The following is a 72,089-nucleotide window of genomic DNA, read 5'->3' on the forward strand; positions in this document are numbered from 1 at the left end:
GAATCCTCATTGACCTAAACAGAAATTTGTCATCTGCAAAAGTTGGAGCTAAACTAAGGATGACCTGACATTCCTGTGTCTTGATTTGCTGACTCAAGTTCACCAACCTCTGCCTCCGCTAAAGGTCTCAGATGGAGACCAAGTAGCTTTTTACTCCAGGGAAGAACAGGCTGCGGGTCTGACCTTTTCTCTATGCTATTAAGCTTCTCTGGCTTTGCTTCCCTTCCTCCAACTCATGCTTAATTAACATTAAAAAGCACTCTTGTCCCTTTTTGTTTGAATCACTCATTTGCTTCCCAGAAATGTAGTCTTTTCAGCAGGCTTTGTTCAATGCGGAGCTCCTTTTTTAAACATTCCTAAGCACTGTATCAGTAGAGATGGCAAGATATTTAAAAAGACTAAAACCTTACTGCCTCCTCCTTTTACATGGAACTAAGATGCCATCTTCAAAAATGTGATTGGAGACTTGTGGATGGCATTGTCAGATTCCCCTCCCTTTTTTTGTTGTTGAGCAAAGATTGATAGGAGAGTGAATACAGGAAAATACTCCATATATCTGATGTCCATTTTGTGAAATATACAAAATGGACAATAAAGATAAAGGTAAATGTTCCCCTCGCACATATGTGCTAGTCATTCCCAACTCTAAGAGGCGGTGCTCATCTCCGTTTCAAAGCAGAAGAGCCAGCTCTGTCCGAAGATGTCTCCATGGTCATGTGGCTGGCATGACTAAATGCCAAAGGCGCACAGAACACTGTTACCTTCCCATCAAAGGTGGTTCCTATTTTTCTATTTGCATTTTTATGTGCTTTTGAACTACTAGGTTGGCAGAAGCTGGGACAAGTAATGGGAGCATTTCAAAATCTTTCCTTCTGCCCTATAAAGAAAAAAAACATATAGTGACCAATCAGAGAGCTTTTGGCCAAATAGCAATTTTGAATTCAGGTTTTTACAATTAAGGCTAACAGTCCAGAATGGAATTCAAAATTGTTTCTACCAGATCCATATTCGGTTTGCATGCTTTTAGTCATAAATGTATTCCATTTACAGCAATGTTTTGCTGCTGCATTTCCCCTAACATATGAATTTTGTATTAATGTTTTCCCAGATTTGGGGTCAGATCATTTGCAGAAAAGTGCAAGAATAGCTTCATTCCAATCTGCACATTAATCTGGGAAATGCCAATTAGTTCAATATAAACTAATTCAATATAAAATATATACACAATATGTGAAATGATTCATCTTCCATACTATTAAGCCATTGCTAAATGACTTGAAGATTCAAAATGTGATGGACTTTTGTAACATTTGTTACAGTCCTTTTTATAAGCCTCAAATTCAGATGCATGTAGCATTAAATGTCAGTTAAGTAACATATGTATGCTACTCTTTCCCACTTCCTTTTAAGCTGAGTTCAAGTAGTTCTCGACTTACAACAGTTCATTTAGTGACCATTCAAAGTTACAACACCACTGAAAAAAGTGACTTATGACCTTTAGAGCAGCCCCATGATCATGTGATCAAAATTCAGATGCTTGGCAACTGGTTCATTTTTATGACCGTTGCTGTGTCCCAAGGTCACGTGATCTCCTTTTGCAACCTTTTGATAAGCAAAATCAACGGGGAAGCCAGATTCACTTAATAACCGGGTTACTAACTTACAAACTGCAGTGATTCACTTAAGATCTGTGGCAAGAAAAGTTGTAAAATGGGGTAAAACTCACTGACCAAATATATCACTTAATAACAGAAATGTTAGGCTCAATTGTGGTCATAAATTGAGGATTACTTATACTGGCATCCAGCCAGTGGTGGGTTCCGGATCCTGGTGCAACTGGTACGGTGCAACGGGGGCTGGCATCCACCACATGAATGTGCGCAGCGTGCATGATTACTTACATGATGCTCTGCGATGCTTCCACGATGCTCCAGCTATTTGGCGGAGTGTCTCACAGGTGCTGTATGCTCCGTGCGTGTGCACAAAAGCCCCCAAAATCTCAAATACCAGTAAGGAGCATGGGCGGGTGGTGGGCCCTCCGGAGAACGGTATCTGGTGCTCCCGGCAGGCACTGATACGCCCATACCGGATGTACCGGTCGTAACCCACCACTGCAACCAGCATACCTGAGCTATCAGATCAAAGTGATGCAAGGGAAATGGAGCCAGTGAACAACAGAGAACACTTTATCATGCTTGGTAGACGTGAGAAAGCTAGACAATTCTGGATTCAAAATGCATACAGGTAGTCCCTGACTTATAGCAGTTCATTTTGTGAGTGTTGAAAGTTACAATGGCACTGAAAAAAGTGATTTATGACCAGCTTTCCCCCTTATGACCATTGCAGCATCCCTATAGACACATTTTTTACATTCAGATGCTTCACAACGGGTTCATATTTATGATAGTTGCAGTGTCTCGTGGTCATGTGATCACCTTTGCAATCTTCTGACAAGCAAAATCAATGGGGAAGCCAGATTCACTTGGCAATTATGTTACTAATTTAACGACTGCAGTGATTCACTAAACAAATGTGGTAAGACAAGGCATAAAATGGGGCAAAACTCACTTAACAAATTAGCAACATAAATTCTGAGCTCACTGGTGGTCATAAACTGACTACTTATACGTTGATTGAGAAAGCTTTAAAGATTAATGTATAATTGAAAGCCAGGGGTTTTCTTTTGGGATTGATGGACAAACAGTTGGAAAAAAGCTATAGAACTCTGTTTTTCTATGTGATAGTTGCACTTAAATTATAGTATGTTGAAAGGATGGGAAAAAAATCAGCAATACCCACAATGGAGGAATGGCTGGTGAAGATGATGGAATGCTGAAGTGGTGGCTAAATTAACCTCTTTAAGAACAGACAATATGTTTATTGTAGATTGGACTTTTTGAGAAAAAGAGAAAAAATGAACATATAATGTATGGTTTTAATGAATAGACAGGGATAGATTATAGACGGAAGAGAAGAGAATTATGTTGCAACCATAATTCTCATAGAATAAGAGGTAAAATTATAATTATACTTTCATTGCTATGAAGGAAATCAGGAACTACTTTTTTGTGTGTATGTGTATATATTTCTTTTATGTTTTCTTCCTTTCCTGTACTTTTAATTTTCTCTCACATTTCTTCCCTTCCCTTTCCTTTTTTCTACTTTACATTAGTTATGATTGGTTTTTATCTTCCTTTAAAAATATATTTAGTAAATATATATAGAAAAGGGGATAATGTAACACTGACTCTTGTTTCATGAAGAACCTCAGGTAGATGTGCACAAACTTTCACTAAGGGGAAACACACCTTCAAAATGTCACACAGCCTTGATGGAGAATACAGTTACTAGATTCCTTACTTGCACATAGATACCTAACTACCTTAACCAATGTCCACATTGGAAAAATAAACTTTGAAGGTAGAGGTAGAATTTAGAGTGGGCTAGGTTGTTTTGAATGGCGGACGCCGCCTATGTAATTTTCTGGTAATTTCTGTATTTTTATTGGGTCCTTTTCTTGTGATAGATTAATGAAAACAGTCAGTCAATCATTTTATTACAGCCTTAGGTCAGATATAGTAAAGTGTCTAATAGTATAACTGCTACATATATACATAAAAACATACCTACATATAATACATAGAAAAGCAATATACAGTATATAATAGGATATAATTAAGAACAGATATAATAAAATAGAATAAAAATACTATTTGTAAGAAATTCCAAACTTAATCAATGGTGCAGGTATTGTAGAGATGGTAGCACAAAACTGGGAGACTTGGGAAGAAATGTTGAATCTTGTCTGAAGTTAATTGTTCAATGACAGCTATGATATTTGTAAAATTGCATTTCAGATTAACGTAAATAAGATGCAGCTTCTATACTATTATGAATACACAACTGTAATCATGACTATAGGAATACACAAGTAAGATGAATTGTTTATAACTTTTTCCAAATGTTGTTTGGATTACCTTTTAAATTGGACACACACACACACACACACACTGAAATTGGGTCTCCAAAGACCTATAACTTTATATAAAGTAAAACATTATTTTCAAGTAACAGTTTCAGGAGGACTTTCCATTAGGCCTGAAATCTGTTAAATGGAAAAATATGTGATGGTGACAATTTACACTTTTGGGTAATGGTATCACGACACAAATGATTTTGCACCAATTTAGATTTTATTTAAACATATTATTACACAAGTGATATAAATGATCATGCTTGGTGTAAAATTAATAAAATTAATGTCAGACTACTTCAGATGCAGTGGACTAGTCCATTATTTCAAACAAATTTTTGCTTAACTATAGTTATTATATAGGTCCATTAAATTGAGCTTTTGCTTCAATATCTTTGATTTCAAATATGCATCATAATAAATTGATCTATAAGGTAAAGGTAAAGGTTCCCCTCGCACATATATGCTAGGCGTTTCCGACTCTAGGGGGCGGTGCTCATGTCCGTTTCAAAGCGAAAGAGCCAGCACTGTCTGAAGACATCTCTGTGGTCATGTTGCTGGTATGACTAAATGCCAAAGGTGCACGAAATGCTGTTACCTTCCTACCAAGGGGGGGGGGGGGTGTCCCTATTTTTCTGCTTGCATTTTTGATGTGCTTTCGAACTGCTAGGTTGGCAGACCCTGGGGCAAGTCACAGGGGCTCACTCCGTTATGCAGCGCTAGGGATTCGAACCACCAAACTGCCAATCTTTCTGATCGACAAGCCACTGAGCCATCATGGTCCCTAAATTGATCTATATAAACCTGTTATTTACATAAATAGACTATGGCAATTTCCTGGAGCTTCGTGATGTTTATGTCTTCTTCTAAAGAAAAGTAGACACTTCACATAAAGCCGTTACTTAAGAATGCTTGAAAATTTTAAGTGACCTACAAAATTTCAACCAAACTTACTTGATTTTGATTAATGGATTACTATTTTGATCAAAATACAATTATTCACATTTTTCTGATTCATGCAATATGGTTTTAAACTGAAAACAACAATAAAAAGGTGTATTTTAAAAGAAATGGTATACTCTATATATAGAGAGACAGAATTTTGTGCTAAGTCTTAGATTAAAATGTGATCTCTTTTCCATCCCTTCCAACCCTGTCTCTCTTCTCAATGTCCTCAAATATCTTGGATGTCAGTTTCTGCAAATGTTCTGCAAATCTGTGAAGGCTGATTCAACACAAATAAATCATAGAAAATTGGGCAAGGCAGAAGTAACTAATTACATGTGAACAATCATATTCCTTTGGAAAGAAATCACAAACTGGAAAATAGGATGGAACTAACTTACACATGAATCAATAAGAAATTTTAAGGTTACAGTTGGATACTTGCCTGGGCTTGGTGAAACTCAGCAGAGGTTTCACTAGTATATCTTTGAAAACTCAGTTGGAAAAAAATAAAAAGAAGGCTAAATAATCTCTCATTTTAATTACCTTAGATGAAATGGTACATATATGAAATATAAATGAAACACTGCACTTGACTCTGTCATTTGGAAGCCAATTCATGGTTTTCCAGTTGAGAGGGTGAAATATGTAATATTAAACTGAGAAAGTATTATTTTCCCGAGAGTCTCCAGTTTATTGGCATTCAGTCTATTACTATGATCACTAAACATGACTTAGGATGGACTTATTGAACACTTCTTGAATTCCTTAATCATCATTCTCTGACAACTTTGGAGAAAACCAGCTAGCTTGTTGGTTGATCATTTATTTAACTCCACTATTCAGCTACACTGCAATACCACACTATGCAGGTTAAAGCAGAGGTGGGTTGCTCCTGTTTCAGCCTGGTTTGGCAGAACCAGTAGTGGCAGCGGCGGGAGGCTCTGCCCACCCACCCGGAAGCTTCTGTGCATGTGCATAAGCATTGCACGAGTGCAAGTGCACTCACGAGCATGAGCAAACCAGTAGTAAACCGGCTAGCAACCCACCACTGGGTTAAAGGTGCCCATTTTGGAGATCTAAAAGAACTTATTCATTCTCAGAGGGGTTAATCAAGGATGTACATTATCCCTGTGGGGAGCATCTCCCATTGTTTAACCTTTACAATAATGATTTAGTAATAGATTTTGCAATTTAAACCCCCATCCTCCATACCTCTCTCATTGTCCAATTCCAAATTATTCAGTATCCAGATGCTGCTGCTATTCTTTTAGTTCCAGGAATTGGGTTATGTAGAAGTCTTAAGGAGCTTTCAAAGTAATGTGTATCCAAAAGATACTCTGATAATCCATCAAGCTGAACAGTTAATAGCAGATCTATAGAGCAGGTAAAATAGTTTACATACCTAGGTATTTAATTTCAATTTTCCACATTCTGGGGTCATTAATAAGAAGAGCCTTATCTACAAAAGCTCAAAAAGTATTTCTAGAGCTCAACAAATTAGTCAAAATAAAATTCTGAAAATCAATAATGCATATTGCTTACTCAATTTCTAATGCCATCAGCAGATTACAGTTAGGCTGCATCTCATTTGAGGTCCAGGGAATATTTTGTCAGCTAAGATTCTGGGCAAAACAAATAATTTGGTACAACTCATTCAATATTAGAAAAAAGACTAGTGGTGAGACAACAGCTGTGTTCGAATATTTGAGGGGCTGTCACAAAGAGGAGATCAATCTATTTTCCAAAGCACCAGAAGGCAAGACAAAAAAACAACGGAGAGACTAATCAAGGAAAGAAGCAACTTAGAACTAAGGAGAAATTTCCTAACAGTGAGAACAATTAACCAATGAATGGTTTGCCTTCAGAAGTTGTGGTTGCTCCATCACTGGAGGCTTTTAAGAAGAGGCTGGATAGCCACTTATCTGGAATGGTATAGAGTCTCCTGCTTGAGCAGGGGGTTGGACTAGAAGAACTCCAAAGTCCCTTCCAATTCTGTTATTCTGTTAATATGATAAACATTGAGCTATTCTGAACAAACAAATGGACAAAGATATGAGACAGTATGTATTGTCAATTCCAGCTCTACTGCTTGAGATCTAGAAAAAAACATAGTAGAAGTTAATAAGAAGATATGGGACTTAGACATTCAGGCAATCAAAGCCAAATTCTACCATCTCCCTTTAACGGTGAATAGCGCTCTCTCCCTTTGGTCTCTCCCCAATTACTTCTATAAAATTCTATATGGCTCATATAGAAAGATCTTCTCCCTAGCTCTTATAAACGCTCTTTCTACTAAAGCAGCAGCTGGTTAATATGATAAGCATGTGTTTGCTCAAATACAGAGGTTCAGTCTATTTCACATCTTTTTAAAGTGCCCACTCTACTCTCATTGGTGATCAGCATTAATCCCCTCTTGAGCCAGGTAGATTCCTTTCAAGGAGAGGAGAGATTGAGTTCTTCTTATTAAGTGACCAATACCTGGGTATTTTGAAGGCAGTGGGAACATTTTATTTATAGCCTTAGCTCATATAATCCATTTATTATTTCAAATGAATTGCTAATTTTATAGAAATTCTTATTATTATTTATGAATATATTATCCACATGCAAATATTAACAGTGTATAATAAGTATTAATTTTAAATGTTGCGACTTGGTCTTGGTCTACAAATAAATAAAAAGAAGCAGACTGATGTAGCTGAAAAATAGATGGATCCATCTACTGTTAGTTCACATCTAGATAATAATGGATATATTAATGAAATGAATTATTATCAGCTTCAGTTCTCCATTAATATAAACAAGAAAAACCTTCAAATATAAATGGGATTAGATATTTCCCATGAGTTAAAGTTGACTATAATGAAAAAAAAAGAATAAATATAGATTTTCATGGAACAAACACATCAAAATCTGAGATTTTTTTATCAAAGGTGATTGATTAAATAAAAATTTCCAACCAACATTTTCTTCTCCAGGACACATAAACCTAAAAGAAACTTCATTGGGTATGACTTCAAAGCATGAATCTATTTTTTTTAAATGAAGGAGATATCTTCCCTCACAGGAGTCTTACCAGCTTCTTTAATTTCCTGTGGAGGATTGGGGTTAAGAAATATTTTCAATAATTCATTTTCAGTAGTTGTTGAAATGCTTGCTTCCTATAAAACATTTTTATAGCAAAAGTGGGCGGTAATCTAACATTGGGGAGCACGGGAATAATAAATTACCAAAATGAAACCTTGCAATTAACCCATACTTGTTTTAAGATTAGTATCATAAAATGTAACTTCTCAGACACTCAGCGGAAATCAGTCTTTTGGTTTGGGAATAAAATTAGACCTTTTTTTAAAACCCCTATTAGAAACTAGTCAAAAGAAATTATGCAGCAATAGAACAAATTGTTTATATGCAGGAGTTTGGGGACTTAATCACTGGCCTCTTTACTTAAAAGGGTTGAATAAATATGATTTTAAAATGCTTCTGCATAAAACCCAAGAGAGCTGTAACCCATCAGAAAGACAGTCTGACCTGGAACAACAAAGCTTCCTCTTTTAACTTCATGGCATCCCTGTCACCAGCCCAGAGAAAATGCTAAAAAAGAAAATGTTGCTTTTATTGGAAGAACACGTATAATATGTATGATGCAAATTAAGTTCCATGCACTTTATTCTATAAGAATAACTACCCGGTTTCCACCATTTTAGTGGATTGATTAATAACTGAGAGGGAAAAAAATTAGACCTACTTGCAATATTTCCAAAGAAATGAGCTTCAATCTGCAGCAATTGTTGCATTTTGGATTGTTTGATGGCTTGATTTTTCATAATTTTTCTGCATAAAGAAATGCAGAAAAGATTGCAGGAATTCTGGCATCTGGCCACATAGCCATTGCAACTATTTTTTGCAACTATCCCCAGCGGAGAGCCATTTGAACCTGCATTATGGTTCTATTCTTTCAGGAAACCAATTCAGCTTCAAAAAAAGGGATTGAGGCAAGCAGCTAGTGACTGTTTCTTTACAATGCACAAGTCCATGACACAAAAAAGAACTTCATCCTTTTCGAAATTTGAATTTAGTAGACACCCACGTCAGGAAATGTGAAGTTAAATGCTAAAAGAATTCTAGATAATTAAATAGATCTTACGAGCAAAAAACAAAATTAAGCTCATAACATAATTGTCTTAGATATAGAGTTTAGCCCTCATTAAGGAATCAATGAATGCTAATAAATACATTGGCTAGAAAAGCTTCAGTTTCAACTTATATCTTGAGTAGAGATAAGAACCTGAATATGCCTCTTAAATGTGGAGACTAATTTAACTAACAATAATAACAGGTAAACAAACAATAAGCCGTAAAAGACTGGCATGAGTAAAGTATATTTTCTCCATGAATGTGATAATACTGTGATTTAGCTGACAAGAGGCACTCTAGAAATCTTCCAAGAACTTGTTCTTTATTGTGAATTTCACAATTAAGGTAGAAAAAAAGTCAATACTGCAGTGTGAAATTGTGATCAAAGTGATGTCTGGTGTGTGTGTGTGTGTGTGTATCACAATGCATGTAAAAACAGAAGACTTCAGAGGCCATCATGGCTGCCATTTTGACTTTTTCTTCTAAACCATGTGGATATCCCTTGTCTTCTGAAATACACGTATAAAACCATGCTCCGTCCATTGTACCCATCAATTCAAATTTTCTGATAAAAGACTCATGGCATTCTTGTGGCATTCTTGCCAGGATGTTTTTTATGATTCTCAGATTTCTTTCAAATGACAGATAAGCAATATTTGAAACCACTTTTTTCACACAGAGAGAGCAGAGGTGTGAATGAAATGACAGAAACTTTTCACGTAGAATTAGATTCTAATGGTTAGATTTTATTGCTCCCAGGAAATTCTCTGATTGACTTTCTTAGGTGTTGCATAAGGTTAAGTTTTTCACTTAGTAGGAGAAAAATATCCCCTTTGGAGTTCTTTCAGTGACAAATTGGAAGCTCGTCATTTAAAAATAGGTGTGTTGGTAATAAAATAGCCTTTTTCCAATGAAGAAAACAGAAGCAATTTCCATTATCAAGGCCGTAACTGCTACATTCCAATTTCTAACAGACAAATCTCTTGATTGGACCATGGAAGAAAATGGATTTAAAAGCAATATAATGGGGGTTGGGGGGTTGGGGAGAATAAATCTGCTAAATTCCATGGTTTGGAATGTGTTTCTTAACACATATAATTGTATATCAAACATTCCTAACTAATTTCATAACCAAAGTAGTGAATAACCAAAACTTTAATCTGGATTTTCCCCCCCTATAAGTTTCATAGTACTCAGCGGCTGTCTTTGCATATTAGGAAATTGAGAGAATTAAGATGCAGATAATAGCAATGTTGTTAGCAAGCAAAAAAAAAAAAAAGCTTTGAAGCTAGCTATTGATGCTAGCTGTCTTTCTCTCCAATGTGACGACAGAAAGTAACAAGCCATTGAGTTAGGCCTTTACTGTCTACTAACCAACAATGCCTTTCCAAGATCTCAATTTCCTAAGCCCTTGTCAGTGAATAAAAAGGGAGTAGGAAGCAGGAAAAAAGTGTGAAGTGTTAGAGATGACCTAGAAGGAGAGAATAAGGGATGGGGTTGGGGATGAAAGGTTGGGGGATGGCAAGAATAGCAAATGCTCAGGTATGAGTTATAAGAAAATGTTTCCAAGATCATTAACAGGCTAAGAGAGGGATCAACATCACTGAAAATAGTTGTAATTGAGATGTGCAAGGAACAGATTCCTTGCTGGACAGATTGGATTTCAGAAATTGTCAAACAACCAAACATACCTTGGACCAATTTATATTTATTTTCTTATATATCTTCCTGGGAAGAAGCTATGAAAGGATACCTTGAACGTTCCTATGAAGGGAAAGTGTATAGCATTATTCATAGCTGCACAAATGATTGACTTCTGGCAATAAAACTAATAGCTGGCATTCTGAGACATCCCAGAAAATAAGCCTAAATTAGAAGTTGTCCTTTTATTAAAAAAAAAAAAGTTTTATTACAGAAAAAACACAAAAAGAAAAGAATCATCTTTCATTACATCCATTGGTCACAAGTACATTTTGTGCGTTCCTTCCACAGTCACATATATTCCATTCAGTTTAAATTATATATGTTAAAAGTTTATATATTTTACTGTCACCATACCACCATTTTCATTTAATTAAGATTTCAAAAACACAACCACCTGCTGGCAATTTTCCCCTTCCCCCAGTCTCAATCAATCTGCCATATCTTTATATCTTTATAACATATTCTTAAAAAAGAAAAAAAGTCAATTAATAGGACATCTAACATTCCCTCTCTCTAACATATCTTTATTATTATTGTAGTTAACTAGAGGTTATTTAGTATTTTTCTCTCCTCTTCTCTCCACAGGCACAAAAAAGCAACAATCTCTAAACAACAATCTATTAATATGTGTTAACAAAATGACCATTTAAAATCTAAAACAATCTAAATAAGTTGATAATCACCAAAGTATACATTAACATTCTCTTTTGTTTTTGTAGTTAGAAAACAGGAAAAAAAAAATGTTTGCCATTTCTAATCCAAATTAGAATTTCTAGTTGATAATCACCAAAGTATGCATTAACGTTCCCTTTTATTATTGTAGTTAGAAAAAGACAGGAAAAAAAAGAAAAACAATTGTTTGCTATTTATGTCACATCACCTCTCATTCTAATCCAAATTATTTATAGCTTCATCACAGGATCTAAACACAAATTTATAAGATTCATTTCACCAAATCTCAGTTACAATTTGCGGCCTGGTTGTTTATCCTAATTAAGGTTATCATTTCATTGTTAATATCATGATAAATTATATGTTAACAAATAAACATTCAGTGATAATCTATAAGAGTCTACAAAGTACTAAAATCCCTACTTATTAATCATCAAAAATTAGCTAATTTTTGTCATCAATTGGCATTATCAACCAGTGTCTTTCCAGTAGCAAAATAGTCCTTCCTCTCTCGCCAGCAGTTGTGTCATTTCTCTTATGGGCATCTTTTCAGAGTTTAAAACTTCTCTCTGCACCCTGTAGCTTAAAGGATCTCTCATGTAATTTCGTTGCTCTTTAGTTGTTGTTAACGTAGGCTTAGCTTTGGTTATCAAACTTGTTTCTGGGTATATTTGTCTTCTTAGTTCCATCCTTTTCACTTCTTTTTCCCTCCTGCATCTTGAAGTTGAAAGAAAGGCTCCAAGTTGTCAAAAACATTTTTCCAGCTTCCCTTCTTTTCGCTTTCACTCGTATTTAGTCCATTAATGGATTCATCTGACATCTTATCTTTATTTTCTATGTTTCCATTCTCTTCTTTGATCTCTGGGGCTCCAACCCCCTCCTCTTTAACTGCAGCACCCCATAAACTGTCCCATTTCATACTAGAATTCAAGTCCTTGACTTACGATGACAACTGAGTCTGAAGTTTCTGTTGTTAAGTGAGACATTTGTTAAATGAGTTTTGCCCCATTTTATAATCTTTCTTGCCACAATTGTTAAGTGAATCACTGCAGTTGATCAGTTAGCAACATGGTTGTTAAGTGAATTAGGCTTCCCCATGGATTTTGCTTTGTCAAAAGGTTGCAAAAGGGGATCAGATGACCTTGGGATATAGCAAGGATCATAATTATGAACCAGTGACCAGACATCTGAATTTTGGTCACATGATCATTGGGATGCTACACAGGTTGTAAGTGTGAAAAATGCTCATAAGTAACTTTTTCCAGTGCCCTTGTAACGCTCACAAATGAACTGTTGTAAGTTGCGGACTACCTGTTCTGAAGATGTAGGATTTAAGATACTATGTTGTTGTTGTTGTTGTTGTTGTTGTTGTTGTTGTTGTTTATTAGTTTTGTATGCCGCCCACTCCCAAAGGACTCCAAGCGGCTCACAATAAACAGGGAAAGGGAAATAAATAAGACAATACAAAGAATTAAAAAATGCACAACATTCACAATTGAGGCGGGGCTGGATATTTCAACAGCCCCCAGCCTGTCGGAACAGCCAGGACTTGGTAGCTTTACAGAAAGCCGGGAGGGTAGTAAGGGTCTGGATCTCCACGCGGAGCTCATTCCAGAGGGCCGGCACAGCAACAGAGGAGGCTCTCCCCCGGGGGGTTGCCAGCCAACATTGGCTGGGCAATGGAACCCAGAGAAGGCCAAGCCTGTGAGATCGAATCAGTCTTTGGGAGGTAATTGGCAGGAGGCGGTCTCTCAGGTACCCAGGTCCGATGCCATGCAGGGCTTTATAAGTAACAACGTTGAGATGTTCTTCACTGAGGCTACACATTAAAACTCTAGATTGGTCATCTAGTTAGCAGATTATTAGTTCAAGAAATTTGTCTACCATTACTAATGAACGTCAGTGATCTACTCCCAAATTTCCTGAGACCACAATGCTACTGATCTAAAACAAGTAGTTGGCCATATATTCCACTGGAAGTACTAAATGAAAAAAGGTCAGTTTATCAGCCACTATATGCTTGTATACAATCTTTGTAATCTTCAATCTTCAATCCACCATTAACCTCAAATTATGCATGTTATATGGACTTCAGAAAACTCGCTCATAAGCATTCAGTGCTTTAATGTTAATTTAGGTTTTGTTTCTTGTAGAGTGTCATATATTTTCCTTAAAAGGGAAATCATACAGAATATTACTCACACAACAGCTTTTAATTATTCTACCCATACATGCAGTTAACAGTTTGCCCCAGCTCTTGAGCATGAGGGGATGACTGATGGATTATATTAACAGTAAAAATCAGATGAAGCACTGCTGCAGCCTGAGATTTATTTCAAGGAAAGGAAAACTCCTTTGTTGGTTGACACATAGGAACATTAAAAGGAGCACTCCTTACAAAACATGTTTCTCAAATTTGAGGAAAGGTGGTATTTTTCAACACTGGAAAACGTTAGTGAATCAATCAAGATCAGCCAAAGGGAAACTTCAGAATTTTTTTTGTGAGGGAGGGAGGAACAGTCAACTAGACAAAAGTAATCAAGGGGATGTTTGAACAAAGTAAAGCTTTGTCCCAGGAAATTACTAGAGGCTGAAAACAAAAGGATAAAGTTCAAAGGAAACATGCTGAATAATACAATAAAATGCCAACTGGAATTTACTTTTTTGTGTAATACATTATTATTAATAGGTACATAATAAATATTTCATCCTATATTTCTTCTAAGAACTGCACCATACAAGGTGCTCTACCCACCTGCCATTTTTTTTGTACACAGTCTCAAGAGTTTTATTAGATGCAGAAAGAGTGCAGAGGGCTATCTAATGTGGTTCATGATCTAGATAATTCTTCTGGATCATTTTGATGAAGTAAGGATGACGGTGGAGATTGGGGCTACCTATCTTACTGCAAAGCAGAAAATGTATCATTTTTTGTTCATAAGTCCAGAGACTCAGGATCTATCACTGAGGATTAAATGTGCAAATACTAGAGAAAGCATACTAAGAAAGTTAGAAGTTGAGAAAAAGCTGAGATAAGTCAAGAATCTTACCCAGTTTCAGGAAAAGGTCTGAAAGAGACAAACATACAGAATGAAATGATGATCTTTCTATAGACAGTATTGCAACCCCTGTTGGAAACAAAGATTTTTAGAGGTGACTGTACTTGTTATCCTCTCAAGAAATCAACATGGCTGTCAGAATTGTCTCATACTTTTCTTTTCTACTTGAAGGTAAAAATGGCAGCTTGTTCCTTACCGCAACATAGGTTTTTCCCATTCAGTAAGGAACCTGATGGCAAGGTTTCAACCAATGCCCTAATAAAATTAAGAGGCATTTAGCAAGAAAAATCCAGTCACTTATTAGGAGTGCCATGTCAGCACTACCTAGGTGAAGCCAGCTCTGGCTTGGCCCAATTCGTGCACTGCCTCTGACCCTGTTTTTCCCTTCCCCCCAGAGTGTATCACCAGCCACATTCCCCAACGAAGCAATTTCACAGGTCATAGAAGTCACTCCTTCCAGCTGATGTGGTTCTCTGTAGAGATGGCTTTGACTTTGGCTGGCTAGGCTGTGTGTTGGGAGTTTTATTTGTTTTTTTAAAATTCATTTTTATTCAGCATTTTTAAGCATTAAAATCACAATTATACTTTTACAGCTTTCCGCTATCGGTATTCTTTTTTCTAATTTCTAATTTTCCATTCTACAGCCTATTGTTTCATACATATACCGCTTTGTTTCATGATTATGATTTTTAGAATATATACAACATTTACATCTCTATTGATTTTTGAAAATATACCATCTCCTTTTGTTGTATTTTCTATACAATCATTATGCATTAATTTTACATCTCTTTTGAGTCAATTATACTATTATTCCATATACTAACTGTTCCATATCTTATAATACTCTGTTTCCCCTCTATCCCTTAGTTCCATTGCCAATCTATCCATTTCTGCACATTCTAGCACCCTTTTTATGAGCTCTGCATTTGAGAGGATGGTTTTTTGTTTCCAGTTTTGGGTGAATAAGATTCTGCCTGCGGTAGGCAGTGTCATGTTTTGACTGAGGTGTGAATTCCTTGGTGCAACTGCAAGACATGATTCTCATCCCCTGGCCTATGGCTTCATGAGATGACACATATTTCTTTTCTTATCTGTCTCTTCAATGTTCCCTTCAATATTTCCTCTCTAGACAGGTTCACTTCCTTAAAAATGCCACATCTCTTATTGGCTGACACCCATTTTCACTCTTCATTTTATGTGACCCAAGACTGATGTGAATTGTAATTCAGCCAAAGACCCAGAGGTAAGTCTGGGATAGGAATAAATCATGTACATATGTATAGCTACATCATGACTAAAGTTTTATTTATTTGTAAATAATTTTTATTGAAGATATTAGAATAAACTAAACCCAGGAAGAAAGAAAAAGAAAAGGTGTACAAAAAGAAAAAAAAGATAGCCAAAGAAAATAAGAGAAAGGAAAAAAGTAATATTTAAAGAAGCAACTTCCAAACTCCCAGCACCCAAACCCACAGAAAACCATTATCCGGTGAGACTGTATCCTCACACTCTCAGACCTGCTCTCTTGTGATAATATGATTGTAACAGTAATGTTTCTACCCACATTTAACAGGAAAAGACTATTGTTAGTGGACTAATACATTTTTGAAGTAGCTCTATCACATCCTAATCCCTGTTTCCGACAAGCACATTTCAGAAGCTGTTGGGTTCTATCAGCATATATCGATTTTCATTACTCAAAATAATAAATCACCAGGCAGCAGCTCTCCTCATATGAAGGGCACCTCACATTCCTTCTGCCCTTCAGGATTTCACTGTTCTGACTCCTGTTTTACATTACCTCTTTTTCTTTCCACAAAGGCTTAGCCTCTCTTTCTTCTAAAACGTTTCTGAGATCTACTGATGCAGAATAACTCCCATTTCTCTTGATTTGGAGTATCATTGTGGTCCACTGGTAGCAACTTCATTCTTTGACTTGATAAAATGTCATCCTTTCTCCTCAGCTAAGGAGTAATTCTGTTCACCTGTGCTTTGGTCTCTAAGTGTTTAGGTGTTAACTACAACCTTATACTTGTGGCAACATATGGCAAGTTGTTTCAGAGAGACAAAAACTCTACAGTACAAGTCAGGGGTGGGTTTCAACCGGTTTGCGGCGGTCCCCGCGAACCGGTTGGTCGGCGAACCTGGAAGTAAGTAACTTCTGGGAACGGCGAAGGGCCCACCCGCCCGCCCGTGCTCCTTACCGGTCTTTGAAGGCTTCTGCACTTCCACGCAGGCGCATGGCACATACAGCGCCTGTGCTATTCTCCGCGAGCAGCTGGATGGCACATACAGCGCCTGCGCGAGTCTCCGTGAGCAGCTGGAGCATCGCGCAGGCACTAAGACGCCTGCGTGAACTGCGCACGTGCATGAGGACGCCGCCAGCCCCGTTCCAACCGAACCAGTTGGAATGTGATTAGCAACCCACCACTGGTACAAGTACTACACACAAAAATTGTGACCTATACCTTGAATTCCAATTTACTGTGAAATTATGTTTCAATCTGAAATAAAGACTGTTGCAATGTGAATATATCTTAGGTCATTCTTTGCTAGATACTTTTTCTTGAATTCCAATTAAAATCCTCATCTCCTTATTTGATTTCCTTCCTCCTTTGTTTACCTGCCTCATTTTTAATATAACTCCTTTCCTTGCAAAATATCTTAATATATATGCTTATTTGCCATTTCAAATTATGCTAAGTAGCAGGATCAAGGTGTTGTTTCTGGCCTGCCAGTTTAACTTGCTATGATTTACTTAACCAGAGTCAGATCCGGTGGCTTGGGAATTAGAATAGATGGGCAGATATGAACATTTTGGATTTAATTTGGGAGGTTCTGAGGAAGCTGTAAGTAGATGTACCCTGTTTCCCAATTGTTTAGCTCTTCCAGCAAATCAGGGTTACTGCTCTCCATCCTTGAGAGGAAAAAAAAAATCAAAGAGAAATTCATTATTTTATCACTGGCTGCTAGCTGTCAACTTTTCTTGACACTTCCATTGTCATTTGGAAATGCCTTGGAATAGGGCACCAGTGATAAAGTAGCCAATTTCTACTTGAGGATACAGGGAACTATGGCCCATAACTGTAGGTTGTCTACTACTACTGTATAAATAGTTGGTTGCCTTCTATAAAAGAAGAACAATGTGCTAGCTTTTTAAGATCCTGATTATATATTCAAAATTTTGCCATAGTTATTTCAAAGAATTATAAATGACAGTAAATAAAGTATTGCGGTGTGTGTGTGTGTGTGTGTGTTAGGAGAATAGTGCCATGTTTAAATGATATTTCAGCAGTATTAAAAAGAGTGGTAATTAAGATTATTGAAAATATTTTTTCACCAACCAGAAACATTTTTTTTTACTTCTTAGAACTTTGCTGATAGTTTTACCATACATTCGAAAGCAATTGATTCAGCAAAATAGAGTTTGTTTTTTGGAAATCCATTTATAAAGCTGCTATTCACTTGCCAAAAGGGTTTGGGGTGGTGGTGGATAGGAAAGTCCTTGCTTCATCACAATTTCCATAATGACTTTAACCCAATCTTCAAATTTATGATAAAATTCATTTATAAGAGAAAACAGAATAAATATAAAATAAAACATTTTCTATAGATTCACATTCATTTTAGTGAGGCTGTTTATTGGATGGGTGAAGAATAAATAAAATGCATAACTTAGAAGAGCAAAGAAAAACACTCCTCTGAGTAAATGATGGGAAATGACCACACACTTTCATTTTTCTGCTTAAGCAGGGAAGTCTTCCAAAAGAGCTTAATTCATGTACTCCAAAACTACATTTAAAAAACAACAACAAATCCCTTGTGACTTACAATAGCCAAGGTCATAAAATTAAACATTGAACTTCTTCTCCAATTTTCTAATTTTCCAATTCTATTTAACTAATATTTCGAATTTATTTTTCCAAGCAGGAAGGCAGTGTGTCAGGGAACTCTATATTTTAATTCTGAAGTTAAAGTTACAGCTTGTTCTTAACAGATTTCTCCCCTCACCTGGAGAGACCTCATTTCTTTGACCTCCTCCAATCTGCTAGGTGGCACAGTGGATCAGTAGTTAAGATGCTGGGCTTATTGGCTGGAAAGCCAGCAGTCCGGGTTCAAGGCTCGAGCTCCCATCCTCGCCCCAGCTCCTGACAACTTAGCCATTCAAAAGCATGCAACTGTGAGTAGATAAATGGATACCATTTTGATGGGAAGGTAACAGTGTTCCATAATGTCATGCTGGCCACATGACCATGGAAATACCTTCATATAGCACTGGCTCAATGACCTTGAAATGGAGATGAGCACTGCCCCCCTATTGTCAACAACAACTAGGAGAGTAAAATCTTCAGGGACTCCTTTACTTTACCACCAATCTGCACAACAATGAACCACCCCAAACTCGGAGTGCCATACACATCTGAGAAATAAATAAATACATAAATACATAAATATATGTTTATCACATCTACTAACTTAAGCACAGGCAAACTATTATGCTAAGGAAAGGGTGGAAGTCTGCTGTGAATAAAGCCGAAGGAACTTTGAAAGGAATCATTTAAAGGCCGTTTCCAGTTGAAAAGTCATATTAAAATGACCGCAGGCATTTTGCACAAATAAGAAACAATTCTCTCTTTTTGGCATGAACATTTTTATTGCTGCATCCCCTATTTTCAGTGAGGGAAACTTTTAGAAATTGTTTGAAAGGCAAGGAAGAAAATATAAGTTTGTTCTCTGTGCCCTGTTTCTGCAACCACGCCTTTGAACAAGCTATGGGTCGGGTTTTTTTGTTGTTTTTTTTGAGTAAGAAGAAAAATCTCTAGTAGCAAACTGTTTCCTAGAAAAATAATATTAACATATAGTGTATTGTCTCCTTAAAGTGCTTTTTCTTCCACTAAGTACCAATTAGTTTTGAAATTTATATGTAGATTAAAATTGTGATGCAAGAAAGACATGCCATGTTTACTTAAAATCTTAGTTAATTAGCAACCACACCTGCTGCTTAAGCATGAAATTAATAATATCATTCTTTTCCTCAATAAAATAGAAGGTTTTTAAAATGCATGCTTACTGAGTCCTGTATTTATCAAAGAATATTATGAGTGTTAGGCTGTTTGGGGCCTTCTCTGTAGCTGGAGGTTCTTGTCACCATAACCTATGGTCTGATCACCACTTGTTTCGTTTATGCAATGCACAATACATGGGGCTGCTTTTGAAAACCATCCAGAAACTTCAACTGATACAAAATGTGAAATCAGTCATGATTAAGGTGACCAGATATTCAGATTGGTAAAGAGGGACACCTTTGACCTGGGGGGGAGGGGTTGATTAAAAAATTTATACGGAGCAACAAAAATTTTCATACAACGCAAAAATAGTATTGTAATATTTTTTATTTCAACATAACTACAATTTACAAATATAAATTGTAACTGTTGCCAAACATCAAAATTTTGATCACGTGACCATGAGGATGCTGCAATGGTCGCTAAGTGTGAAAATGGTCGCTAAGTGTGAAAAATGGTCATCAGTCCCTTTTTTCAATGCCATTGCAACTTTGGTCACTAAATGAACTGTTTGAAAGCTAAGGCTAGCTTGCATTATAATGCCTTATGGTAGCTTACATTTTCAAGAGAGAGAAGCTAAACTCCTAAACACACAAGGAATTTGTCTTTGGTGAATATGCTCTCAGTGTACATAAAGAAAAATAAAATAGAATACATTCATCAAGAATCATAAGTTACAACACTTAGTGATGGTCACTAAAGCCTGGAGGATTGTTCCCTCTGTGCTTCTTTAAAACAGTATATGTTAGAATAGAATAACAGAGTTGGAAGGCACCTTGGAGATCTTCTAGTCCAACCCCCTGCTTAGGAAGGAAACCCTACACTATTTCAGACAAATGGTTATCCATCATCTTTTAAAAAACTTCCAGTGTTGGAACATTCACATCCACTTCTCTCCTTGATTAGTTTCCACCCATTGCTTCTTGTTCTACCCTCACGTACCTTGAAGAATAGTTTGACTCCCTCTTTTTTGTAGCAACCCCTGAGATATTGAAACACTGCTATCATGTCTCTCCTAGTCCTTCTTTTCATTAGTGGTTCAGGCACCAGACAAGAAATCAGGAGTTTCTAGTCCCATTTTGGATATGAAAACCTGCTTGGATGAAATGAGGCCAGTCACTCTTTTTTCCCCTTCTTTCCTTTCTTCCTCCTTTCCTTCCTTCCTTTCTTCCTTCCTCCTTTCCTTTCTTCTTTTCCTTCCTTCCTTCCCTCTTTTTTCCTTTCCTTCCTTCTTTCCTTCCTTCCCTAACTTTCTCCCCCCCCTCCTTTGTCTGTTGTGGGGAGTTGGAAGGAGCATTAGATCTGCTCACCACCTTAAAAGTGGGATTTTTTTAAATGGCTTTTTTTTAAAAGTGCTGGGATGGAGCAAGCAGAAGGAAAGGCAAGAGCGGGGGGGGGATGGGACTTTGTGGCAGTTGCAAAGCAGCCTTTCCCCGATTGCCTTCCCCCATGCCTCCCAACCCTTTCAAAAGCCACCCCCATCACCAGCCTCTCCCAACCGGATCCCCGCCTGCCTCCCCTCGGCTCACCCAGACCAGATTGACAGCGGCTTGCATGGCATGGCTGCAGAAGAGCGGCGCCCAAAAGAAGCGGGGGAAAAAAACAACTTCTGACGGCTGAGCTGCTTGGCCCAGGACCTAGCCTCCTCCTTACCATCGCTCTCCCTGCAGAAAAACAGTGTGCGTCGGCGCGCGCACGCACAAAAGGGGAGAGAGGGAAATCACTGCCCTCTAAAGGCCACATCAGGAACGACACGTTAGAGAATTTTTTTTTTTTAACAGCATCCTTTTTAAAATTGATTTTCTTTCTTTTGGAAAATCGGTACTTTTTCAATACGCGACAGGACTATCCCGCCAAAATCGGGACGTCTGGTCACCTTAGTAATCAAATAAAATATCTTTTATAGTCACTATACTGGTTACCAGGTTTCAAGGCTCAAGTTAAAGTCCTGGTTCTGGTCCATAGCATTTAGCACTGAGGTACTTAGGAAGCCACTTTTTTGTGCAGAACTGGCTTTCCCAACTTCTCCATTGTGTTCCCATCAATGTATTTAAGCTGTCTCAGGTTGGTTAGGTGGGGAGAGGGTTTTTTTTTAGTTGCAGCTACCATATTATAAAATAGTCTTCCTCTGAGAACCTCTTTGATGGCTGTCTTGAAACTATAAAGACAGAGGTGCTCTGGAGGATTTTTATCCCCCTTGGTGTTAATTATAGATTCATGCATTTATTGTTTCTAGATAGCAATTGGTTTTTATGCAATGATGTAAAACCACCATTTTTTTCAACTCAACAATATATTAGCATATAAACAAATAAATAAATATTTGTTAGGATTAGTACTTGAGAGGTGGGTTGTTCCCAGTTCAGCCTGGATCAGGTGAACTGGTAGTAGCAGTGGTGGGAGCCTCCGGCGCTGCCCCCGGACCCTTTGGCGCATTCACAGAAGCATCGCATACATGTGCACCCGAACCGGTAGTAAAAAAATTGGCGACCCTCCACTGTAGTACTTCTCTGGATTACAATAACAATGTGTTTTAGAATGTAGGATTGGGTAGCAATAAATAGCCGTGGAGAAGATTCAGAACATCATTCTTCATTTTGGAGGTTTTACTTCCAAATCAATTGTTCCACAGATAATTATTTCACAATGGATTTTGAATAAGAATTAAAATGAATTAACAAGTGGAAAGAAATTCTACCTGTGTTGTTTTGACTATTTGTCAGAAAATCCATCACATACTGTATTTTAAAACGTTGAGAGAGAGGGGGGGGGGAAATGATATATATTTTTCCCTCCCTTCCAGGGAGCAGTTGTCTAAATGAGCAGAAGATGATACTTATTTTCAAAGTCATGATGAAAAGGCTTTACTTACAGAACTTTAAATATATAGAACTCCTGACAAGAAGCTTCAGTGGCTTATTTGATGATTTGTGTTCAGATAAATTGTTATTCTTGTATCCATAGAACTTATAAAAAAGGAGGCGCCAGATGTTATGAAGTTTGACATCAACAGTTTCTAATCAAGCCCAGACTTTTAAACCATTAAGGTTTGAGCATAAGTATTCCAAGATTTGCTAAAAATATGAAACTTATTAAAATGTTAATGTATTCATCAGAGATGCATATCCTATCTTTAATAATATATTTGAAAACACACAAATCAACATAAAAAGTTTTACGTCAAGGAATTTCACAGAACAGAAACTGCCATAGGTATTCCAGAGTGGTCAGTTAAGGTTATTCTAAAATTATCCTTCTGAACTGACAGGATGCTGGTCTTTAATAATGTATGAGAGAACATTTATAAAAGTTTTAATATTCTTGAATGTTTTAAGGAGAAAGTGTAACAAGGAAACTGAAAGCAAATTTAAATTATGGATGACTTTGGAACTTAAGATGCATGCATACTTACTTACAGTGCTTAGCTGAAAATAGTGTGCCCATCTCTGTTTGGCTTTTTTGCATGATACTCAGTTATGCATATAGAGATGTCATTTGTACCTATAAACTTCATACGTCAGATTTATCTTATGCATCATTTTAGAAAGCAGCATGCAACTTAAAGATTGGAACAGTTTCCAATTAGCTACCCTTGAAAAGCGTTCGGAGACTGCAGTTAGTCCAGAATGCGGCCGCGCGAGCGATATTGGGTGCACCGAGATACACCCACATTACACCTGTCCTCCGCGAGCTGCACTGGCTACCAATTGGTCTCCAAATGCAATTCAAGGTGTTGGTTATCACCTTTAAAGCCCTACATGACTTAGGGCCAGAGTACCTTTGAGACCGCCTACTGCCACATACCTCCCAGCGGCCAGTAAGATCCCACAGATTGGGCCTCCTTCAGATGCCATCAGCCAGACAGTTCGGCTGGCGGGCCCCTGGAGGAGAGCCTTCTCTGTGGCTGCTCCGACCCTTAGAATCAGCTACCCCCATAGATCCGGACCATACCCACTCTCATGGCCTTCAGGAAACCTGTAAAAACTTTGCTGTTCCAGCAGGCCTGGGGCTGTTGACCTCACTGTTGAGGTCCGGCCCCAATTAGAATGAATGCATGAGGTGGAGAGAAGGCGGGGCTTAGCAGTGAGAAGACGGAGTTTCAGGCTATTCCTGAAATTCCTCTATTCCGAAGGATTTTTGGACGGGTTTTTTGGACCCTAGCTGTCCCGGAGATGACAGTGAAGGTGAGGGGAGACCCAGGACCTCAGAGACACTCGCAAAGTCTCGGGGGGGGGGGTATTAACCCCTCGTGCCAATTCCTTTCTGGATTAGCTGCGTGCTAACTGAAACTGCAGGTTGCCCCTAAGAATGGCAGAAGTGATGTCATCTGGTAAGCTGATTTTATTATTCAAGAGAGACTGTCCGCGCTAAAAGCTTAAGCTAATTGAAACCAAAAAATAGAAGAATCTAGCGGCGAATTGGTCTTTTTTTTTAATGGATTTATGGCTGGTGGCTACTTTATTTCTTAAACGTTTCAAGGAACTCTTCGGCAGCCCTCCCCACTGACTCTTTCTAAGTGGATCGTAAAGTCAACTTCCTACTAATTAGCCCTTCACGATCTGACATTTTTATTACTTGGCTGTGTTTACGATCAGATAAGATTGCACAGTTTCCAGCGTGTTTTCATTTGCAATTTCTAACTACGACACATCATGGCGTCTGAAAATACTTCTAAGGTCTCACTTCAGATTCTTTTCTCCGCATGTTGAGAGCTTTTTGACTCTTTTCAGAGATTGGAAAGAAAATTGGATCATCTGATTTTAAAATATGAAGGAAAAACTGAGATTGTTGAATGTTTGAATGTTCCTGAAATACAAATGGAAAATGTGAGAAATGGTGTCTGGTCTATCTCAGAGGAAGAAAGGGGGGGGGGAGCTATAAAGAAGATTAATTTAAAGAGACAGAGTGTAGGAGACTTGAGAATTAAAGTCAATTTGAAAAGTTTTACAAGCCCGGGACAACATTATTATTTCATCACTGACATTCAGAGCCAAAAGGTGCGAAGATATCTTTGTCTGGACTTGCTTATAAAAACATTTGGTAAATTTATCCAATGAATGACAATTGGATTGAGAAAATTTTGCTATTGGAGGGACACAGGCTGACAGATGGAAGAATACAACTTAAAATTAGCTAAATCTGATTACTTTAATTTGTAATAGATATAGCTGAATAATAATTGATATTGATAGTAATGCATATAATGTGGAGTCGATATGATAAATAACAATTGGATATGAGAAAACATTTTTGGATTATACATAAAGAGTATTAATTACAATAATTATCACTATTATAAAAACTAAATAAAATACATACAATCAAATGTTAATCAATACTGGGAAAATGTTATGATATATGATATAATTAAATATTATGGATGTTCAGCTAAAATAGGATATGAGGATTTGATGTTAATAGAGGATTTTACAAGTAAGTAAATGAAATGTCAGCATGTGTTATGGATTAATTCTTTGGCATAGCTAAGGATGAATGATGTTTAAATAACTATAGGTAATTAAAACTGGAGGTATAATGATGTTAATATGGTAAACATTTGAGTTAAGATATTTGAATTAATATGAGTTAATGGAAGAAAAGCACCAAAGCATGTTGTAACCAGTTGATATACTTCTTCTTTTTTATAATAGATACCTGTGTTTTGTTTTGTTTTCCTGCCTTGTCCTTTGTCGTTTTTGTCTTCTTCTTTTTTTTTGCCTTTTCTTTTTGATTTTTTCTTTTCCCACTGGTGTGGGCAGGTATTGTTCAAGATTATTACTTGTATTAATATTTTTAAATAATAATTACAGTCAAATGAAAATGGATATATAATAATGCTTGAGTTAATATGAGTTATGTTTGTTGACCGTGGAGGATCTGTAATCAATTGATACATTTTCTACAGATGTAAAGAAAGATGCTGTACTTGTTTTAATTAAAATTAAAAAAACATTTATTAAAAAAGAAAAGAAAAGAAAAAAAAAGAATGAATGCATGAGGTGTTGCTATTTTAAACCGTTTTCTTTTGTTATGTTTTCGTTATGTGTCTTTTTTTTTCTTTTTATTTTTATAAGCTGCCCGGAGTCCTTCGGGATTGGGCGGCATATAAATTGTATAAATAAATAAATAGATAGATAGATAGATAGATAGATAGATAGATAGATAGATAGATAGATAGATAAATAATAAATAAATAAATAAATAAGTTTCTATTTCTCTTTAGAGCTCTAATTGATGTAATTAGGGAAGCAACTAAGCTATTACAAATTTAAAGCTATACTAAAACTAGTTTCAATCTTTTCTTTAAAAAATGCATTTTTACTCGTTTCTTACTATCACCTTGTGGTTTTTTTTGTCAATGAATGTGCATCATTCAACATTTCAACTAATTTCCATTGGGTCTTTCTTATTAGACATGATTTTTGAACATTTAATAAATGAAACAACCAAGGGAGGGGGGGGAGAAAAAGAATGAAGATCAATATTAAAAGAAAATCATGATTGTACAATGATTCTGTTCTGCAATACATTCAGTCTTGCAGTGAGTTACATAATTAACTCACTTTGTGGATTTGCGTAATACCTAGAGCTGTAAACTAACCAAGAAAGTTCAATTTGCACTATTTTAAGCCACAAAAACTTTACCCAGATTAGAAATACTCACGCTTTGCATTTCTGCAAATGCAGCCGCTTGGTCTTTAAGTTTAATCATGATGTATATGAATCAGTACAGTACTCCAGATAAATTTTAAAACAAATCACATTCTTGATTTCAAAAATATGCCTCGGTAGGACTAAATAAAATACAAGTGTGAGGTTAAGGCTTGTAAAAGCCATTTAACACTTTGGAGGATAATCTTTATGTATATGCCTCTGTGTAAGTATATTATAATTACTGTTATTTTTTTTACCTTTTAGTAAGGATACTTGTTCACCCAGCTGTTTGAAATATACATCAATGTGTTTCTCAAGAAAAAAAGCATACTATTCTCAAGTAGAGTCCTAAAGTTCCCAGATTCAATCCAGGTATCTATATAGGCAAGATTAAGAAAGATCTTCTGATAATCTGGAGAGTTTTTAACACATGGAAGACATTAAACTCGATTGATTGTATGCCATTAAAAAAACAATCAAGATCAAGTGAGGTACTAATAAAAGGTAAAGGTTCCCCTCGCACATATATGCTAGTTGTTCACGACTCTAGGAGGCGATGCTCATCCCTGTTTCAAAGCCGAAGAGCCAGCGCTGTCCAAAGATGTTTCTGTGGTCATGTGGCAGGACTCAACACCAAAAGCACATGGAAAGCTGTTACCTTCCCACCAAAGGTGGTTCCTATTTTTCTACTTGCATTTTATACGTGTTTTTGAACTGCTAGGTTGGCAGAAGCTGGGACAAGTAACGGTAACTCACCATGTTACACAGCACTAGGGATTCGAACTGCTGAACTGCCGACCTTTCAATCGACAAGCTCAGCATCTTAGCCACTGAGCCACCATCTCCCAGAGGTACTAATACCACTCTATAAAGCCTTATAGACCACACCTAGAATTCTGCATCCAGTTTTGGTCATCACACTATATAAAAGATGTTGAGACTCTAGAAAAAGTGGTCTTTTCATATTCCTACTTAACAACTTTAATTTCTTTCAACAGTTGATTTTAAATGTATATCAAAACAAGTGCTGAGGAAGTTTGACAGCATAATAAGCAAATACACACATGCATAAATCTTTACATCTATATCAGTATTTTTGTATTGGATAATTATCATTTTATAGCGTAACAATTAATTTTAAGGAAAAGCATAGCCCTTGACATTTTCTAACAGATAAAGAAGGGTTGTTTCTTGACTGTGTTGCTCGTACTGAGAAAAGTTATTTTACTCCAGCAGAAACACCTCTCCTTGATTTATATCAGAGAAAATATTTTTTCTCTGATTTCAATTTTCTTTTCAGTTTCTTGTGCAGCACCTCTTCCAAATCTTCAGAGAATTGAGGAGCAGCCTGCAAAGTGGCTTGCCAAGCTTCAGAAGTTGTCTAAATGGATGAAGGGGGGAAGAAAACTTTCACTGCTTTATGGTAACCCTAGAAAGGTGTAAATGAAATGTAATTTGATTTTAACAGCAAATTAAAAAAAATACAGTTCATATAGAAAGAAATGGTATGTGGTTCCTCCAGATTGCTATGCATTCTCAGTCATGAATCATTATATACCCCATGGTCATGCTTAATAAGAAAATTGGTTTTTGTTTCCTCCATGCAAATGAGTGACTAATTGGTGATGGCCCATTGCCACCTTTTCTATGTAGTTTGTTTACACGCACAGACAAAACTGGTGACTTTGATAACATGGATAATGATCAGCAGCTGCAATATTTCCCTTGCTTCAGCCTTTTTTGAAGTGACATAATAAATATGTTCCCTAAACTTTCAAATGCTATTCAGACTATACTGTTTTAGATGAATGCTACAGCTGAGTTTACACCCAGCAAATCTGTGAAATTCATTAGATCTGATATTCGCCATGAATATTTATTTCTGCACTACTTCCAGTCTTGGAAAAAGTCATGGCATAGATAATATATAGCATAGCATTATTTTATTGCAGGACAGCTGTGTTTGTATAAGAGGTTTTTCTTTTCACCTCCTTTTTTTTTTGACATAACTCCATCTTATGGCTTCAAACAAATTGGTTTTAAAACACCCAAACTGAATTCCTGATCCCTGTTAAATGCATGTCTAATTTATTTGGCAGTCTTTCCAATTACACACCCTATAAACAAAAAAAGACATTTTCACTGTCAAACCATACATTCCACCAGTATCATGCATGCTTATATCATGGATAACTGCTTCTGTATCCTGACATTCAAGGAATGTTATCCCATAAGAAAAGGTGAGTTCCTGTATAGTTCTCAGTGTAACTAAGATTGGTTTATGAACAGAGTTCAGACATGTGCCTTCAACCTGGCCTTTCACACTTCTATATTGTAATTCTATAATTCTATACATTATTGTTTTAATAATAATAATAAACCTACCTGGGTGATTACAGCCCTTCCACCCAAAATTTAAAATAAGCTATTTTAAAATCTAAGACTCTGGTATCATTATGTTCTATAGCTTGTGTTTGCGTTATGTTGAATTCTAGTATGATATGGTCACTCTCACTCAATGTTCCTGCAGTTTCAACTCTCTCTATCACTTCTTCTCTGTAAGAAAGAGAGACAGCCTTACTGCAAGTCCAGTAAGGCTGTTCCTCTAGTTCCCTCCTCTACCTTTTGGGCAACAGTTGTCAGCTCGGTTGGTTAGGAACCTATTTGATTTCTCACTTGGTGTGGAATTAGTCTTCCAATTATGTCGGGGTAATTGAAGTCCCCCATTACTATTGTAGTGTGTTTCTTACATATATTTGTTAGTTGGTTAGCAAAAAGGACATTATTTTTTCCACTTGATTGGGTGGCCTATAGTATACACCCATGGCCATGTCATTCTTTTTTTCCCTTTTATATTGACCTATATGCACTATAGGAGGTTTTCATCTTTGGTTTCGTGCATTTCTGTAGCAATATAGTGGTCCTTTACATACAATGCAACTCTTCCTCTTTTTTTTAATGGGGTCTTTTTTTTTAACAGTTTGTATCCTTCTATCAGTATGTTCCAGTTATGGGTTTCATGTAAATGCCCCTACATATAGAGTAACGTTATGCATTTTAATATTCTGTTGTTTGTTAAAGCCCTGTTGGAAATTGATGAAAAGCAATGATATGGAAAGAAAAAAAGGATCAACAAACTGAACCTTTGATGAGGCGAGTTGGGGAGGAGAAGGGAAATCAAAAAGGTATCTAAATTGTGTGGTCAACCCCCCTCCCCATTTTTACATTCATTGATTTTGTTTGACTCCCTCAGTCCCATGGAGGTACCTCCTTATTTGCAATGTTTTCGCCCATTTTTAGACCCTCTAAAATTCCAATTTTTGGGAAATGTCCCAGTGGCCAGTATGAGGCATTGATTTGACATTAGTACTCCTATCCTCTGAGGTCAAAGAAAAAAACTTTAATCTCACAGGGATAAAATCAAGCAATTTTATGATCCCGGTATCATGTCCAGGAACAACAGGGTACCTGTGAGACCACCTACTGCCACCAGTAGCCTCCCACCATCCAGTGCGATCCCACAGAGTTGGCTTCCTCAGGGTGCCGTCGGCCAGACAGTGTCGGCTAGTGACCCCCAGGGGGAGAGCCTTCTCTGTGGGAGCGCCTTCCCTCTGGAATGAGCTGCCCCCGGAGCTTCGTATAATCTCCGACCTCCAGTCCTTCCGATGCACCCTAAAAAGTTGGCTTTTCCAGCAAGCCAGCCTGGCCTGAACAAAACAAAATAAATTATTGATCATTGTTAATTTTAATTTTAATTTTTTTTAAAAAAATGTTATTGTCAATTCTAATTGGGTTTGTTTGGGATATTCTATTTAATTTTTTTTAACTTTTGTATTATGTGTTTCTTTTAATGTTGTACACCACCCTGAGTCCTTGGGAGAAGGGCGGCATATAAATCTAATAAACCAAACCAACCCACCAACTAATTCACCCTTCATAAATAAATAGGGAAAAAATAGATCCAGGAAACTACAGACCTACCAGTCTGACTCAATACCAGGAAAGATTCTGGAAAAGATAATGAAGCAATGAATTAGCGAACACCTAGAAGTAAACAAAGTAATAGCCAAAAGCCAACATAGGTTTGTCAAAAACAGATAATGCCAGACTAATCTTATTGCATTCTTTGACAAAGTGACAAAATTAGTGGACCAGGGGAATGTCGATATAGTTTACTTGGATTTCAGTAAGGCATTTGATAAGGTAGACCATAACCTACTTCTAGATAAAGTAGAAGAATGTGGGTTAGACAGCATCACCACCAGATGGATTCGTAACTGGCTGACCAACTGCACTCAACGTGTAGTACTCAATGGAACTGAATCTACATGGAGGGAAGTATGCAATGCAGTACACCAAGGCTCTGTTTTAAGCCCAGTACTCTTCAACATCTTCATCAATGATTTGGATGAGGGAATAAATGGGGAACTCATCAAATTTGCAGATGACACCAAGCTGGCGGGAATAGCCAACACTCCAGAAGATAGGCTTAAGATACAGAAGGATCTTGACAAACTTGAACATTGGGCACTATCTAATAAAATGAAATTCAATGGTGAAAAAAGTAAGGTTCTACATTTAGGCAAGAAAAACGAAATGCACAGGTACAGTATAGTTGGTACCTTGCTCAATAGTAATAACTGTGAGAGGGATCTTAAAGTCCTAATGGACAACCATTTAAATATGAGCTAGCAGTGTGCAGCAGCTGCCAAAAAAGCCAACACAGTTCTAGGCTACATAAACAGAGGGATAGAATCAAGATCATGTGAAGCATTAATACCACTTTATAATGCCTTGGTAAGGCCACACTTGTAATACTGCATTCAGTTTTGGTCGTCACAATGTAGAAAAGATGTGGAGAATCTAGAAAGAGTGCAGAGAAGAGCAACAAAGATGATTAGGGGACTGGAGACTAAAACATATGAAGAACAGTTGCAGGAACTGGGTATGTCTAGTTAATGAAAAGAAGGACTAGGGGAGACATGATAGCAGTGTTTCAATATCTCAGGAGTTGCCACAAAGAAGAGGGAGTCAACCTATTCTCCACGGCACCTGAGGGTAGAACAAGAAGCAATGGGTGGAAACTAATCAAGGAGAGAAGCAACTTAGAGATGAGGATAAATTTCCAGACAGTTAGAACAATTAATCAGTGGAACAGCTTGCCTCCAGAAGTTGTGAATGCCCCAACACTGGAAGTCTTTAAGAAGATGTTGGATAGCCATTTGTTTGAAATGGTATAGGGTTTCCTGCCTAGGCAGGGGGTTGGATTAGAAGACCTCCAAGGTCACTTCCAACTCTGCTATTGTATTATTGTATTGTATTGTATGGTATGGTATTGTATTAAATAATCTTATTTTGAAGGGTAATTCTTTAGAAACAGGATGATACACTTTCACAATTTTCTAGACAGAAGTTACTGTGTTTTCCCGAAAATACAACCTGTCCTGAAACTAAAGCCTTGACACATTTTTTGCATGGGCAAAAATATAAGCCCACCCCTGAAAATAAACCCCCTGGACAACCCCCCCCGCCTCCGGCCAGGCAGAGCACCGCTCACTGACATAGCGGTATCCTGAAGGCGCCAAGCCACAGGAACCTGGGGGGGGGGGGGAGAGAGAAAGGCACTCACATTGCTTGCTGCTTTCGGAATACTGCTAGGTTGGAGAGTGACATTCTGCGTGGCCGGAGGGAGTTTGGTTCTTTTTGTTTATTTGATCTTGTAGAGAATAAAATGATTTTATTGGAAACAATATAAAATAATATAGTGCCCATTTAGTGTTGACTTTTTCATATTTAGATAAAATAAGCCTGACGTTGAAAAATGGGGAAGTGAATTGTAATGAAAATAACACTCTGAAATTTGAAATGCAATTACACTAAAGTTAACGTCAGTCCCATTGATTTAAATGCATCTGCTATAAATATGATTTGAAGTAACTTAGATTATTTAAAGAAAAATAAAAGGAGAAATATAAATGACAGGATTCCTCAGGTTTCTATTTTTTTTTTTACAAAAACAGCAGCATCAATAAAGCAAAATATAATAAGGATGTTATGCTAAACATCCAGTGGTTTTTCACTGGATATGACTGTATTTGAAAAATCATTTATGATTCTCTGTTTTAGATTTAATGATTTGCAATACATAGATCAATGTTTCCCAACATTGGCAAGTTTAAGAGGTGTGCTGGCTGGAGAATCTGGGAGCTGAAGTCCATACCTTATAAACTTGCCACGGTTGAGAAAACCAGACATAGATGATCATTTTGCAACTTGAATTCCTTCAGTGTTACTTTCTTGTAAGGAGGTGATTCCTGTTGTTAAAAATTATTATGTAATCTTACTCAAAAGAACTATCTGTGTATTCTTTTGAGTAACAACTTAAACTGAAAAAATAAATATCATAGAAATGCAGTTGTCAGAAAATATCTTGTGTTTTCTTTTGAGTAACAACTTAAACTGAAAAAATAAATATCATAGAAATGCAGTTGTCAGAAAATATCTTGTGTTTGGTACCTTTAATGTATATGATATTCAAATTCAAATTGCATGTAAAGGATCATATCTATGCCCTTTTACATGAATTGAAATATGCCTAAATGTATCTATTAGGATCATATGGGCCATATGATCATCTTACTGACTGTCATATTGTGATTGAGCAATGGATTGGACTAGAATACCCCCAAGGTCCCTTCCAATTCTGCCACTCTGTATTCTAACTATCAGTGGATTTCCAACATTCCCATTTGGAATCTTTCTGAGTTCTCTCAGAATTTCAGAATTATTTGAAGTCTACCAAAGCTTCAAATAAGACCAAGATGTGCTAGAAAAAGGAACGGTTATGAAACACCATCTCTTCAGTACAGAGATACCTCCCACATTAACTATGAGGCAATGCTGTCTTGCCACAAAATACTGCCATATTTGAAGTGATGGAGCCTCGGGAACTTAAAATATTCCATGTATCTTCAGTCTACTGCTGTTGCTTTTTAACCTCATTCAGTCATTCAGTCATCTTGAGGCTATTTATATTTCTTGACTCCTTTTAACCAAAAGCATAGCTGTCTCTTTCCAATAGCTTTCTCCTTTGTCTTTTTGAAGCTTCAAGCTATTCCCTTTTCAACTTTTCCTCAAGTGTAATGTTATTCAGAACCATTTGAATAGTTCTCAGCTTCTAATGCTTGAATAGAAATCTGGATAAAAATTCTTCCTCCTAATCCAAATGACAATTGTGAAATATAGCCTTCCTTTTTGCCATAATTCTTTCTTTTACAGAAAAAAACCTTTGGGGTTTCTGTCACATTTCTACTTCATCCACACATGCATCAAACAGTCAAGGAATGAAAAACAATCAGAACTGCCCAAAATTAAGGAATGCCTGGGATACAGTTGTTTCTCCCCCTATCTTAAGACTCATCTTCAATATGGCTTATTCCTTGTTAACCAATGCCTAGGGGATCTAACAATAAGAATACAAAAAAAAATTAGTTGGTTGGGCAGATCTGGATTTTTCATCTCCAGAAGATTAAACATGGGCAAATGTTAGAAGGAATTAAATGTTTATAATTCAATTGCTCTAACTATATTTAGTTATTTACTACTATATTTGTCCAAGTGTGATTAGACACACAAGGAATTTGTTTCTGGTACAGAAGATGTCAGTGTACTTGCAAAGCAACAGAATAATGATAACAAAAACAATAATAATATCAATAAGAGTGGCTAATGATTTATTTACGTAATATTTAAATAGCAAACAATTGTTTTAGATGTACTTTTTCTCTCGGGGGAGAAAACCTCTAGTTTTCAGTATGAGAAATGTATGAGGTCATTGGGTCTTAATGATTCCCCTCTTCCTCAGCAAAACAGCTTGAAGCTTCATGTTAACAGTTGTACAGGACATTCTCCAAGGCTAGTTCTGTTATGCAGCACTTCTTGCAATGACTATGTAACCGTGCAATACTATGAACATATAGAATTGTTGATATGAATCAAAAGAAAGACTTGTGAGTCCTGGCGATCTGATGAATTCTTAAAAATAACTAGTCAATCCAGCCTCTAAAAGAGGTAGAGAATTTGTGTTGACTGTTTCATAAAAAAAAACAGAGCACAAATTGTTGAAATATTGGATAATATAATGGATTAGATTTTCTTTTAGATAGTGAAGCTTGTGTTAAGTTTGCAGAAAAAGTTGTAAAATCCTCGCATGTATTTTTCAAATGTGTTTGTATCAAACTAAACTCCTTTAATATAGCTGCAATATTTTTAAACAGAGCATTGTTTGGTGCTCTCTGAGCTTGGTTGTCTTCTTGCAGCATGTCATTACCAAAGTTGTCTGCTCTGGTAATGAAACATCTGCAAGAAAGCAACCAAGCACAGAAAGCATCAAGAATCCCAAAAGTCAACCTTGAGCTACAAATATTCTCCTCTATTGATTTGAAAGGCATTTAACTTTTTTGCAAAATAGCTATCCCTGCAGATCTACAAAAATTATTTTCTTATTTTTTAAAAAAAATATATGACAAGGCAGTGGGGTACTGGACTTATTGCATTGTCACCAAACTGACGACACACATCCCTTGAGAATAATTGGCTTGGGTGATAACATTTCAAAGATAGTGTTAAAAGTGTTATAATACAGATTATAACTAAAAGTTTAAATTAATGAAGAAAATGCCCTAGTAGAAGCAGAGCTGTAAACAAGTTCAAAGATAATTTTAAATGACCTTCATATATCATTTATGAGAGTGTTAAACAACCATCAAGGGTGACATATAATATTGAGGGACATCTAGTGCTGTATATTTCCTCCAATCCAGAGATGTGCCTGTAACTGCTATTAATGCAGGGACCATTGAAAATTCCATCCACAGTAGTGCATTATATGTCCATATCAGAAGTGGTATTCAACAGGTTCTGACCAGTTCTGGAGAACCAGTAGCAGAAATTTTGAATAGTTTGGAGAACCAGTAAATACAACCTTTGACTGGCCCCATCCACATCTGTTCTCTGCCTCCCGAGTCCCAGCTGATGGGGGGGGAAATGGGGATTTTGCAGTATTCTTCCCCTGGAGTGGGGAGGGAATGAAGATTTTACAGTATCCTTCCCCTGCCACGCACACCAAGCCACACCCACTGAACCGGTAGTAAATTTTTTGAATCCTACCATATTCTGTTATGTTTAATTTCTCAGCATTTTTTTAAAAAACTAGTCCCTTCTCAAAGTCCTCCACCATCTGCAATTGATTTTGCACTGTAAAAAGTTTCTTTCTACATTACACATGTCCATACTGTACAAGGCATATACAAAAGAGGAGAAGGTCAAAGAACGTGAAGCAGGCCCAGAAGAAGATGGAGATACAACATCAAAGATACATTACAACAACATCAATTAACAATGATTGAGGTGACCAGAAGAATAAGAGCCAGAATTTTGTATCTCCCTTGAAACCTGAAATGGTAAAAGAGAAAGTAAATAAAAAGATCACCCATTTCTATTCTCTGAATTATTCCTCTTGTGTTTTTGATTTGAATTTGATAGTACTAATGTAAATGTAAAATACCTGATATATATATATATATATATATATATATATATATATATATATATATATGTGTGTGTGTGTGTGTGTGTGTGTGTGTGTGTGTGTGTGTGTGTGTGTATATGTATATGTATATGTATATGTATATGTATATGTATATGTATATGTATATGTATATGTATATGTATATGTATATATGTGTGTGTATATATGTGTGTGTGTCTGTGTGTGTCTGTGTTATATTTGTGCTGATAAATAAATTTTAAATGCATATATATATATATATATATATATATATATATATATATATATATATGCATTTAATATATATATATATATATATATATATATAATATACATACACACACACACACGCACGCACATATATACACACACATATATACATATACAGATGACGTGCTTGAAGATTCACCCTTAAAGATAGGTTATTCTCTTGTCTTTAGAGCTTCATTCTGTCTCAGCAGCTCATGAATGAGATTTTCTTACCTAAAAAATAGTGAGACCACTTTTTTTTAAACAGACTGCCTACTGTCTGTCTCTGGAAAATTCTGGAAGCCCCTGATTTCTTTGGACTAATAGCTATTCTTTGTCTGTCAGCAGCCCTTAATTCCTGCTGCTCAGCCTCTGATTCTTATCTATCTTTATCTCAATCCAATGACTCTCAGTTGCTCACCTTTTTAAAAAAATATAAAAATACAAAAATCACAATACAATAGCACTAAAAAAATACAAAGAGACTTAGAAAGTGGCAACATCAAATCAACTGTACTTAATCAAATTAAGTAAAGTCTATGCGAAACATACCGGGCTTTTAAACATGATCTCCACAGAATAAGCACTGCAACAGAGAAGCAACACCTCCTTGCCTCATCTCCCCTCCCCCTCACAAAATTTTGAGTTTTGCAGTATCTAATCAGTGGGGGTGTTAGGAATATAATTCTAATGGTTGGGTTGGCAATATATAAATCATGTAACAATGTTGTACCTGTTTCTTTAAATCATACTGTAAAATGTGATTGGTTGCTGTTTTCCCCAATCAACCATAAGAGGCAGCCAGAATGACTATTAGCTCTTTCTGTTCGTTAGATGCTGGGCTGATCTGATGTGAGTGCGGTGAGCTATTGTAAGTTTTGCAACTGTTAGCAAACTTTGTGTACCGGACTGATTATATGATAGGTAAGCTCCCCGTTGGGAGCTTACTGGATGAAAGGAGCAGTCCAGAAATTATAGTGGATGCTCTAAAAAGATAACCTCTTGTCTGAGTCAAGCTTGACTTCTTGTGACTGTACAGATGCAATGCTATGATTTTCATGGGATGGAGGCAGAATGGATAAGGGGTTCTCTCATGATACAATCCATTATAACAGGGAGAAGGAATTAGACCTCAGCCTTCTTATGCCCATTGCCACTGTTGCAATGGAACATTCAAAATTATTGTTGCTTTTTTCTGCTTCAGCAGAAGCTTAAGAGAACAAGGTTGCTCTAAATTAGCAAGGGTAAGTAGCTAAGATCAATAGTCCTTCCCATACAGAGCTCACCTTTCCCTTTTCTCTCCTATTCCTGGAGTTTCCTTTCTCCCCTCACTCCCTCTACAATATAATAGAGCCAGCCTGGTGAAGTGCCAAGGTGAAATATGCAATTAAATATTTATCCTTGAGATTCTTTCAGAAGGAAACCTAATATGTCTTTACATTGTTCATGAAATCTCTTCAACATGCACAGCACTATCTGCAAAAAATTGGGATTAATTTATCAAAAAGATTGATTCACCTTTCTAGCCGTTCTGAATGCAGATCAGCTTAATAAACCTTGAAAGCTTTTCAGAATTTTTCAAATATACAATTTATTCAAAATGGTGACCATATCAAGAAGGTGTTTAGTTTCTTTTTTTTAAAAAATCCCCTCCCTGAAGTCACTATTATAATGATCTAGGTACAATTTTTCAGGCGGCAACTCGACTTTCTTGTTTTTCTTTGAAGATGTCTTGTTCCTCATCCAAGAAGCTTCTTCAGCTCTGACTGTATGGTGGGGCATGGAAAGATTTATATTCCTGTCAGACAGCTGGTCATTTGCATCCTTTTAGAGAATTGTTGAAGCACTTGGAGATTTATCTGTGTCCTCAGGGTCACCTGAGTAGTGCAAATGGTGCCTGTGGTCTGCAAGTTTTTGGAAATCTGTTCATGCTCCCACACCATTTGTAGGGTGTTCATCCCAAAGTGCATGCCTAAAAGTATATGGTGATTCTCAGTCATCAAGGTCATGGTTGTCCCAAAGATGCTTTTTCAGGAGGCAGCTGGACTTTTTTGTTTTTTCTTTGAAGACATTTCACTTTTCATCCATTTTTCATCTCTGACTGGATGGTGGGGAATGGAAGGACGAAATCCTTCGAATAGTGTTTGTGGACTTCCCAAAAAATTCCCCAAAATTATAGACCCCAGGAACCATTTGTACTACTCAAGTGACCCTGACGACAGAGATAAACCTCCAAGTGCCTCAACAACTCTCTAAAAGGATGCAAATGACCAGCTGTCTACAAGAAATATAAATCCTTCCATTTCCCACTATCCTGTCAGAGCTGAAGAAGCTTCTTGGATGAGAAGCTAAACATCTTCAAAAGAAAAAAACAAGAAAGTCCAGCTGCCTCCTGAAAAAGCACCTTTGAGACATCCATTACCTGGATGACTGAGAATCTCTATAGACCTAGGTACAATTGCACATTTTTTCAGTCCCTTTGTAGATTCCACATCATGAATTTTTAAGCAAGAACCCTGCAATTTATCTGTTGAAATATTCATTGAGTATCATATTTAGGAATTTACATTTTTGTTTTCCTTGAATATAACCAATGTTAAATGTGAGTTATTGGGAAATCTTATGACCAAGCTTTCTATTTTTCATAAAATCAAACCAACAACAACAAAAACTCCAACCTATTCTTGCTTTAAAAAAATATTTCAACTTAAAGAATACCTTTCCTTTGAGTTGATCTTGTAAAATTTAATTAGTAGACATCTATAGATGGCTGGTGGTTAAAATTTACCAACCTATGGACAAAGATTTAACAGAATAACAGAGTTTGAAGAGATGTTGGAGGTCTGTTAGTCCAACCCTCTGCTGAAACAAGAAAACCTATACCATTGCAGACAAATGGCTGTCCAATTTGGTTATATCATATCCAAACTGCATTAGAAATTGCATGCTTTGAAATTATGCTTTGCAATTCTGAAATCTTATTATTATGTAAAAAAGTGACAAAGGAATATGTCCATGGTTTGATAATACTATATTACAAAATCACACTGTTCCATAACTTATTAAGATAAAAGCTGCATCTAAAATTAATGAACTTGTGTCCTGAGCTCCTTTGCATCAGTTTTTATTTCAGTTTCACAAAGATGAATTAAACAGAGTTAATGAATTACATAAAGGAAATCAATTACACAAGCTTGGAAAATTGAATCAGGGTGGAGAAATTTATATTGCTACAAACAATATTCCTACATGCTATGAAACATTTCTAAAACAATCCAAATAATAGGAATTTGCTTAAAGTAGGGGTTCACAAGTGATCATGTTTACCTAAAGGTTTACAAGCAACTTGAAGATACTCACATTCATTCCCATTCTGCCTGCTGCAGGCAGTTTTTGCAGAGGTACTGGCACCAATTCAAATTGGCTGTGATCTAGGTCCTGGATTTCTTTGACAGTGTTTATGCAGTAGCAATGACTCCTGCAAAGCCTAACCTGCTCCCGAGATGTCCTATCTTCCTGCAAATAGTAGAAGAAGCTGGCTAGATCAGCCATGTAAGCTGAGTAATAGGACCCACCTGACATCCCTAGGAAATTCCCAAAGTGAGCCATCTTTGGAAAAAGAGAATGTAAGTCTCTCCATTGTCCTCTAATTCTGTCTCATTATGACAAAGGGGTAGTCCTGGGAGAGTAAGCAATGAATGCTTAGAATATATAAGTGTACATGTACAAGCCATGAAGGTCATTCCAGCTACCCTAACAGGATCCTAAACTGGGAAGCAGTGAATAGAAAGATGCTAGCAGCAGTGAATCACATAGCACACCACTTCTGTGTTTTACCAGAAAAGATGAAATCATCTAGGGAGTATTGATTCTTTCACCTTTTCTGAATGATCTCCTGCTTAATGGATTGTGATAATGGCATCATGTCTGCTAGGGCTGTAGGGACCCTTGAAGAGATGTTCCGATTAAACAGAATCAAATGGAAGACTTCTTCAAGCCAAGTACCAAATCAAAGTAACATTCTGGATTGTAGCAGCTATCCTACTTTAAGCCAGATGCAAACCCACCTTGATTAGATGCACTGAATTGATGTTCTGATCTTGAATCAAATTGCTATAGGATGTACTGTAGGATCCAGATATCAGCTTGAAGCAGAACAGAGCTGCTTTGCACAGGGACAATATTTACTATTAATAGTTCTAATACTTTGCCCAGTAAATAAGGTATGCCATTTTCACAAAGTTTAACCTATGTCCTAACATTTATAACCCAGCCAAAGCACAGAATATGGTTATTCTTTGCTTCACATATTGAACAGCATTAGAATTTACTATTTGTATTTTTTATGCACTGTACCTAAGTTCAAACCTATTTTCCCAACAAAACTGGGCTAAGAGTTAATTGATTTGCAGGCACCCAGGTAATTTATCTGCATAAGTGGGACTTGAATCTGAATCTCTCTGATGCAAGCCAAACACCTTAACCACAACACCCAGTTTATGACATTCACAAAAATTCACCTTCAAGTGTGGAATCAAAAGATTTGTTGCTCCATCCTAGGCTTTAATTTTCACGTAGAAAGGAAACAAGAGATTATGGAAAAGTGATTAAGATGTCAGGCTAATATGAGGAAGATTCAAATTCTAATACTCAGTCCAACATCATGGGCCAGCAGTAGATCTTCAGCCTAAACTTTATTTTAGGATTATCATGAAGCTAAAATAGGAAAAGTGGGTTGTATAATTTATTTTAAACTCTACTGAGCAATTGGGGTATATTTAGGAACTAAGTTAACAAATTTAAAAAATGAATCCCTCTCCAACAAGACTTGAAAAACCAAGATGATTTAAGTCATTTTGACTATTTTCATATAATTGCCATTTTATGCTGCCTAAAATAAACTGAAATTGTAAAGTAGGTACCAATCACAACTACAGGATTTTATAATCTCATTACTGCATTGGAATGACAAACTAGAAAGAAAATAGCTTCAGTATCCATTTGCTTCAGTATATTAATTCCTATTTTTAAGCCAGTGAGACTCCAGATTGAGTTTATGAAACCTGCAACAGGTTTCTCACAATTAAAATAAAACCAGTCATATCTAGGATGTCCCTTTTCTTCTAATGTTTTAATTCTTGTACATTTCATGTACAGAGTTTGGGAATTAATTATGTAAATATTGAGTTTCCTTTCACAGCAAGGAGTTGGATACTGTAGTTGTTTTATCTACTGCTTAATGTAAAGAGTAAAATTCACATTAAAAAACAAATTAACGTGTATTTGAATTACAAAACTGCAATTAAAAGCAGAACATACCCCAGGTTGATGGAAACTGAATTTACAAGCATAAATGAAAAAATGGGGGGGGGGGAAACCCCACATAATTCTAAATTGCACAAACTCTAAGCAAAGACATCAATGACGAGATGCAAGGTGACTGTGGTTAGTCTCAGAGGGCATCATGAAAGTGATACTATTTTCAAAAAAGGTGGGTTTTTCTTTGTCACTTTGATCCCGAAGCTTCCAATTACTAGAACTGCTCCTATCATGAAGTGAAACGACTGCTTTTACAAGAAGGTAGAGGGAGTGAGATGGTTACTTGCTCCAGGAATTAGAGCTCCCTGTGAAAATGTCACTAAAAGGGAATTAGAGCTCCCTGTGAAACTGTCACTAAAATTTAACCCTTATGGGTTGTAAAAAGGTACCGTTTCTATACCATTTATGTCTGTGCAATTTATAGCTATATCCATCTGTTTTAAAATTATTATAGGCTGAATATACCCCAAATCCTCCCCCTTCGGAATCTCATATATATGATTTCAGCCTGTCATTTTGCAACACCATGCTCAATGCCAAGAAGATAACTTTTTTAAAAACAAGTTAGATTCTAAAATGTGTAGGTCTCAGAAATCCATCACAGCAGGTGGTGTCCAAAATGTCTGTCTGCCTTAACAGACAGCAGAGTTTATTTGGCTTTTATACAATTTTAACAAGCAAAGCAAAAGCAGATGTAGCAACAGGATCTTATTGGTACATTCTACTTGTCAATCTCTAACACCCTCTCAGGCAGAGTAGAATCTTCACATATCCAATCGTCCTTGGTACTACCTGGTTCTCATAAACAGTTGAGGTAATCGGTCACTGAGATCATGGAGGCTTGCTGCGCATGTCTGTACGTAACCTTTCCCCTCTACTTACATCTGGTTCTGCTAATTAGGTGAGCCCGTAGGTTAAGAGGTAACCAGCTACTGAGATCATGGCAGTTGACTGCACATGTCTTTACGTAACCTTTCCTCTATTCCTACAAAAATGCTTATTCTTCTATTTGTTTTATGCCAGGGATCTCCAACCTCGGTCCATGGACTGGTACCGATCTAAGAAACCAGGTCACAAAAAAAAAGCAAAACCACAGCCACAGGATGCAGGCAACACACTCTGGTCTGTGGAAAAATCTCTCTCCATGGAACCGGTCCCTGACGCCAAAAGATTGGAGGGCCACTGTCTTATGCAATTCTCTTTCATTTATAAAAGTCTTTCTTAATCAAGCTTCACTCAAGGTTAAAACCTACAGTGGCAGGAGAGAACGGAAAGTTTCTTTTTTATCAAGTATCTCCATATTCAGCATGCTTTAATTAAATTTGATAGCATGCCCACTCTGAGTCCTACTTTTGTTTAATTGAAATCCACTGCAGTAAACTTTCCCCTTAGGAGAGTTTCCCCAACCCCTTTTTAGTTGTTTTTTTTCCCTTTACCTTTTATAATTTCATAAAATCTTTTTTTAGGTGTGGAGACCAAAACTACAGACAACATTGCAAGGGTTGTTTTACTACAGGTTTGACCCAGTGGTGGGTTTCAAATTTTTTTAGAACCTATTCTGTAGGTGTGGCCTGTTTTGTGGGAGTAGCTTGGCAGTCATGTGACTCAGTGGGAGTGGCTTGGTGGTCATGTGACTGGGTGGGCGTGGCCAGCTTAAAAATGTAGTGAAACACACTTAATAATGCTCTTGCTTAGCAACCAAAATTTTGGGCTCAATTGTGGTCATAAGTTCCCCTCCTTCCTTCTCTTTGAGAAGAGCTCCATTTTCAAGCTGCTTGTCAAAGGGGGGAAGGGGCAGAGGGAGGATTTTCAGGAGCCCAGAGCAGCACTGAAGCCCAATCCAGCATGGGCTCCCCCTCTCTTTCCTTCTCTTTGAGAAGAGCTCCATTTTCAATCTGTTGTGAAAGAGGAGGAAGGGGGCAGAGGAAGGCTTTTCAGCAGCTCAGAGCAGCACGTTCCGATACCGGACCTCCAGAAGAACTAGGAGGCATGCTAAATTTCACCAACCGGTACGCCCGAACCGGTGCGTACCAGCTGAAACCCACCCCTGGTTTGACCAGATCCATTATGACATAGGTGGATACAATAGGTGATATGGGGGAGGGGAGGATCATTTGTTTATAGTTTTATTACTTTTTATACCAGTTTCTTTTTTCCATTTCTGTTGTTATTTATAAACTACTTCTTCTAACTCTCTTTCCCAAGAATATCAAAGCTGCCACAGGCTGAGTTAATGTTTTCCATGAGTCACTCACTGCAGTCCCAAGAGTCCTTCTCAATTTGTCATAAATGCAGATCCATATGAAATAAACATGGTTTTTTTCCAATTAGATGCCTCTTTTGTACTTAAGTACCTGGGACCACTTTTACAGTTTATTAATCCTTTCATACACTTTTAGAGGATGCTAACAAATTCTGCAAATTCCATGTTGTTGTTTTTTGTTCATTAAACTTATTTCTTACTGCAATTAAATTACTCTTGACAGCTTGCATAGTACAAACAAAATGTAAATACTATTAAAAACAAAAATGCCCCCTCCAAAGGAAGCCACATGCAAATAACATATTAAAATAGAAATGGGATATAAATGTAAATAAAAACAGTGCTTAGAACATGCTTTTTATGGATATCTGCTTATTTATGCCATCATAAATAAATATATTGATTTTTGAATATGTATATATTGTACTTAAGTATTGAATAATATTTACATTTAATAACTATATTTAGAATTGCAACTGTTAACTGTTAAACCAATATATGCCTTTTTTCTTTTTCTGGTGTATTTTTTTCTTCAGTTTTTTCAAACCGCATTTTATTCCTTGAGAATTTGATGTTAAAAAAAAAGATATAACAAACATATTTGGCAGTCTGAGGTAATAGACTTTGTCAATTCTAAAGTAACACTGTCCCTGATCACCCTTTGCCACATATGTACTGATGTTTTCAAAGAAATGTTAAAGGGTCAGTGAGATAGACCTTTGCTGAATGTTGATTTTCCTCAGGTAGGCTTAGCTTCCTGTGCAGTTCATACTTTTATCTTGCTACTTTTATAAAATGTGCACACGTTGTAACTGGTGGTAGGATAGCCCCCTTGATAAAGTTAAAGTAAACATATAAGCTCAAGAAAAGAAGAATAGAGAAAGAAATTAATATTGTTAATTTAAATTCTTGAATTCTAAATTTATAACAGGACATAATGGAATGTCCGCATATATTGTTCAAAGATAAAGCAATCGTCAGTTTCACAAAGTATCTTTTTCAATGGAGAAATAAAATATGAATGGTGGCTTATTCTCTGGAGTTGGACTCTCCAAATATTATGCCCTGAGTCTGCAAACAGCTGCTTTGCTAGATGAATTTCATAGATGTTATTTTCAAATTGAATTGTCAGATCTGCCACCAAAATTCATGAAATTAATGCTGCTGTGATTTCATAGCCTATCACTAATAGGCCGACAATCTACACTATTTTCATTTAACATAGTGGATCTATTTAATCATGAATCATTTATAATCTCATACAGATGCTGAAAAAAATGAAAAACCCTTGTCATTCTAGATAAGGCATTCTGCAATTGACCTTATATTTTTATGCTTCGTAGGAGATCAAATTATATTGGTTAAGACAAAGTGCAATGAAACAATTCAGTTTCAGAAAGAAAAATCGTAGACAGACAAATTTCCTAGATCTGTTGTGTGCATGTTTGTGTGTGCACATGTGCATGTGTATGCACACTGTAGAAGCAAACAGTGAGCATTAGAAATGTTGTCCTCTATTTCTACTTACTCATTTATTCAGTTAAAAATCAGTTCTCATTAGTATTCATGAAACATTTTAGCAGTAATGAGATATACAAATTGCCATTCCTCCATTCTCTTTCGTCTTACTATTTGGGTTAGCAGTCTTGAAATAAGATTGCAGGCCTAGATCTTCTTATCTAGGAAGAAACCCCACTGTACTGAATGGGACATAATTAGGATAGTGTCTGCAGGATTGCCCATTTCAAAACATCAATAAGGAAAAGGTTAAAAAAATGTAATTCTTCCCCCATTAATATAGACATGCAGTGGCCTTTCTTCCACCTCCACCCCTACAAAACTGTCAAAGAAACCTTTCAGAAACCAGTAGGTTGCAAACTCTTTGGCAGAATTACTATCAGTATTGTCCAAATTATTGTTGGATGTAACTTAGTTGTGTGTCTTTGTGGAATGCAGAGATAATGATGATCTCTTATGACCTGTGTCCTACCCAAAAATGATTTCAAATGTATTTCCTTAACTTTCAAAGTTGATATGATAAAATATATATCGGTATTGTTTTGTTTGTTTGTTTTGTTTTGCCTTTATTTGTATGCCGCCCTTTTCCCTGGGGGGACTCAGGGCGGCTCACAATTCAAAAGAGGGAGGGGGAGAAGACAAACAATAGACAATACAGCATGTTAAAAAGAAAACACAACAATCGCACAATTCGAGTGGGGCTACAATCTTAACCCCAGGCCAGCCGGGACAGCCAGATCTTTAAAGTGGCGCGGAAGGACTGGAGGGTGGTGAGGGTCCGAATCTCCACGGGGAGTTCGTTCCAAAGGGACGGAGCAGCCACCTAGAAGGCTCTCCTCCGGGTAGTTGCCAGTTTGCACTGGCTAGAAGATGGGATTCATCATTAATTGGTTTCAGAAGGTGTGATGAATACCAAAAATGAATACTAAACAGGTTTTTGCCACAAGGAATAATATTGTGAGTCACAAGGCAGCCAACACCAACAAATTCTAGCTTGTGTGTTGAGTATCAAACAAATGATGAGTACTAGAACAAAATTTTCACATCAAAATGAGTTGGGTATCATATTTGATGAGTTTCAAAGCACTTGAGTACCAAGGTACACTGTATTCAAAACCCCTATCTTATTCACTATATCACACAAATACATGAAAATAAGAACATCATAATCTTCTGACTTTCAGCATAGAAAGAATTGGAAGGATGTGTAAGCAGTAGAATATTTTAGATCCTGAAATAGCATTTTAGGAGAGATTTTAAAGCCATGTTTCCACAAATCAAACTGCTATGTGGAAGTCTTGATCCCAACTTAAAGGTTAGAGATAAAAAAGTATGTGATGTTTGGCTGAGCTATTAAAAGTACTCTAAGGACATAGTATTGAGAAAATACTTTCAAAAGTTGCAGAATGCAGATAAGCTTGTGGTATTGGCAGCCGGTGCAAAAAAAAATGGCACACTTCATAGGATTCCCAAAGAGGCACCTGTTAGGTAATGTTAGATCTGAATACTGTGTACCATTAGTACCTGGAATGGTGGAGTGGCTCAGCAGCTAAAATGTTGGGCTTGTTTGCTGGAAAGTCAGCAACCCAGGTTTGAAACCTGAGTGCCACGCAATAGGGTGAGTTCCTGTTCTCATCTCAAGTCCTGCCAACCTAACAGTTTGAAAGCCTACAAATGTGAGTAGATAAATAGGTACCACTTTGGTGAGAAGATAACATGAGATCATGGTGACATCATGCTGGCCACATGACCATGGAAATGTCTTCAAACAGTGTTGTCTCAACACATTGAAACAGCATTTAAACAGACATGAGTACTGTCTCCTATATTTGGCAATGACTAGCGGAGTAAAATCTAAAGGAACTCCTTTAGCACCAGAAATAAGTGCATATTGGGTACAATCTGGAGCTATTGTTCTTGTACCATGGCAGGCTGATCTTTGATGAGACTATTCCTTATTTCCACATCAGCATCACAAATGATATTGTCAGGAAAGCAAAGAAAGAAGCATGAGATGAATCTGTACAGGAAGTAAAGGAAAGCAAAGAAACCAGTAAAGGGGAAATAGAATGACCAAAGATCAAAGCAGTTCTTTGGTATGGAAAGATAATTTAGGATTTTTAGAAAACAAAAAGTCTAGTCAGTAAAGAGGATATGACAGAGATATTTGAAATAATGTATGGTGTGGATAAATAGGGAATTTCCTCCCTTTCTCAAATCTCTAAGATCTGGCATACCTTGTTTGTTTGTTTGTTGTTTGTTTGTTTATTACATTTGTTTTCTGCCCATTTTGCCATAAGGTGACTCATATGAAGCTTACAACTTTTATGAAGCTAAACTGAAATCCTGGATAGACTTTTACATGCAACACATTGTCAGTATGATAGCCATTTTAATGAGCAAATTAAAATATAGTCCATGGGATTACTCTACACATGGACATTGCTCAGAAATCTCTGGATTCAACCCCAAGCAAGTTAATTAATTATGAAATGTAATAAACCTAATTAGTTCTTATGCTATGAAGTTGAGATGTTTTTTTTTCCCTTTGGAAGAAGGAAATCACATAACTAATTTCATTCTAAATGGAATATCATACTAGTTCTTTTTTTTTACTTTTTCTGAGATGGTGGCAAAGACCAAGTTAGCCTCTCTGCAATAACAATTCATCTTTTGTAAATTCCATTAGCAACCATAGTTGGAAACCAGGTGCACTTCAACATCCTGCCTGAAGCCAGGCTTTTACTCGTGACACAGTCATTAAATCAGCTCTCTTTCTTCTCTTAAGGCAACAGTTTTATTAATATTTTTAAACTTTAAGACTGCCATATCTGATGTGAATTCTTGATTTATTTCACTTTGTTCCCATCTATCCTTCCCTCTTAAACAAATAAAAACTTAAGTAGACCACAATATTTTTTAATCCACTCTGATCATCACAGAAACTCTCTGGCTTAGGATAAACTAGTATTTTTCAAACATGACAATTTTAAGATATGTGGATATATAAACAAATTATGATTTAGTCATTAAGTAAGGTTGTATACAAATATGTTTTGTTTGACAATAAAAGTGTTGAAGTCCCGATTCTTTTTTCCAGTTCTGGATACATTTAATTCACTTTTTAAATTTAAATATCAAACTTGCCTAAACTAGACTAATCATTAAAATTCCCAAAGTCTTGTGCTATGTTAACCTTAACTACAGATTCACATTGGAATTATATGGGAATGGCCCAATAGAAACATTAGCATAATGTATGAAGTTATCATTAGACCTTTTAGCTTCTATCTACCCAAAAGTCAAAATAATATATTTTATGATCTAAGTAAAGTTTGTAATTCTGTACACCTAGTTAGGGAAAGTTGGAGAGTGGTAATAATTTCATTGAACTCAATTTTCCTTCCAAATTAAAATTGACTTCCTATAAATAAATGTAACCATCTGAAGATTACAGCTTTCCAAATATCACCTATTTATTTCTGCTTGACATCTTGCCTTCACTCATGCTAATTTCAGACAGATTGTTCTAGCCTCAAGAAAAAACTTGATATAAACAATGCTGGTTTGTATGACGAGGCAAACTAAAATGAAACAGGAAAGTTCTTCACAAAAGCAAATTTAGAAAAAAAAATTCCAGACTATTTTTCCTCCTCCTCATTTGGATGATGGTAACTTTTCCCCCTGATGACATGTTATGATGATTAATTTATATCAGATAGAAGTCTTAGTAGGGGGAATTGTAGGCTCCAATTCGTTTCTGAATATACACATGGTTATACTGTTATTTATATTAAAAAACACTATGAGTCATCAAATTCTAACTTAGCATTGTAAATGTCAACCTGAGATACTCCAGAGCCCCACTCCAAACTTTGGAGAGGGGAGCAGTATCCAGGAGGTTAATATAAATCAAAGTAATAAATCTATATAAGCCTTCATTTTCCTCAGTCATTTGTAGCATAGATCACTACTACATGTAATTTCTTTGGTTCAATGAAGTGCCACTTTTTTCAAGGAAAGGTGGGTTCTCATTTCACATGGTTACATGGTACAAAGATAGACATTTCCACAGCATGCAATAAGTAGATGGCACAAATTGGACACAATTAGAATATTGTCCCTGCTCAACAATTGGTTGTAGTTGACAATATTGGAAGTCCTTGTTACCTCTACAATCTATAGTTTGTGCATCTTTATTATAAAATACTAAAGAGTCTAGATTTTCAAAGCCATACATTCTGTGGCCCACCTAGGAGGAAGAGGAGGAGGAAGAAAAGGAAGAGAAGAAGATGAAGAAGACGGAAGAGGAGGAGGAATGAGACGTTCTGCCACTTAGCATTAAGATGGTGTTTTGTTTGGGATTTAGTAGGATAGTTCATATTTCATAATGAAAAGCCGTGTGTGAGGTGGCTTAAATCTAGAAGAAACCTGTGTGTGTAGAAATAAAAGGATTTAAAGATGGATTTGTGGATTTTTAATGGCTTTGAAATGCAAAGTTTAAAATAAAAGATCTGATACTTGATACCTACCTACTACCCCACTCAGATAGGTTTAGGTAAGATGCATATCATGATATGAAATTATTATATGCATCATAGAGTCATGTTTTGTTGCAGACTGAGCCATTTTCTAAAAGATAAAGAAATCAAGGGTTCTTCGAAATTTTAGTCAACCACAGCATCAGGTTTAGGAAGATTCAAAGATCTGGTGAAAAGAAAAGAATCCACTATCAACTGAGTAAAGCCCAGTTCTAGAGAACAGAAATCAAACTAGGTAAGAGCATGTAGTTTCCGTTTCCTCTCACTCTCTCTGCCCTTGCTTACAGATAGAATCTAGTCATGAAGGCCACCTGGGGCAGAACTGAAGAAACCAACTTAAGACAAGAAAGTGTTTGCCAGCTCAGAAGGCTTTCTAAGCAACAGAGCCACCAACTCTCTCTTTATAGCGTCTTTCTCCACATGGTAGACAGCTACAGTATATTCCATGCAGGAATCTGTCTTGCTCATTTAGAATAAATATACTTGTATTGAACAAAAAGGAGGAGAAGTAAGATATACTTTTTGTACCACCTTCCTTGAAGAATGCAGAATGGTCCAAACACTTAATTTGAAACAGGTTTGTGGGAAAGACCCAGAAAGGCAAGGAATTATAACTCCAGCAGAAGTTAAGATATCCTTTGCTTTTTCCTAGCCATTCAGTGTTTTTCTTATAGCCTGTTTTTCTTTCACTAAAATACACAAAGCTATGAAATGTGTGTGTGTGTGTGTGTGTGTGTGTGTGTGTGTGTGTGTATGCATGCATGCATGTGTGCAGGCACACATTTTGAATTGATTTAGCTCTGGGAATAAAAGGCATTTCATTTCTAAGATTCCAATTTATTTTAAAAACAAGTAGAGCCAGTTTGGTCTAATTGTTAAGACACTAGGATAGAAAGTGGGAGACTGTGAGTTGTAGTCCCATGAAAGCTGGTAAGGTGACTGTGGACCAGCCACACTTTCTCAACTCTCCTTATGTTTGTTTCCTTGAGTTATTTATAAAAATAATAAAGCTGGGATACAAACAAACAAATATAAAAGCCCAAACAAAGATAATGAACATAGTTGTTATCTAGCTTTCATTTTGTCTCCAATGCCACAGGTCTGATTTTTTTTAAAAAAAAAAAGATATATGAATGAATGGTCATTTGTCCTTTATTACCCTCATTTAACCTTACATCAAAGCACATTTTCAGTCTGGAGAGTTGAGTAGATGAACTGCATGATACTCTAATGCTATCAAGCTTGATACTCATTGATCTCTATTTGGGACAGGCTGGCAGATGTTGAAAAAATTATTCCACCTTGCCCCCCCCTCCCCAGAGATATGCTGACTTTCTTTCATATTTTCAGGAGAAGTCAATTAATGAAGTGCACCAAATTTATGAATAACTGAAACATTTGAGTTGCAGAAAGTTGTTTTGATGTGAATTGTTTCAAACTGAGTTTCTAAAATTTTCCATTAAACTTAGAAAGTTTTAATGAGGAAGTTTACCTGCGAGACTGTACCCAGGTAAAAATCATCAGATGGTTAGTGCAGTGGTCTATCCAGTAATGATGAGTGAAGTTTGGGTTAGTGCAGTGGTCTATCCAGTAATGATGAGTGAAGTTTGGGGTTTGCTCAAATTGTACTTGAGCTTTGCATTTTTTATGTAACACAAATTAAACATGGGATGGTTTGATTGTAACATTATGGTTGTTGATTTGATTTGATATTTTTTTAGATTGCCTGGCAAATGCCACTGCAATTGACCTTACCTGTGTTGTGAAAAGACATGGCTGTTTTAAAAAGTTGGATAGAAGCATTGCATTCACATCCCTGCATTCTCTAAAAGTTCTCTGTGGAATCAAATCCAAAATCCAAATTGCTGTACAGTATCTTCATCCAGACTAAGCCTTTTATTTACTACCCTTCTACAAGTCTTACAAATCTTCCGTCTACATTTAATGTTATGGTAATAACATTCACAAAGTTTCTTTTAGTTATGTTTAGAGATAACTTTGACACCCCAGACCAGAGAACAGTAGTTCTCGGAGCAGTTGTGGGTTTCAAAAATTTTGGAACCTCTTCTGTAGGTGTGGCCTGCTTTCCGGGTCCACTGGTGGAACCTCTTCTAACCGGTTTGGTAGATTTGACGAACCGGTTCTACCAAACTGGTGTGAACCTGTAGGAACCCAACTCTGCCTTGGAGCCAAAATGTACTGGAAATCCCTATTTTGTATTAGCTATTCCTGAATTTTCTAGGGAATTGTTCAAGTTAGCCATTTAAAGAAAGATCAAAAATAAGGTTTAAGGACTGAGGCCAATCCACCTGAGAAAAATACTGTGTATCTAGTGTTAAATTGCAATGTTTCCAGTAGCTGTGTTACTACAGCTGTGTCAATACTTGGAGGGGAAAATTGAAAAAAGTATCTTTTGGCATGATGAAGCAACTTTGAAAACTGAAGGTGTTATATCTGGATCAGAATATCTTGTTGCAAATTTTAGAAAAGGTGAAAGAAAAATAGTTACAAAAACTGTTTTAGAAGTAGGTCCCTGCACAACTCTTGGCTAATTTTTTAATTGCCTGGCTCCTCCTTGTTGTTTCTGGAGAGGAAGCTTGTATATCATGCCATCTCTTGCTCAAAGCCAGAAGTGCAGGACTTTTTTTATTTAGTTTTTAATAAAAGATTGTATTTCTTGAGCTCCCATTGAACAAATTGCTAGTTTATCCCCAAGAACAGTCAACAAAGGCCCTTTCCTATTTTGTCATCTGTAAAAAACCAAAAGGCCAATAATTTCAATGGACTTCTTTTATTTCTACTTCTTTTTTTCTTAGTTCCTTGTTTCTCATTTATGAGTATGAAGTTGGAGCATATCAAATCATCTAGTGAGGAAATACAAATCCTATGGTGAATCTACCATTACACCTGAAGTTCTGTGGGCTTTTACCAGCAAAAGCTGAGGCTTGGAGTGATAAATAGCTCTGTAAAACTTTGAATTTCAATAGTTTAAACTTGCCCATGAGGTGAGTGCCCACATAAAAGAAGTCAGCTTGAAGAATGGGTTATGGGTTAGTTTCGCAATAGAATTAAAATTCTACAGAGAAGATACTTCAAGGACTTCCTGCATAAATGGGCTTTCTGCTAATATTTTGAAACATGCTTTTGCCACTTAAGAAGTAGCTGCAATTTTCTAACATTCTAAGCTGTAAAGAGCAGGGGGCAAAAATAAGATTGGTATCAACCTTGCCTGCAGAGGGAGACATCCCAATCATAACATGCAGTGGAATAGAAAATAGAAAGCCTATAAAAAAGTAGGGTATCACTCGCTCACCAGATACTGCTGAACTACAATTCCCTATGTCAAGGAACAAACAGGGTGGGCATGTCTATTAAGGTTCTTTATACTTTGAAAATATTGGGGAAGAATCACTTCAGCTCTCATCCAATCGCAAGCATTTGTTCCTTAAAGCAGTCTCATTTTTTTTTCTGGCTTTCACACTAGCTGTCCATGTGCAGTCTGGTGTTCCTAGGCACTTATGCATTCACTGACACATCCTTTGTTTGCTTTTCAGTCTTGTATAATCACCACTACTACCACCAGTAGCTTAAATGTCACCAAACCAACCAACAAATTTTAGTATATCTGTGTTTATCAAACTGCCCCTGGTCCTTAATAGGCCTTGCTAGATAAAGTTTTATGTCCAGCATCCTTCCACTTGGCCAGAAAATAAGGCAAATGGAAACAGTTAATAAGGTGTCAGGGTGAAGGTTTGTTCTCTGAACTTGTGAGTTGGTTTCCAAACATTTTGTTATCAGGCTAGGTAACATCTTTAGTGGAATTTAGGAGATGTCAATGTTCTTCTGTTTATAAGGGTTTTGTGTGGTCAGTAGGTCTTATGATGGTGATATCACATCAGGTGAGGGTTCCATCAGGTCAGAGTCTTATGGTAGATCAGGTCAAGTAGGGTCTTGCCGTGAGTCTTGTGATGGGTCAGGTGTGAATCACCAGTGAAGTCTTGTGATGGCTCTTGTAATGGAGAAGTTATCTCAGGTGACGGTCATTGGGAGGTGAAATGCTGGTGGTGAGGAGGCTTGCATGAGTTGTTGCTATCTTTGGTTGGCTGTGAGGTTGATTTGGATTCTGAGGGATCCAAAGGCTAGTTGTAGGTCAATGTGTCTGTTAATGGAATTGCTTGTGAAGTGCCAGGCTTCAATGAACTCACAAGCATGGCAGGTGGTAGCATGCCAATGATCTTTGTCTTGCTCCAGTCAAATTGGTACTGTTTGGTGTGGGTGTGGGTAGAGATGAAGGATTTGGGATTGTAGCATTTGCAAGCGGTGTTTGTGAATCCTGGCTTTTAATTGATACGATGTTTGTCCCACATAAAATTGGTTGTGATTGTGACAGCTGCTTTTGCAAATTACATTGTATGTATTTTTTTTAATGTATTTTATTAAGATTTATAGGCCGCCCTTTTCCCTGAGGGGACTCAGGGCGGCTTACAACCATTAGGGAGGGGGTACAATACAAAATAAACAATATATAAACAAAATAAGTAGTAAAAACACAACATGCATTCTACATTCAACACTCGGGTGGGGCAAATTAAGGACTTATCCCCAGGCCTGTTGGGAGAGCCAGGTCTTGAGGGCTGCGCGGAAGGCCTGGACGGTGGTGAGGGTGCGTATCTCGACGGGGAAATCGTTCCACAGGGTCGGAGCTGCAACAGAAAAGGCTCTCCTCCGTGTAGTCGCCAGTCGACATTGACTGGCGGATGGAATTCGGAGGAGGCCCAGTCTGTGCAATCTAATCGGTCGGAGGGAGGTAATTGGCAGAAGGCGGTCTCTCAAGTACCCAGATCCACTACCATGGAGTGCTTTAAAGGTGGTCATCAGTACCCTGAAGCGCACCCGGAGATCGACAGGTAGCCAGTGCAGCTCGTGGAGGATGGGTGTAACGTGGGCAAACCGCGGTGCGCCCACTATCACTCGCGCGGCTGCATTCTGGACTAACTGCAGTCGCCGGATGCACTTCAGGGGCAGCCCCATGTAGAGCACATTGCAGTATTCCAGCCTAGAGATCACAAGGGCTCGAGTGACTGTTGTGAGAGCCTCCCGATTCAGGTAGGGTCGTAACTGGCGGACCAGGTGAACCTGGGCAAATGCCCCTCTGGTCACAGCCGACAGATGATGATCGAGAGTCAGCTGTGGATCCAGGAGGACTCCTAAGTTACGAACCCTATCTGAGGGGTATAAAATTTGACCCCCCAGCCTGATAGATGGAACATTAGCCAAATTGTTGGGAGGGAAACACAACAGCCACTCGGTCTTGTCCGGGTTGAGTACCAGTTTGTTAGCGCTCATCCAGTTCTTAACGGCCTCCAGACCCTGGTTCATCACATCCACCGCTTCATTGAGTTGGCACGGGGCGGACAGATACAATTGTATCTGAGGTACAATTGTACCCGAGAGGTAGGAGGAGAACCACTGCAAAACAGTGCCTCCCACCCCCACCTCCCGCAGTCGTCGCAGAAGGATACCATGGTCGATGGTATCGAAAGCCGCCGAGAGGTCAAGGAGAACCAGGATGGACGCATGGCCTCCATCTCTGGCCCTCCAGAGATCATCGGTCAATGCGACCAAAGCGGTTTCTGTGCTGTAACCGGGTCTGAAGCCGGACTGGAAGGGGTCAAGGTAGCTAGCTTCATCCAAGGCCCGTTGAAGCTGGAAGGCCACCACCTTCTCAACAACCTTCCCAACAAAGGGAAGGTTGGAGACAGGACGGTAGTTATTTAAAATGGCTGGATCCAAGGATGGTTTCTTCAGGAGGGGTCTCACCACCGCCGTTTTTAGTGCAGCGTGGAAGTGCCCCTCCCGAAGGGAGGCGGTTATGACCGCCTGGATCCAGCCACGTGTCACCTCACTGCTGTTGGCAACCAGCCAGGAGGGACACGGGTCCAGAATGCAGGTGGAGGCACTCACAGCTCGAATGGCCTTGTCCACATCCCCAGAGGCAACATCCTGAAACTCAACCCAGAGATGGTTTGCCAAGTGATCCTCTTGTGTCCCGGCTGGATCTGCTGCGGTGGAGTCCAAGTCCGACCGAAACCGAGCAACTTTGTCCGCTAAGAATTGGGCATAATCCTCAGCTCTACCCTGCAAGGGTTCCCCCGTGTCCCTCCTATTTAGGAGGGAACGGGTTATCCTAAACAGGGCGGCTGGGCAGGACTCAGCGGACGCAACCAAGGTGGCAATATGAGATCTTTTTGCTGCCCTAAGTGCCCTGATGTAATCTTTGGTGCAGGTTGTTAATAGTGCTCGGTTCGACTCGGACTTATCGGACCTCCACAACATGTTTCTTTCATCCTTCTATATCTTGTCTTTGGTTCTGGATAATTCCTGGTGGAGTGTGGCTGTGGGTTTGTGGCCTATTGCTATTCCTAGAGTTTGTAGAATTCTGGTTTTCACTGAATAAGGTGTCTCATGGAGGACCAGAAAAGAAAAATATATTGGGACTCTATATTTTGCGTTTTGGCAACTGGATGCTGGCAGCTCTCTGTTTGTTTGCTTTAAATAGATTATCTCCCCGTGGCATTCATTTTGTGATAGGGCCAATAACATGCTTTTAAATTGCTATATTTTTGCCACAAGCTGTTGCTAGGATGCTTACCTCTTATGCAAACAATAAAATCCCACAAATCTTTGTTGAAAGATGATTAACTACTTTGCCCCATCAAAGTGCAGCTAGATGCCATCTACCCATTCTTTCTCTTCTTCTCTCTTTTAAAATCTTTCCAACCCAATCTGCCGACATGCATTTTAAAGTAGAATCTATTTTAGGAGGGAGCCATTCATTGCTAAAGAGCCTTTATGCTGGATTTACACTTTTAATCAGTTTTCTAAGGGCCTTATTGATTCTACAATTCCCACTCTACACTGAAAGGAGCATTGCTTTTAATTCTCCTTCCATATTTTTTCCTCCCTCAGAAGTTATGGCATTTTCTTTGCTTCTGGAAAAGGCAGCCACTCCCAGGAGAGAAAATATAACATTTGAAAATGTTTGTATCCTTATTTCCTTTTGCTGTTTTAGCAGCTAAAGGCAGCAGCATTTCTGGATGTAAGCAGATTTAGAGCCTACCTTAAAAATCATTTGGCTTTTCAAGGGCAGTAGTGAAAACCAGAGAGAAATATGCTTTGTCTTAGATGTATTTGAACAGTCCATGATTCAAGAAGAAAAATGGTGCATTAAATTCCAGAGAATGTAAATAAGCCACAACACCACTATGGGTTATAGTTTTAACGATATCAGATTGGGTTATTCACTAAAAATGCACTTTGAGTCAGGATGAAGGCTGAACCAGGGTAACTAAGAGCTATTTTGAACCATTTTTTCCACTTTAAGTACAGCAGATGAGTCTACTTTGCTCATTCTGATCCCCAAATCTCCATAAAGCTCTATTTTGAACTGGTAAAATCACAGTTGCACCTCAGTACAGATTGCCTCCTAGCAATCATGTCCAAAAAGAGGGTTTAAAGTTTTTAGAGCTTATTTATGTAAAAGAATGTCGAGTGGGATGATTCAGAAATCATAGATGCAGAATCAGTTCAAAAATGATCTTAGTGATTGAATCCTCAGCAGTTGTCCTTGACATAGTGTTTTGGATCAGTGAAGAGATCGTTGAGGTAGACATTGTGCACTGACCCGGTAGATGTAGAAAGTGTAGTAAGGAGCAAGTCTAATTCTAATTGGGGTCAAAATTATTAGAACATTTGAAGATGTTGAACCAGGACAAATAGTTGTTGGGAAGACAAAAACAAATGGTCAGGTACATGGTTTCCCTTGTGCCAGTATGTGACTCTGAAAGCTGGACCATCACAAAGTATGACAGAAGAAAATTGGATGCTTTTCAACTATGACATTGGACAAAATGGTTGCAAATACCTTGGAAAGCAAGAAGAACAGATCATGAAGTACTAGATAATATGAAACCAAACAACTTACCAAAAGCAGTCACAATGAAAATGAAGTTGAAACATTTTAGGAACATAGCAGGAAAACAAGAAATATAAATCTAAGAAATAGGCCGCAAGAAGACAAGATAGTTTGATAATAAGACTGAGAGCATGAACATGAATGTGTAAGAATGCAAAGAGGCAGTTCCTGAGATACAATCCTGACACAGAGTTGGAAGCAACTGAACAACTAAACAATGAACAGAACCTCCAAGCAATGCCTACAAGAAGTATTCTCTTGTTTGCAAAGGAATCCACATGTTTATTACAGATTATACCAAGGATCTCCAACCCTGGCAACTCTAAGACTTGTGGACTTTAAATCCCAGAGTTCCTCAGCCAGCTTTGCTGGCTGAGGAACTCTGGGACTTGAAGTCCACAAGTCTTAAAGTTGCCAAGGTTGGAAACCCCTGGATTATACAATAAAGAAATTCTGTGGTCCTATGTGTGTTCAACTGAAAAATTATTGTTATTATAATTTTTAAAAATTATATTGTTTATGTTGTTTATTCAATGCATGAACTAGCTCCATTTATTTGAAGAAGGGGAATCAAATCTGTATATTTTCAGGGATCTTTTTTTAAAAAAAATATTTGTTTTCAGTTTTTGTATAATGGATCCCATCTTCCTCCACTCTGCCCTCACCCTCCCCACGTGTTCCTATTTTTTAATCTTTGGTTTTTAATATGTTTATATTTTAATGTATATTGATAGATTTTTATGATTGTAAGCTGCCCAGAGTTAGCCTGTGGTAAGATTGGTGGACCATAAATTTTACAAATACATACATACATACATACCCATCACATTCTTCTCTTTTGTTGTAAGTAAAATTATGCAAATCACAAAAAAGACATAAATAGTATACTGAAGAAATTAAAGGCACAAGAGAAGAAAAAGAATTATATCTAAATTTTGTTCTTATTGACATTATGACCTCTGTACCTTTTTATCTTTGCAAACATCCTTGCTTCCCATATATCACTTGCCTCATAGATTACCTTTTGTACTTAAACATCTCCTTTCTTTTTTCTGAGGACCTCACAAACCCCCATCCGACCATGACTTCTTCTTCCTGACCTATTTACTTTTTCTTCAAAGTTTCAATTGTATTTTTTTCTTGCTGTATAACCAAACCACAATATACTTTGTTCATAATAGTCACTGACGTACATTCATTAAATCCATTTTTCTTTTTTTAATTGGATATGATATTTGGAACATTTTAATTTTCAGTCAGAACTATTTGAGAATTAGGAAAGAAAGCTGGAAATGTATTGTCTCACTGATTGAAACAACAGAAACAAAGAAATTATATTTCTGGAACATAGGTTTATGACATACTGAAATAGGATCTGTCTAGCTGCAACTAATAAATATTTTTTTAAATCTATGCATATTTATGCAAACTGAAGATATTTGCCACAGATCTTCAAATTATTAATTATCTGAGAAATACTGAAATGGAAGAGATCTGTCAAGAAGTAACAAAAGAAAATGGCACAACTGTTAACATTACAAGAAATCATAGACAATTTAATTTATAAAAATGGAGAAAGCTCTGACTGGGGGTGGTGGTATTTAATTTGAATGGCATGGAGCTGTTATAGATTTACTGGCACATATATTATTAGAGATTTTTAATGTGCATCTTACAATATTCACTCCATTCTGTACTTTAAAGTCTAATTTAATTTTAGTTTATTAAAACATTGGTTATATTGCAGAAAAAGTTTAAAACAAAAGATGTCAAAGAAAACATTTAAGTTAAAGGTGGAGGAGGTAAATGTGTTAAAAACATTAAAATAATATTTAAGCCTTGAAAAAGCACAGGGAAATTCTTTTGTAAGCCAAGGAGGAGGAGAAGGGAGAAGGGGAAGAAGGAGGAGGAGGAGAAGGAGGAGGAGAAGAAGGAGGAGAAGGAGAAACGTCCCAGAACTCTTAAAAATTACTGCTCCACCTTCCTGTGTGATATGGCTCTTTATAGTTCTTAACTTACTCCCACCATAAGTTACACATTGTCCATTAAGTGATAAATATAACATAGTGAAAGAAGAATACCTTATACTTGATCATTCAGTTGACATAATTGGAAAGTGTTAAGCAAGATCAATTATGAGTTGAGTTTGTTTTACTAGATGAATGACAATATTTAAGTTTTTTAAAATAAGTAAGTGACTCCAGATGCATAGAATACTAGCTGTAGTTCAAATGTAATTCCTCTGATATCCTACAGAAATGGTGTAAAATTTACTTACCCAATTGAAGTATAATAAAAGATTAAGGAAAGGGACATCAATAACCAAGTTAGTTGTGATGACTACATTGCTTTTCTTTTAAAGCTGCCATTTAAAACCAACATTATCTGAATGTAGCTTTTTGGATCAGGCTGCCAAGTTGACATTTCTGAAAGTAATGGTGGCATAATAATTATGGTTCTTTTTCAAGATAAAAGATTTGAGTAGGGAGCTGCAATGCTCGCTAAATGCTGATCTACAAAGCAAGCTTATTATTCAGTGTTAGCCAAATAAAGCTCCTTTTATTCTATGAAACAAAACAAATTCATCTGCATTATTTTTAAATAGACTTATAGGGTGTTAAAGTTCTCAGAATGGCTGCCATATATCCACTGATAAGCTTATTTTAGCTCAAATATTTATCTTCAAGTCAGGGACTTTGAACTAGGAAAAACAATAAAAATCTGAAGAAATAATAGCATTTGAGAAATGACTTATAAGAAACCATTCCATTATCACAGTGATGTGTTTTGTTGATTTGGCACAAGAGAATGCAGACAGTATTTGTCTTTTAAACAGCTGGCAACTCCCCTCACACCCCTCACTGCCTCAATAAAATGGAGAGTTATGCTTTTAATTTAGCCTCCTCCTTGCAGTACAATTTCAACATATCATATTCTTGTGATCCTGCTGAAGATATACATCAAATGATAGCAATAAATGGGACCAGTTGATTGTGTTTGCAAAGATAAGAGATCTCATGGAGCATTTTTTTTTAAAAAAAAAATCCACATTCAAAACTTTGGATCCAAATGCAGGGTAGCAGCACAAATTGCAATCAAGATTTTCCAGCAAATTAGTGTTATCAGAGTGATAAACAAGAATGTGGTTGGATTCTCCCTGCCTTAAAATGCATATATTAAGGTAAACCTTAACTTTTTTCCTAGTTTTGCTTTGACAACAAGGCAGCTAAGTATCCAATCTAAAGAAGTTAAGGATTGTTTACATATTGCTTCATTTCGTGTGTGATTGTGTGTGTGTGTGTGTGTGTGTGTGTGTGTGTGTGTGTGTGTGTGTGTGTGTGTGTTCCAGCATAACTCTGGAACCCTCGAGCAATTTCAATCAAACTTGGTACACAGATAACTTACTCTCTGGAAACAAATACTGTGATGGTAAGACACTCCTAACGCCCCTTGGGGTGTGTGTTCTGTTAAGATAAAGCCTGCTGTGCCTTAAAATGGCTTCTACCATATTGTCTTAAAATGGATTCTATTGTACAGCGCTGTGGAGTTGCCATGCTAATGGCTTCACAGTATTCCACAAGGTGGTCCCTAGGATAAGGGGGGAAATCCAACATTAGAAATTGCAGTGATGTTCTTGGAAGGAGGGTTGGGATAAATAAATATCTGGGCAGTGCCAGGTTATCAGCTAGTTCTCAAATAAAAGAAAATTTGTTCCAGTCAGCATATTGCTTTTGTTCAAATTTATATTCAGAATTCTGTTAGTTCTATAAGATGAAGATTGATTATGTACTATTTGAGAATCATGGTGTGGTTGTGTGGGAATAAGCCATTTAGCCATCCAATTGAATCCAAATCCTAGCTCAAAATAAAGCAATCTGATGATTGTCTAGCAGTGACGTACAGTGAGGTTTATGGTTGGTGAGGCAGCAATTTTTTTAGACTTGTGGACTTCAACTCCCAGAATTCCACAGCCAGGAATGCTCAGTTCCGATTTAAAGTGGCAGCATTTGTTTTTCTCCTTTGCTAAATAAGTTTCCTTCTTTCTTTTTCTTTTTCTTCTCCTTTCCCCTCCTTCCTCCCTCTCTCGCTCCCTCCCCCCTCTCTCAAACACACACACACACAAAGTTGCACCAGGAGGATGCAGTTTGAATTCCTCCCCCTCCCTCTGACCCACACATACCTTTTCCAGCTGTTTCAGAGAGGATTTCAATTCTGCTCTTGCCTGCCATCATGAAAAGAAAAAAAAGAAAAAAGAAAAAGGCATGAGCTGAGGTCAGGCTGAGCTAATTGCTGCCAGAGCCTCTAAAAAAACAGCCCTCTGCAGGAAGCAGGAGAATGACGTGCCTCATCTACATCAGGAATTTGCTTAGCTCTGCTCGAGTTATCATAAAGTCAGACTAGATGAGGCACCTCGTTCTCCTGCCGCCTCCTGTAGAGGGCACTTTTTTAGAGGTTTTTTAAACAGTTAAGCACTAAGCAGAGTCATCCATGGTGACTCTGACAGCAACTAGCTCAGCCTGACCTCAGCTCTTGCCTTTTTCCTTTTACATTTTCTTTTCTTTTCATGATGACAGTGGTGAGGCTCTGCCTCCCCTGCCTCCCCTGACTGCACGTTCCTGTTGTCTAGCACACTCTGGAACACATCTGGAGAGAAAAGTTCACCACCTATCTGTGTAAATAACTCCACTGTTAAATGGCTTTTTGGGGGGCCTAGGACACCTTTTCTAATATTCAGTTGGAATTCACATCATTCAATCCATTGTTCAGTGTCATGCACTCTGAAATGAGAGAGAACATGTCTTGACCTCCTTCTATGAAACATACTTTCAGATGAATATTAACATTATTTCTTAGTTATATTTTTTAAGGGTAAATATGCTCTATTTCATCAATCTCTCTTCACAAAGTTATAAGAATCAATTCCAAACAATTTTCAACAATGGTACCCAGAAACTAGACACAGTATTTGAAATGAGGGCTGGCCAGTTATACTTCCATTCAAGCAGATGAAAATTGCATCTATTTCTTTCCAACCACATTCCATTTATAGCTCATATTCAATTTGCAAGTATCTACCATTCTGAGATAGTAGTATTGCAAAGCATATATTCTTAAACCTATACTTCTGCATGTGACTTTTATTGTAAATTTTCACTTCCTGTTAGATTTCAGTCTGTCACTTTCAACCCATTTTCCCAACTAATCAAAGCTCTTCAAATTTTGTATCTGCTTGAGATATTCTACCCAATTTTGGATGAGCTTCGAATATGATAAGCAATCCCCCATCCAGATCATGAATGAAAATATAGACAACCCAAGACTGGCATTTAATATATAGCAGCATGTTTGATACCTTTCTTCAATTTAAGTGTTCTGAACTTTTTCTTTTTTGACAGCAGCTCTGCTGTTTTGGGAGGTTTATATTTTTCTTTTGTGACATGGAATGGTATTCATTTCCTATATATGTTTTTTCTTGTTTTCAGATTGTCATTATGTTTTGTTTTTGTGTGTAAGACCATATTGGCTTCTTTGTTGACCTGTATTTTTCTTCGTATTGGATTTTTCTCCCCAGTTGTACATTTAAAATCTTTTTTTTTTGCATCCACCATGAGCCCCTTCTTCCATTTGTTTCTTCTGCCATGTATTCCTATTTATCATTAATCTGAGTTTAAAGACACTGAATCCTTAAAAAATTTTTTAAATGTTTATAGAACAACTTACGGATATCTATAAAGTGGAATAGGACGAAACAGATGCTAAATGCTAGACAACTTGTCCATATTTCAAACAAAGAATCAGCACTCTTAGCAGCAATCAGTACAAAAGGTATTAAGATGCCAAAGAGATAACAGCTATTATATAGTCAATAGATTTGACAGGTACAATTTAACATTTAAGAATAAGAATGCATGATTTTCTTTTACTGCACATTCATCACACGTTCAGGAACAATAAGCTCTCTGTTTACCCATGTTTTGTTTAACCTATCTAGTAACATTAGTGCTTTTAGGTATCTTTTAATGAGTATGTAGAAAGTAAATAGATTTATTCTCATTGAGCTTACTCTTATGCTACTCTGGGACTTTACCACTCTTAATTTAAGAAAATGGTCTCTAGAGTAAAGTCTTAAATGTGAAGAATATCCTTTAGAATTCACAATTACCCAAATCTTCAAATTAAATGTTAACTCATATAACAAAAAGCTTTCTTCTTCTTTTAGTACAACTAATGATATTTCTACTTGGGAAATCCTATTTGATCCCACTTTTTAGGGGTTTGTGATCTAATTCAGTGAATGAAGCATGTAAACCAGTTTGGTATAGATGTTAAAGTAGTTTAACTAGGAGTAGAAAGTCCAGAGAGGCATACAGTTGGGTGATTTGGGGTCAGTCACACTGACATTCTGGGAAAAAGTACAGGTAAATTATTTCCAAAAATGTTACCATGAAAACTGTAAGTAGTTGTCCAAGGGAGTCACCTGGAATTAGATTGACTTGAAGGTCCATAAAAACAAAACTCTGTGAATAAGTACCTTTTCAAGAATTCTACTTGCTAGCGTCATCAATGTCCAGTAAAAGTCACAAAGATATCATGCAGCTGACATAAGTTGTATAATTTGCATCAACTGTATAATTGAATAAATGATATAGAGTGTGTAGTTTATGTCATTTGTACAACACCATCATGAGCATTCTGATATCACTTGCCCCTTGGCCTCACTACAGATGTCCATGAACATATGCTCATCATACGGCCAAATAAAAACAACATAAAATTAGTTGTTATGTTAAACCACCCTTGCTCTCCAATCTCTCCCTCTGTTCCCCATTTTATCAAGCTCTTATCCATTTTAAAATAAACTCATACATTTTAGATTGCTCAAGTCTTCTAGAATAAATCATATACACGCATATAATGTAAATATAGCAACATTAAAGTAAATCATTTTTCTAACTAGAAAAATAATAATAGTAAAAATTAGTGCTGCTTTCTGCAAAGGGTGTATATCAAACATAGTCGTAACACTGATGTGCCAATCTCTATACTTAAGTTTTTGATTGCCCACCTAATTAGTATTTCCAATATGTTATGTGAAATAATTTGAAAACTTTAGAATAGAGATTCTTTAAATTGGATTAAGTTGGATTATATAAACTGATTATATAATATGGTGTCTCCAATACAGTATGTTAAAATCATACAATATTAGGAGAAAGAGCAAAAAAAGGAAAGGCACCTGTCCATAGTTTCCTTACAATACAATGCACCAGTCCTTGAGCCTACTAAACATTATACCAGCATTGAATCTCCTGCCCCATCTGCTGCCTCCAATTTTGTTTTTATATATATAATTTTTTATTTTTTATTTTCAAAACAGACATAGCACAAAGAATCCCCCTTTACATACTGTAGAAAGTGTATCAGTTGGTTACAAAAGACTTTCGTGCATCTCTTCCACAGTCATCAACCATAATTCATATTAACTCAAGTATTTTGACTCAGATATATTTATACATTTTACCATCATAATACCTTCATTTTCATTTGACTATAATTTTTTAAACATCCTTCATCATAAAATATATCAAGATTTAAAATATAATCACATACTGGCATTTCATTTGCTATTTCTAATATCCTCCAATAACACTGAATCTTTATGGCCTATTCTGGCTAAACATCCATAATATTTAGTAACAAAAATTTCTAATCCTCCTTTCCAAATCACTGTTTACAATTTACATCCACTTTCCTTATGTGTTCTTTATCATAACATTTCCCCCCCCCAATAAACAAAACTTAACTAAATTCAACTTAGTTCTTTTTTATTAATCTTTATATATAACCAAAAAAAATTCTAATCTTCCTTTCATAGGTACCATTCAATATTCATACCCAATTATTACTTATCATAGCAATACATATGTATACATTATTATCATTATCAATTATTTTTTTAACTATTTCTATTGTCACTAAATTTCACTAAGTTTAACTAGTTTAATATTATACACTTTCATCTATCAACCTGTATCTTTCCAGTAGCAAAACAATCTCATGTCTTCTGCCATTTGTGGTCCTCTAATAATCTCCTTAATCAAATTTGTATGGACTCCTCTTTGCAACTCTTTACTTATTAAGTCTCTCATGTAATTTTGATGCCCTTCTTCTGTTTCCTTAATCAGCTTATCTTTAATTGTCAGCGGTGTTTTCAATGATGTTGCTAACAAAATTTCTCTCTTTAAATCCATAAATTCTTTGGTTTTTTTCTTCTTCTTTATCTTGCCATCTGGGGTAGAGTTCTCCTCCATTTAATTCCTCTTTCCCTATTCCATTCTTTCCATTTCCAGACATAAACCAATCACCATAAATATCAGCGGATTTAATTTCTTTGTAGTCATTTTTCACTTCAGTTTTTAGGACTCTAACCTCCACTTTTTCCACTTGATAAACTTCTCCAACTTCTTCATCATATTTTACTATTAGATGCTCCAGATTTTCCAACTTCTTCTCCATCCTCTCAAATGTGTTTGATAATTTCTGAATTTTTAACAATATCTTTTGCAAACTTAAAGTTCTGTCTGCTATTGAGATTGTGCCATTATCTCCAGCTGACAAACACTGCTGCTCTGGCTTGGAAGGTTTTTACAAGATTAAGCATACATTCAAAATAAGGTCTTATTTTCATTTTTCTCTGATTAAAGATATACTTCAAAGGAACATCTGTATGCTTTTCTTCTTATCACTCTCTATAGACAAAACAGTGAGACCTTGAAGTGCCAAGCCAGAATAATCAGTGAGGAAAGTTAAAATGTTTTGTTTCCAATACAAAGCAATGTCGTCTTACCCTCTGTTGTTACAATTTTCTTTGTTGCTTTTTGTATCTTTTTTAATCCAAGTTTTAAAAAAGTCAAATTCTTGAATGAAATAGAGAAGAAAAGGGGAAAAACACATGCAGTAATGGAGAATTTTAGTCCATAGGTTGCAAAAAATAATAATGAAAGAAGAAGAAGGAAACTTAATCCATTCATTTTAAAAGGCTTGCATAAATTCCATCCATGAAAATAACATTTAAAAAGTAAGATAACCCACTGTCCAAAACCATTCAAAGCTTAATTCCACCACTTATTTCTTTTGTTCTCAAATTTAAATTAACTTTAAGATTTTTATAGGCAGTCTCTTTTAAATGGTAAAAATTCCTCACCAGCTGGAAACACTTTCTCTTTCCATATCCTTCTGTTTTGGAGCTGCCACAACTTCATCAGCCTGGTGGCTGGACTTTTTGTCGCCGGTTTTAAGAACATCTCTTGGATCAATCAGGGACTTTGCGATGTCCCTGAGATCAGCAAAACACATTCTTCCTGTTCGCCATCTCTGCGGGACAGTTTAGGTCCGATTGGACCACTCAGCAGCAAAAGTATCAGCTGCAGTGTCGGAGCATCGAGACCGCACATCCATATCGTCGCGACGTTAGATCCTCCAATTTTGCTTCAGTAAGTAGACTGACAGATGCTGTCCTTACCTACCCCTTACCTACTGGGATAAATTGTCTCATAATACTGCTTTTCTTCTAGACCTTTTCCATGAAAACATCCGGAAACTGCTGAAGATAAATTAGGTAGCTTCAGAAGCACCTTAGTATCTTTTATCTTGAGCATTAGGGACAGATATTAGAATCAATGTCATTTATACAATAGTGTCACAGACATGTCTGATATCACTTGTCTATCTTCCTTTATTTGTGCTCTGCTTTCCCTTAGTTGAAAGACTCCTAAGCTCTCTTTGTCAGCCTGTTTCTCCTGTCTTTCCTTCTCTTCTTTTTCTTCTTTCCCCCCACTACGGGGACAGAGAGACTTTCTACTGCAGTTTGGATTTTCCTTAATATAGGTGTCCATATATCAATCGTGTCTTTATTTGTTCTACCAGCTAGAGATTCAATGAGTGATCTACTTGAGGCAATCTTAATTGGGTTAATGTTAAACAGCCTGCCAAAATGTTTTAAAACTGCTGCCAAATCTCTCAGAATGATATAGGATACAGCCTTGCAATTTGCAATAAACCTTTTTGAAGATTTTAGCATATAGGAAAATGCTGACAAAAATTCAGCAGGGAGTGGAGAAGTTGTTGTGAAAACTAGACAGACAGATAGAAGATGTTACAAGTGTGGCAGCAATAAACATATGCAAATTAAGCATTTTGATAGAAAAGAAACTATTGTTGACAATCAAGTTAAACTATATTCCAGAGAGGATGAATCATAGGAGCAATATACACAGACAAGCAGCAACTTTATCATAATGATACGGAAGATTTTTGGAGATAACTTTGAAAAGTTAGCCTCCTTCCTATAAAAGGAATACACATACAGGCACTTAAAGAAAAGAAAAGAAATTAAAGAAAGAGATTTTTACTGAAGTGGATGGAATTTGCAATACTTCCATTTGTTTTGCAGACGGGAGAGAAATACTTGCTGAGAGCAAATGAATGGCAAGTCTGGGTTTCAAATTACAAATTTATTTTGTCAGAGATGGAAATGAGTTACTTATAAAATATAATCTTAAGAAGAGAGGCATATTTGGAGAAGACTATGTGAATGCAAAAGCTTAAGTTATGAAAAAATGCCCACAAAGGAAGTACTGGATTTTGTGACTAGATTAACTTAACAATAATGCCTCAACTTGAAAAGGGGGATTTGCGGAATCATGAAGATAGATCCCTGCAATATGAAATCTATATTGCAAATGAGAGCCGAAAGTACTTTTCTTTAGCTTAAGAAAAGAGAGGTTTAGTGGCATACAGAGAAGATTTACAATGATATTGGTGACTCCATAAAAACTAAAACTCCAAAAAGAAATATTTTGACATTTATTTATGAGGTCTCCAGTCATGTGTTCAGTGATCAGGGGAAAAGGTCAAATGATGGATAATTTTAAAGCATACATTACAAGAGTCAGTAATAAGTTTGGAAGAATATTTCATATTTAATGTTCAACAAAGGGAAGTGAGTACATTATTAATGGTGTGACAGAATACTTGAAAACAGATTATTGACCACCAGAAAACAATAACAGGTACCCCAAGAAGAAAAGAATAATAGTGATAAAGATTAATTCCCTAGTATATATTGCAAGGAACATGTTTCTAGTTGCAGAATTATGAAAGAAGTTCTAAGGAAATCAAGGCCAGACAAGTATGGTATTTCCAAATATGAAAACAGAAGCAAAATAAATTCTGGAAGTGTGAAAATGTGTGTTGCACATTATAAAGAATATTGGATCCTGGATGTTGTCTTAGAACATGTGAAGGGAAGAAAGTGGAGCAAACATTCAGATTCAGAGAGAATGAAAGCAACTGAGAGAAAAACTGTGAACCATTGTAAACTATCAGTCAACCAATAAACCTAAATGAGAAAAAAAATGTAGAAATGACATGAGGTGATTGCATAAAAGAGTTCAGAGAAGAGCAATAAAAATAATTAAGTGGGGCTGAAGGCTAAAATGTATGTAAAACCATTACAGGAATTGGGTATGTCTAGTCTAATGAGAAAAAGGAATGGCTGTGTGCGTGTGACATGAGAACACTGTTCCAATATTTGAGGAGTTCCTACAAAGATGAGGGAACAAACTATTTTCCAAAGCACCAAAAGGCAAGAGAAGAAATAATGGTTGGAAACTAACCAAGGAGCAATCTAGAACTAAGGAGAAAATTCCTAACTGTGACAATAATTAACCAATGAAATTGCTTGCCTTTGGAAGTTGTGGTGTTTTGTCACTTAAAGCTTTCAAAAAGAGACTTGAAAACCATTTGTCTGAAATGATGTAGGGTCTCCTGCTCAAGCAGTGGTTTGGACTGGAAGATCTCCTCCGATGTCCTTTTCAACTCTATTATTCTCTGTTTTATAATGCATTCAACATGATGTAACAAGTGAATTATGCCCTAAAGTTTCTCTTATATTGCCAAAGAGAAGGGAACAAAAAGCTAAATTTTCCATGTTGAAAGAATGCTACCCCGCACAGCTCACAAATGAAAATACCCGGAAAAGAAAGGAGTGAATTATATGAACACTCATAGAACAAGTGCAAGAAAAGGGGACAATGGATTGCAAGTGAATCTTGAAAAATAAGCATAATATACAGATAGTCAAATAACACATTTGGTGAATCTGCTTGGGATAAATAGAAATAACCAACACTTGCCTTTTATCCATCAAAGCAGAACATACAGTACGTCAACCCCAAGGCATACCCAGCTATCTGACCGCTATGGACTTTTAAAGTTTTGATCCAAGATCATCGAAGAAGATTAAAGGTCCAAATGATGAATTCATCTCTATGCATGGAAAAGATCAAGTCTCAAATGAAGCATGTTGACAAGAAACACCTTTCTGTGTAAGATATGCAAGAGAAGGAACCTATGAAGATGAAGTATTGCGCAACAGAAAAGATAGTAACAGATAACTGGATCAAATTACTACTAATCAATTAGTTGCTAACAATTGACACTGTGATAAGAGGGATTATTAGAGATGTATCTCCAAAAGTAGTAGGTCTTTGTTTCTTTTATTCAATAGTCAACAAATAATTATTTGTTTCTTTTTTTTCAATTATCTAGTCAGGATGTTACAAGTAGGGATAACAAGAAAAGATTTTCCTCTCGTTCCTTTCTTGGTCTTTGTTTTCATTAGTTTGAAATACTTCTGATCTCTTTTCTCAATGTCTAGAAAGAGTCCCTTCCTTCTCATACTTTTTGTCATCTATGATGGCAAAATCTTAGAGGTGAAGACTTTTTTTTTAAGCATAACATATAACTTCACACAACTTAATACTTGGACTGTGGACCTTAAAACATTTGCCTCCGGATACTGTTGATGTTAATGTTAATTCACATATGTATGCTCAACTTTATACAGACCACAATGATGAACTAGTTGACCCAACCATACTGAAATCAAACCAAGTTTTAAACAATTCTCTATAAATAAAATTTTAGAATATATTCTGAAGTCTGTATCCTTCCTAGAAATTTGTTAATACGTCACATTCTGTAGTTCAGCATCAAGAAACAGCAGACAACATGTTTTGGGGCTGACACAATACCTTACTGAATTTGGGTTTCATTTTGCTTCCTTGGAAATACCATAGTTGGTTAGATATTTTACTTTGTGTGGATGATAATGGGTTCAACAATTTTCTAAAGGTATATTTAAGATGTAATCATTTTGCTTTAGATAAAAGAAGCATGAGAATAAATGAAGTATGAGAGTCAATTGAAGGTACTGGGTACTGGATCAGGAAACCATAATTTCTCGTCCTGCCATGGGTGTACAGCCACCTGGTAACTTTGGGCCAGTCACTCTTTTTCTCTTACCATATGAAATAGGGAATGGCAAACTACTTTGGGAAAGTAGTTGCATCAACATGACATGTCGTTGCCAAATAAATCTAACTCCACATAAGAAACTATAATTTTTAACAGAAAGCAAGTCTAGATGAATAAAATATGCAAAAATTCTACTATTTGATGGTTATTGACCTTAATCAAATAATCTGGGTAGTTACACAATAATCATATTTGTTATTTTATTGAAAATAAATGTAATTGTGGGATAATAATCATTGAGTTTACATAAACATTTTTTTGAAATTTTAAGTTTACTACATTAAAAAATGGATAAAACCTGAAAGAATAAACAAAATCCCATGTTTTCCTTTCTTTGTTTTTGTTTTGCGACTTAACCATTTTCATTTTTTTAAACTTTTAAATCTTTATCTTCTTTTAATAAAAACCATCTGCTTTTATTTAGAGCCCGTGTATCATTAGTTTCAGGCCAGCTAAATCTTTCCAATATATTATAAATAAAAATTGAAAACCTATGTTATGTTTCTCCCTCTTATTTATTCCCTCCATTTAGGCCTAGCACCATCACTAATGAAAAGAAGGTTTTCACCTTAGTAATGTAGACATAAAATTAAATGAACACTGCATATTTTGAAATGGTTTATCATGGGAATGATTTCCAAAGAGACAGATTTCAGCATCCTAGAGCATCTCCAGAGATTTGCTGCACCAGTTTTGCTAATATGGCTTTAAACTGAATATCACCAATATCAAATTTTAAAAAGATCCAGTCTCATCCACATTCCATATTTCTACTCATAATTAGCCCATGTAGACTGAATAGGGAGATTACTTAAAAAAATCCCTGTATCATTCCCTCAGAGATGTGAATGTTAATGTTAAAACATAGAAAGCTGCAAACAACAAGAAGCTTAGAAAAATGTGGGGAGGGAAGTTATTTAGAACACAGAGTATCAATCTAAACACCAATCTAAAAACAGAACTGACTTTCAAAATTGGCAAAAATAATTGTAGGAAAGTAAAATCAGCAATATCTTTGATGATTCAGTGAAATTCAAACAGGAAATAGTTAAAGATAGAG

This window comes from Thamnophis sirtalis, unplaced genomic scaffold, assembly GCF_051295495.1.
Source record: "Thamnophis sirtalis isolate CommonGarterSnake01/CBP01778 unplaced genomic scaffold, rThaSir2_p1.2 scaffold_6, whole genome shotgun sequence".
Taxonomy (NCBI): Eukaryota; Metazoa; Chordata; class Lepidosauria; order Squamata; family Natricidae; genus Thamnophis; species Thamnophis sirtalis.